General features: G+C 43.0%; 2 protein-coding genes across 3 annotated transcripts; both read left to right on the top strand.

The window, feature by feature from the left end:
- Positions 1-14939: 14939 nt before the first annotated feature.
- On the top strand, positions 14940-43472 carry ttc12 (tetratricopeptide repeat domain 12). Its single transcript, XM_056611409.1, has 21 exons — positions 14940-15322; positions 15605-15789; positions 15977-16010; positions 17546-17623; positions 17742-17863; positions 18384-18443; positions 19056-19127; positions 19594-19654; positions 20424-20612; positions 27932-28001; positions 29175-29263; positions 29900-30068; positions 30403-30498; positions 30649-30712; positions 30946-31080; positions 31384-31479; positions 31821-31889; positions 33471-33572; positions 34025-34124; positions 36430-36667; positions 39905-43472. The coding sequence occupies exons 1-21, from the start codon at positions 15268-15270 to the stop codon at positions 39972-39974; spliced, it is 2154 nt and encodes a 717-aa protein (XP_056467384.1). The 5' UTR covers positions 14940-15267; the 3' UTR covers positions 39975-43472.
- A 15827-nt stretch (positions 43473-59299) lies between these two features.
- On the top strand, positions 59300-69332 carry ankk1 (ankyrin repeat and kinase domain containing 1). 2 transcript variants are annotated; one of them, XM_056611408.1, is made up of 9 exons: positions 59300-59728; positions 60130-60337; positions 60653-60804; positions 61264-61313; positions 61740-61895; positions 63226-63335; positions 63530-63563; positions 65252-65480; positions 65719-69332. In XM_056611408.1, exons 1-9 carry the CDS (start codon positions 59544-59546, stop codon positions 66800-66802), a joined length of 2208 nt encoding a protein of 735 aa, XP_056467383.1. In that variant the 5' UTR covers positions 59300-59543; the 3' UTR covers positions 66803-69332. The 2 variants fall into 2 exon arrangements, with proteins under 2 accessions (XP_056467383.1, XP_056467382.1); XM_056611407.1 differs by having other exon boundaries at positions 60055-60337.
- The last annotated feature ends 2757 nt before the right edge of the window (positions 69333-72089 follow it).

The following is a 72089-nucleotide window of genomic DNA, read 5'->3' as shown; positions in this document are numbered from 1 at the left end:
TTTTGACCATTGCGCAAGGGGGGAGGTATTGAGGAGAATTAGGAAAAAAAAATAGAAAACAAGGTTTTTCTTCACCATACTTGCAAACAATGATTGACATCCAGCTAAATGAGTGCTAAATATTTGAAAAAACAGTGTTCAACAGATGGGTAGAAGCAGTCCCATCAAAAGACCAAAGTGCGGCTACAGTAATCAAGTTTCTGACTAGAGAAGTCATGCCAAGGTTTGGAATTCCGTCACTAATTAGCTCAGGCGATAGGGCAGCGTTTATTCAGAAAACACTCAAACAAGTGATTTAACATCTGCATGTCAAATAAAGACTAGTCCGTGTCTACAATCCTCAAACCACAAGGTATGGTGGAGAGAGGAATCGGACGCTTAAGACAAAGATTAACAAAATTAAATTAGAGTACTAAATTAAAGGACTAATGCACTACGACTGACACTAATGAGTTATCGCATGAAAACTAACAGAATGACGCATCTTACCCCGCATGAAATGCTTAGGGTCGACCCATGCCTTCACTTAAACATTCGAGGGTCCCAAAAGGGACTTCCATTAGAGTAATAAAATTAAGGAAAATATGCTTTTGAACAACTAACTGCTTTACATAAATTTGTAATCCCAGCGAAAGAAAGACAGAGTTCCAGAGTTGAAGAAGGAGCCACCAAGGGGGGTGGAGCCAGGTGACCAAGTGTACCTAAGGGTGTTCAGGAGAAAGTGGAACGAGCCCAGGAGAGAAGGGCCATACAAAGTCACAAACGCAACACCAACAGCCATCCAGGTGGAAGGAAGTGCCACATGGTATCATCTCAACCACTGCACAAAAGCCGCTCAACCCAGGGATGAGCGTGAGGAGGAGGAGCCAGACGCAGACACACCTGGGGCTGACCAGCTGCCCCAGGACCAGATCCATTTCGAGCCGAGTCAGGAGCGGCAGCCACACAATGATGCTGAAAGTGATCAATGACAGCATCTAGGCTCTCCAGGGAGATGACCCTTAGGGTAACTGGCATAGATGAGTCAAATGATTGGGAATGGAGGCTCTATGGGAAAGAGCTTCAGAGCGAATCTGAAGAGGAGAGCGGAGTGTGATACATCAAACACCAGGTGGAGGCTCACACGATGTGCTAGTAACCTCTCGATGTGAGCCGGCCTCGTGATCTACAAGGCTTGATTTCAGCCAACAGGAGCAACATCTATGACAATGTCCAAAACCCCCCACTTGTATCCTGCGCACCAATACATGAAGATCACCTGAGCCATTCAAATCCGTGCAAGCATGCAGACAATCTCACATTTCTAAAAACTGTATTATGATGAAACATCAGTTTTTGAGTGTATTATTATGACCCATATTATTATGTCACGTATTTCTTTAAATGTATATTATTGTGTCCACTTTTTTGTATAATATTGGGTCACACATTTTTGAAATGTATAATATGATGTCACATATTTTTGAAATGCCAATTTTCAATGCATGCTGAATGATTATTGATTATTATGCTTTTTATGATTATTATGTGGGTATTCTAGATACACATTTATATAGTTGCATGATGAATATGGAATATTGTGCTATTATGATTAGAAAGGTTTTATGATTACATATGTACAACTTGTAGGGATTAGAATGTTAATAATACACTGCATTTGGTAAATCTTTTTGGCCTACAATCAGGTTGAAATCCCTGAAAATATTGCAGGTTGAAATCCCTGTCAAAGCTCTGAGGTTTTTACTGATGACCAGATGTGGTGTCAATTTGGCAAGGGCTTAGCAATAATTCAAGTAATTTGTTGGAACCTTATTGGCCCCAACAAGGGGGGATATGTGGTAGAAATTAACCATTACTTTTGTATTAACTATGAGTATTATCAGGCCTATATACCAAGGCATAAACATTAATAGTGGAAAAGTAGAGAAACCACCTCTGGACCCAGAGCAATGGCCTAATAAGGCGCCAAAGACTTTGGGGCCCAGGCTACGGACATCCTCCCATTATTTACATTAACTACAGGAGATGAGCACATACGTAAGGGAATGTAAGGCTAACTTTCCATACCGTGTAAGGCCATTTTGAACATATACCAGGACGGTCGTATAACATGCATGACAGCTCGGTTGAGGTGGATAAGAGGGACTGGGATCGGAGCCCCAGTCAGTGTGTCTTTTGCAAAATCACATGCTCGGCTCTGTTGTACCTATTTTGTGGGTAACAATAAAGTCTTTGTCATTACTTTTTCCGGACTCCCCGATTTCTATTGCTCATAGCTAGTTGAAGTAAATTAGATAAGTCGTTAACAAAAATTGCAACTACATATTGGCGTCACGAAGAACAGGACTGGAAAGAGACAGCCCAACTGCCGGGCTGCAAGGCGGGGCGCGGACGGATCACACAACCAAGCGCACAAAATTATTCTCGGTAAGTTTGGCTTACCACTAATTAAACGGTTGGTTGATCTGTTTTTGCCCCGTCTAAACGCTTGGTGAACGGGTAAAGTGTCTCTTCAGTCAAACGAACCTAAGTTAAAGAGGAGAGATAGAGAGACGGGAGCTCCGGGAGAGATTGACGTGCACACGCACATAGGCCATATACGCGTTCTGTGGTTCTAAATGACCAAGACGCTTTGTGGCTCCCTATTTTGATACGAGTTGTTGTTATTTGGTGTTTTGGTTAAAATATACCTACTATAAAGTCCTGTGGCTGTATTCTAGAGGAACGAATTAGTGAGAAAGTTCCAATAGAAAAGTGGGTCCGCAGGTCGAAAGATTGCGCACCTGTTGGATTTCTGAGATCTCGGCTCAAGTTGGGTCCACAGTTCGAACGATTGCGTAACTGTTGGATTTCTGAGGTCTCGGCTCAAATTGGGTCCACAGTTCGAACGATTGCGTAACTGTTGGATTTCTGAGATCTCGGCTCAAATTGGGTCCACAGTTCGAACGATTGCGTAACTGTTGGATTTCTGAGATCTCGGCTCAAGTTGGGTCCACAGTTCGAACGATTGCGTAACTGTTGGATTTCTGAGATCTCGGCTCAAATTGGGTCCACAGTTCGAACGATTGCGTAACTGTTGGATTTCTGAGATCTCGGCTCAGGTTGGGTCCACAGTTCGAACGATTGCGTAACTGTTGTAACTGCTGAAATAGTTAATTTATAATTCTGATCTTGGCACTGTGAAGCGATAGGTACTTGTTTGAAATTTTGGTTGGTTGATTATCCATCCGACCGGTCATGTTTTAATTAAAAGGCCAGTTTCTACGCTCGGTCAACCTTTTATTTGTAATTAATTACAAACAATTCGGACATTTTTCAATACAATATAAAGAAATTGTATGAATCGGCTTATTGTCTGTATCTAAATCGTGTTAGGATTAAATTACCTCGGAGATTTTTACGACCCGGTTTATTTTTTGTTGATTCTGTCATAAATAAATTAGGCGGACAGAGAATAGTTAATTTGTTTGAAGTAATTGATAATCATAAATAGTTAGACGGATAAAGAATAGTTAATTTGTTGAAGTACTGAATAAATGTGTAAATCTTCTTTGACTTAAACCTCATCGCGCTGACTAACTGCATGTGCACGAGCAATCACAGCGGGGACGAGCAGAGAAGCAGGAGCCTGCAGGCCAGGTCCAAAAATAGATAACAGGGGCCACATTCCAATCTTCGGGAGGGAGACGAGAGACTGGGAGGAGTTCATATTTGTAGCTTAGAGATAATAAAGAATTTAAACTAACTGGTAGAATAAACTCAAATAAATTGTATTAATAAATAGTGTATTTCTAAATAAATAAATAAAGTAATAAAGTAATAATTAAAAATGGCAACAACAGCGGTAGAGATTTTGAGTAGAGACCGTCTATTGCTCAAAGGTGAGATGAAAAAGATCTCTGAGAAATGGGAAGAAAGGACAGAAGGATCAGGCACTATATGGCCCATGGGAGGGACTTTTGATCCAATAATGTATAGGGACATGGAGGTAGTAATAAGGAATTACATAGATAACAGAAGTGGAAAAACGGCCTTAGCAAAGAGGGAACTACAACCAGGGACAACAGGGTCCCTTCATGGGTCAGGGATACTAGGGGTGCCAAGAGAATCCACAGGGGGAGGGTCAGCTTGTAGCAATCACAAAACAAGCTGATGAGGAACCAATACTGCAGGTTCTGATAAATGATAGAGGCACGCCAATGATGGCTGACACTGGAGCCACTTACACTTGCGTAGGTTCAAAATATGCCTCTCACCTCCCCATGGCAGGAAAATTCGCCAAAACTTTAGAATTCTCGGGACACACGCAGTTAATACCTATGACAGCTCCAAGGATGAAAATCAGAGAATTCTTATTTTAAGTTGTATATGTGAGTGAGTGAGTGAGTGAGTGAGTGAGTGAGTGAGTGAGTGAGTGAGTAAGAGAGAGACTAAGAGAGAGACTGTATTCGCATTGTACTGAATAGATTATTTGTGTGCTTGGATGTACTCTGTAATTGGTCCCTGAATGTAACCTATGTCCACTGTTTTAGAAAAAACGTAGAACCACCACTGGGATCGGTGATTCTGTGGTTCTTGGAGACTCTCCAACGCGTCGGAACACCATGTGGTATATATCATTACATCTTGGTACACAGAGCACTGGTGAGACAACCGGTTGGATCAGAGGGAGAAGGTGTTTGGAGAAGGGAGAGGAATGTAAAGAAAGCAAAAAGGGCGGACGCGGACCAACGCAGAGGTAATAAATCAGCGGAGAGGAGGCTGGGGGTCGGTTTAGCTCAGGAAGTAGAGGGTCTCTTGTAACCGAAAGGTTGCTAGTTCGATCCCCATCTCCTCCTAGCAGAGTGTTGATGTGTCCCTGAGTAAGTTACATGGTGATCACAGGATTTAGGAATAATTATCTAGACTCCAAAACATGAGCAATTAGCGTTAAAAATTGTCTGCACACCACGCTCCACAGGAGTCAATGGGTTCAATGGCGCCAGGGTAAAGTGACTCATCAAAAGAGGAGCGGACCCAACCCTTGGACTCTGCGTGGATAGGTGGATGTTATCTTGGTGCTTGTACCTGACGAGGTCTAGGTGCCAAGATAACAACACAAATAAAATATTTCCTTAGAGATTATGATAAGTAATAGACAATTTATTAAAAGTGATCTTATAATTTAGAAAAAACAATCGGCAATACTTAAAAATTAGACCAAATAAGTATGATAAAACGTTATCCAAATTTCTAATTTAGGTTATCCACAATGACAAAATGTCATTTAAAATAAATAAGTAAAATAGAATAAGAAAGGATGTGTGTGTGAGCCTGTTCTCATGTGTGTGTCGGGGCTGCCGAGGTAGGGGAGAATCCTCTCCTACTCCGAGTGATGGAGTACACAAGGGGATACACAAGCACACTTCAGATAAAACAATATGGTTAATTAGTAAATAGAAACAATGTATCAATTCAGTGTTGAATAAACTAGTTAAGTAGTGAATCAAAATGTGGAAAACACTAAATGCAATCAATAGGTAGAATAAAAGGTTTAATTAGGTCGTCCAATTTAAATAGATAGTGAAAGGCAATCGGGTAGGATTATGAAGAGAATTGTGATTTTGAGTAACGGTTAAGATAGAAGTGAGTCGCCCAATATTGAAAATGCAAGGTTTAATATTGTGATTTTTTGTTTTCTTTCACATCTCCCTAGTTAAGGACAAAGGTGGATTGACGCCACATCTGCTGGGAAGGAGTCATACATGCTATGTTGTCAAATTGGATTCGGAAGTAGTGGGTTTACCTTCAAATGCCACTAATGCTGTTGCAACACTTTAATAATTTTAACTCTGATAAATTATCTTTTGTTTTATAGTCGCCCTGATGTGCACACACATGGCTGCATAAGGCAGATGCGGCTGAAGACTCTGTCTCCATCCCTCCACTTTGCGATCTATACGACCATATAGGTGGGGATTGATCGTATCCCAGGTACGGCATCCTGCAATAAGCCAGTATGGAAGGCTGGTTAGCCAACGACGGGTAAGATCCCACCTTGAAGCCCGGGACAACCTAAAGCAGGCACAGTCACGATTACTTGGCAGAGTCACTGTGAGCACTGGCTCACTTGATCATGGAGTGACGGACTGCAACCATCATAGGAAAAGCCGGCTGATGAAAGGTGGAGGGGGAACAGGAGTCAGATATGGCAGCTATGGCAGCAGAAGTGGTCTTGGAACGGGGCATGTCGCGTTTTATTTTATTTTATTTTACCTTTGTGGTATAGAAGCCCACTAACGCATGTACGTTTTTTCGGTTTAGTGCATGACTTTGGAACAGCGTGGTTTCAGGTGGCTGATGGTAAACCCACCCATATTGGGCTTTGGATTTGGACATACTGGTTTCGATTTCCCTTCCCAAAAGATTGGTTTCAGTTTGTTGATGGTTACTTACGGTCAGGGGTGGACTGGGAGAAAAATTCAGCCCTGGCATTTTCTCTCCAGACCAGCGCACTACATTATTAGCACTAGGGGTGGGACGAGACGAACGGGAAGAACCCTGTATATCCGAATAATAGTACCGTTTTTTGTTTTTCAAGTTTGTGTTTCTTGTGCTGCTGACAAGAAAGGTGTGAAACCCGGACAGGAAGTTAACAGACATCCTGTGTTTGCTGCATGCATCTCCAACCGCCATATCTACTACAAAACCCTTGTTAAATATCACACATGATCCAACGCTAAATCCTCTCTTGCAGTTATTAGTCTGTGACTGTGAAAATCGTTTGGTGCAAGCCCAGCATTAGTTAAAACCAGACTCGGACAATAATAACAAAATCTCCTGACAAATAATCTAAATAGAAACATATTACAGACAGTAACAGCATTAGAGCTGAAACCAATTTGTTTTAACGGTGACTCAGTCATTATGAAACCATAAATAGAGAATTTAATTTTTTTTCTCATATACTTCTCATATTCTCATACACGTGTATGTGCACATGTATGTATACATGTGCACATACATGTATATGAGAATGCATATCTATTCAGACCTGTAATTCGGCCTACCTGCATAACTGTTAATTATATAAAAGATATGCAAATGTTTGAAATTAAAATCAATGTGAAAATCTTCAACCAGGAAATAATCATAATCAAACCTTTTGTTTCAATCTGAGGCAAAACAAGTTGCATAATAAACTCACAAAGTCAAGAGAAGCTCTCTCTCTCTCTCTCTCTCTCTCTCTCTCTCTCTCTCTCTCTCTCTCTCTCTCTCTCTCTCTCTCTCTCTCTCTCTCTCTCTCTCTCTCTCTCTCTCTCTCTCTCTCTCTCTCTCTCTCTCGCTCATCATAGAATAACTTCTAGCAGGTGAGGAAATCCTGTTTGACAGGAGATGATGGTAGCAGAGAATATAAAGAGACATTTATGAATAACCAATTGTCATTTTATCACACATATAGTATGTTTCTTCACATAAACCTTTAAACATACACATATTGCATCCCTCTCGAAATAGTCATCACCTCAGTAAACAATAAATTAATTGAAAGATTACAATAAATTCAATGGCAAATATTGCAAATTAAACTAATTATTTCCAATAGGTTTACTTGTATTTTGTGCTAAAATTCAAAGTGTCACATCTGTATTTACAATACAGCTTGATTCTGCATCTCTATTTACAGCTCATGAGTCCATGTCAAGGTTTACTGTTGCTATGGCAACAAGAGACTGCTAACGTTAGCAGCTGTTAGCTAGCTTAGCCAAATCATCTGAACAATAATAACCAATAATATCACAATTCGGCCTATTTAAACAAAATCAACCACAACTACCAACAGTCACAGCCCTTCAACTCTGGGCTAATATGTTGTCACAAGTATGCAGTTAATTAGGTCACTCCACATTCAACGTAAAGACGTTTTCTACTTTGTTTTGGACATGTCTCAAAATGTAGCCTAGCTAGCCCCAGGCTAACGTTACTTAGCATATGCCTCCACTCGCTCGTCTCCTGGCGCAGCAGCACCTGCTGGGGTGTGGACCCCGGCACCAAATAGGTCTGTCAATTTTGAACATTTAACTTCCAGAGGCTTAAGTCGCCGTTTTTCAGCACCACCCGGGCGATTTCAGCTCCGTACCGACTCCCGCGACTCCGGCCCATGCCCTGAGGTCCCACCCACCCTGGTTTGTGTTGTGATTGACAGCACTGTCAGGGCTCTCTGAGCCAGTCAGCCCATGATTGATTGACAATGACAAACATAGACCAATAATATGCGTCGATGCTGGCAACACACTGCTAGCTCTCTGTAGCCCATTGGCCGGCCCAATTGGAGGGAATTTAGAGAGAGAGGAAAAAAGAAAACATAGCGGACCGGACCGGCCCACATTGGGTCAACGGCCCACCGGGACGATGCCCGGTATGCCAGATGGCCAGTCCACCCCTGCTTACGGTTAGACTTTTCGACGTTGGGTGCACCAACGGCGTTATTAGATTTGTTTATCATTTAATGCGTATGGTTTTGACCATTGCGCAAGGGGGGAGGTATTGAGGAGAATTAGGAAAAAAAATAGAAAACAAGGTTTTTCTTCACCATACTTGCAAACAATGATTGACATCCAGCTAAATGAGTGCTAAATATTTGAAAAAACAGTGTTCAACAGATGGGTAGAAGCAGTCCCATCAAAAGACCAAAGTGCGGCTACAGTAATCAAGTTTCTGACTAGAGAAGTCATGCCAAGGTTTGGAATTCCGTCACTAATTAGCTCAGGCGATAGGGCAGCGTTTATTCAGAAAACACTCAAACAAGTGATTTAACATCTGCATGTCAAATAAAGACTAGTCCGTGTCTACAATCCTCAAACCACAAGGTATGGTGGAGAGAGGAATCGGACGCTTAAGACAAAGATTAACAAAATTAAATTAGAGTACTAAATTAAAGGACTAATGCACTACGACTGACACTAATGAGTTATCGCATGAAAACTAACAGAATGACGCATCTTACCCCGCATGAAATGCTTAGGGTCGACCCATGCCTTCACTTAAACATTCGAGGGTCCCAAAAGGGACTTCCATTAGAGTAATAAAATTAAGGAAAATATGCTTTTGAACAACTAACTGCTTTACATAAATTTGTAATCCCAGCGAAAGAAAGACAGAGTTCCAGAGTTGAAGAAGGAGCCACCAAGGGGGGTGGAGCCAGGTGACCAAGTGTACCTAAGGGTGTTCAGGAGAAAGTGGAACGAGCCCAGGAGAGAAGGGCCATACAAAGTCACAAACGCAACACCAACAGCCATCCAGGTGGAAGGAAGTGCCACATGGTATCATCTCAACCACTGCACAAAAGCCGCTCAACCCAGGGATGAGCGTGAGGAGGAGGAGCCAGACGCAGACACACCTGGGGCTGACCAGCTGCCCCAGGACCAGATCCATTTCGAGCCGAGTCAGGAGCGGCAGCCACACAATGATGCTGAAAGTGATCAATGACAGCATCTAGGCTCTCCAGGGAGATGACCCTTAGGGTAACTGGCATAGATGAGTCAAATGATTGGGAATGGAGGCTCTATGGGAAAGAGCTTCAGAGCGAATCTGAAGAGGAGAGCGGAGTGTGATACATCAAACACCAGGTGGAGGCTCACACGATGTGCTAGTAACCTCTCGATGTGAGCCGGCCTCGTGATCTACAAGGCTTGATTTCAGCCAACAGGAGCAACATCTATGACAATGTCCAAAACCCCCCACTTGTATCCTGCGCACCAATACATGAAGATCACCTGAGCCATTCAAATCCGTGCAAGCATGCAGACAATCTCACATTTCTAAAAACTGTATTATGATGAAACATCAGTTTTTGAGTGTATTATTATGACCCATATTATTATGTCACGTATTTCTTTAAATGTATATTATTGTGTCCACTTTTTTGTATAATATTGGGTCACACATTTTTGAAATGTATAATATGATGTCACATATTTTTGAAATGCCAATTTTCAATGCATGCTGAATGATTATTGATTATTATGCTTTTTATGATTATTATGTGGGTATTCTAGATACACATTTATATAGTTGCATGATGAATATGGAATATTGTGCTATTATGATTAGAAAGGTTTTATGATTACATATGTACAACTTGTAGGGATTAGAATGTTAATAATACACTGCATTTGGTAAATCTTTTTGGCCTACAATCAGGTTGAAATCCCTGAAAATATTGCAGGTTGAAATCCCTGTCAAAGCTCTGAGGTTTTTACTGATGACCAGATGTGGTGTCAATTTGGCAAGGGCTTAGCAATAATTCAAGTAATTTGTTGGAACCTTATTGGCCCCAACAAGGGGGGATATGTGGTAGAAATTAACCATTACTTTTGTATTAACTATGAGTATTATCAGGCCTATATACCAAGGCATAAACATTAATAGTGGAAAAGTAGAGAAACCACCTCTGGACCCAGAGCAATGGCCTAATAAGGCGCCAAAGACTTTGGGGCCCAGGCTACGGACATCCTCCCATTATTTACATTAACTACAGGAGATGAGCACATACGTAAGGGAATGTAAGGCTAACTTTCCATACCGTGTAAGGCCATTTTGAACATATACCAGGACGGTCGTATAACATGCATGACAGCTCGGTTGAGGTGGATAAGAGGGACTGGGATCGGAGCCCCAGTCAGTGTGTCTTTTGCAAAATCACATGCTCGGCTCTGTTGTACCTATTTTGTGGGTAACAATAAAGTCTTTGTCATTACTTTTTCCGGACTCCCCGATTTCTATTGCTCATAGCTAGTTGAAGTAAATTAGATAAGTCGTTAACAAAAATTGCAACTACAACTTCGATGGCAACCCAACTACAACCAACATCATTCTGTACACACCTACCAATGTAGCACCAGTCAAGGAAGTGGAAAAGTACTATGGGGACCATAGAACAGCACTCTGAGATGTCCCGTCTCACAAATTCCTCACAATTCTGGGAGACTTCAACTCAGTGCTCGTACTAGAGGACGAACCCTTCATGTACCACGAAAGCATAAACCGCAACGGTGAACATCTTGCTGCCTTGCATGTGGAACACGAACTGAGTGGTTTCCATAAGGGTTCGACTAAGCTTGAGGGTCCCCATGCATATCCCAAAGAATAACAATGACTGGAATGCCTTCTCTGCGTGCAACTAGAGAGTGAGTGCTAACAACAGAGAGGATCACAGTCTCTCCGAGGTCTAGGCATGCAGGCGCATGCAAAGGTGGAGGAAGTGTGACAAAGCTTCGACCACGAATGGACCGAGGCGTGGGGTATTAAATTAGGCCAAATATTGACTCTTTGATGCCTGCGAAAGGTTCAAAGGGGAGGTGCTGATGGAGAAGGTGTGAAGAGTGGAGGCAGGCTATTATATTGACTTTGAAAAGGCTTCAGACTCAATACACAGAGGCGTGATGATGGCTATACTTATGGCTTACAGTGTCCCTCCTAAACTACTCCGGGCAATAGGGACCATGTACGCAGGCACATGAGCAAAGGAAGTAACCCTGGATTGTGACAGTGAGGAGTTTGACATCCTAGCAAGGGTGACACCATCGCCCTCTACTTCCTCATTATAGTCTATGCACTCAGGCAAGCCATCAGTTGACAAGAGCATAAACTCAGCTTCACCATTGCACCTAAGAGGTCTAGGAGATTCCCTGTTGTAGTCCTAACGGACCTGGGCTATGCAGTTGATATCAGCCTGATATCAGACCATGTGGAGCAGTCCCAGGAGCTCCTGAAGCCCCCCCTACAGAAGTCCCTGGATGGTTGCTCAACCAGAATGCTGCGTGTAATAGTTAACATCGACCAGAACGAGCATGTTACCAACAAGCATCTGTATGGGGAGCTAGCAGGGATGAGTGAGAAGGTAGCATCCAGAAGACTGAGACTGGCCGGTAACTTGCTAGAGACACCAGGAGCTCCCAGCCAGCTAGCTGGTGCTCTGGGAACCATTTCTGGGAGTCCCACACCAACAGACATGGACGTACTGCGGAAAGATGTAAGAGCAGAAAACACTGGCAAACTAGCCAGTTGCATAAAGGATCGAGAAGAGTGGAACCACCACTGGAGGACTCATCCGAAGACAACCTAGAGAGAGATAAATGTGTTTTATGCATTTTTGGAAGTCCTGCTTAAATTGTTTGTATGTGAAGCACATTGAGCCTACCTTGTGTATGACATTTGCTATATAGCAAGGCAAGGCAACTTTATTATATATAATATATAAATACAGTTGACTTTACTAAATGTATGGATTAACATACATTTAGAGAGTAACATCCGTATTCAAGCAAATCAGTGACATATTGTTCTGAACTTTAAAAGCCATTGAATTTTGTAAATGGAAATTGTTATGACCAATGAATTCATAACATTGAAATTTATATTTTGGAAAAAAAGGTATGATTTCAGATAATAAAAAAACTCAATGGTCACTAATTCAGATACAAATATTCAAGTTCAAGCAGATATTCTATTGAAGTTGTACTGTAATACAGACCAGTAAAATCAAAACTAAATGCAAACGAATCTCCAGGCAGAAATGTCTGGAGATTAATTTCTGCCTGGAGGTGTAGAGGTAAACCTATACATGCGCAAACACGAAAGCTCCACCTCCGCCTGTTCCGCCTCGTCGAGCGCCGCATCGAGGGTCGGGGGCCTTGTGAGGCGGACGTGCTGTCGTAGCCACTCTGGGGCAAGTTCCCGAATCATGCAGGGCCAGGTCCTCCCTAGCAATAGCAGGGAACTGGCGATACAACTGAACGTCTGCTGCTTAGGCCCCCAGGCGCTCTCCCTCCTGGCGGCGGCTGCCCAAAACGCCTCTCCAATGCACTGGTCAGGGCCTGGAGGTCCCGCTGGTCTGCTGGGGTCAGGTCCAGGAGGACTTGCACCGCCGTCACCTCCAACGCATGTATTGGAATGTATTGGAATGTATTGCAGCGAGCCGGAACTGCGCCAGGAAAGGTTCCAGCTGCGTCGCCCCGAAAAACGTTGGCAACTTTGCGGGCATCCTGGCCAAGAACCGTTCGATACTGGCAGTGGTCGCATCAGTATCTTATTAGGCTTCATGACATTTAACAAAACAAATGGGCTAAATGTAATATATAAAATACATTATTTGAATACACCGCAAAATACCACGGTTATTTAAATTGTATACAATTTTATTGATACTAATAAAGCAACAATTACATAATTGTAAACTGTACTTCACGTTGTTGGGCACTCATGGAGCTCGGCCTTCCTCAAAATATCACTGACACGCCAACACGTTACAAAAACGTTACCTATGTGCTTTCCCCTGAGCTAATGCTCTACCCAGTGGTCAATCACAAAACTGCATGTCACCAAATAAATCAAAAACAAAAGTGTAGCATAATGGCTCCAACATCTAGTACTCCATGGCTGCAGCCTGCAGCACAGGGTTAGGGTTATAAAACCTAGTTTAGACTATTTGTTAAGACCTCAGAATCAGGTCCACCCCCCCATACATAAATCCTCGCATGTGGTGTGTGTATGTGTGTGTGTGTGTGTGTGTGTGTGTGTGTGTGTGTGTGTGTGTGTGTGTGTGTGTGTGTGTGTGTGTGTGTGTGTGTGTGTGTGTGTGCGTGTGCGTGTGTGTGTAGGCCTATGTACTTTATTGCATATTGGCCATTTATTGCGTCCATGCCTCCGTTGCCTTTTCTTATAACTTGTTTTCTTAGTTTTGTCATCTGAGTCTCTCTCTCTTATGGAGGTAGATTTGTGTCTTTATTATGCAATCAAAAATAATAGGTTTGAGAGCAAAACTTCCCACACTGCAATCAAAAAATAGGTTTGAGAGCAAAACTTTCCACACTGCAATCAAAAAATAGATTTGAGAGCAAAACTATCGACACTGCAATCAAAAAATGTTTTATTGCAAGATAAATTAATGTGATAAAAGAAATATGAATGGGAATCCAAAAGTTTTGTTTGCAAAACCAAAAGTTTTGTTTGCAAATCCAAAAGTTTTGTTTGCGAATCCAAAATTTTTGTTTGCGAATCAAAAAGCTTTGTTTGCGAATCCTAAAGTTTTGCTTGCGAAGCCAAAAGCTTTGCTTGCTGTTGAGCTGAATCTCATGGGCGGGACCTACGCCGAAAGATGTAAGACACGTCTCTATTGGCCAGTCTCGATCGGAGTGACAGCTTGGCAACATCCACAGTTAGTAACGAGAGAGGGAGTTCGATTTCATGTTGGCTACGCCGTCTAGGCTTCGCCTTATGGGCTTGTCCCGTGCGCGCACTTGCGCGCCCTGAAAATTCCGTAGGTCTCCCTGTCAGCCGACAAGGAGACCATGGCAGAGGAGAGCAGGGCGATGTTGTTGACCGCCGCCGCGGATTGAGAGGCACAAACGAACACCCTGTCCGTCAGGCCGACAATCTGCTTCTGGAGGCGGTCGGGGGGCAGCGGCTTTTCGGATGTTGCCAAGCTGTCACTCCGATCGAGACTGGCCAATAGAGACGTGTCTTACATCTTTCGGCGTATCTCTCTCTCTCTCTCTCTCTCTCTCTCTCTCTCTCTCTCTCTCTCTCTCTCTCTCTCTCTCTCTCTCTCTCTCTCTCTCTCTCTCTCTCTCTCTCTCTCTCTCTCTCTCTCTCTCTCTCTCTCTCTCTCTCTCTCTCTCTCTCTCTCTCTCTCTCTCTCTCTCTCTCTCTCTCTCTCTCTCTCTCTCTCTCTCTCTCTCTCTCTCTCTCTCTCTCTCTCTCTCTCTCTCTCTCTCTCTCTCTCTCTCTCTCCTCTCTCTCTCTCTCTCTCTCTCTCTCTCTCTCTCTCTCTCTCTCTCTCTCTCTCTCTCTCTCTCTCTCTCTCTCTCTCTCTCTCTCTCTCTCTCTCTCTCTCTCTCAGATTTTGGAAAACCGATGACAACCACACGGAGGCAGTGTTGATCTGCTACTGAGGGCAAGACAACGCTTACTCTTCTACGACGGCTCAACGTCACGTTTTCCTTTGTAAACATACATGTTGAATACGGAAGCTAGTTGAATGAACTGATTAGCAATGGTAGAGTACTTAATACGGGACAGGATTTTGAATGGCTACAGTTGTATACATTAACAGTTGTATGGCTGTAAGTTAACTTTTCAAGCGGCTACCCTGCTGGTTTACACCCGGGAGCCTGTGGGACACTGGGCTCTCCATTGTTGTACCCTCTCCTGTCATATGTGTGCACTGTCTGTCACCATGCCTACGACTGTCGTGGTTACAACAAAGGGTTGACTCTCCCCCACTTCATGATGGACCAAAGAAAGGACTTAGAGAGTTTCCTCAAAAACGTTGACACAATAAGTAAGTAACGTATTGGTGTGTTATAGGGCGGCGGAAATCACCTCGATATCTTCCGCTGTAGTTGAAACAGCTGAAATGCACGTATGGTACTTTTGTTTTACAGTCGTTTTACAATCGTAACGCGACATCGAGCCTGTCCTGATCACTTCTTTGGACTGAGAGCGCCCCACCCCTCCCTGTTTTTGCTGAACAGAAACTACACTTACTCGATGATAGGAAATACAAATGCAGGCAGTAAATGAATAGTCACTCATTGAAGAGTCTTTCTCTGGTTGAACACAGGCGAACTGGTGAACGAGCTGCATAGGGCTGATACCGATGAAGCCCAGCAGCACGCGGCAGCGGAGAGGGCGGACCGCTACCTCGCCGCTCTGGAGGATGGGGAGGGCGACGGCTCGTGCAGGACTGTCATCAACCGGACAACCATCAACACGAATCCCTCCACCACATCCCCCCCTGCTATCATGGTAGACAAACACATTCGCCTATGCCGTCTAAGCGTCTTAGAGTACCATATTAAGCGCTATATAAATTTCATTTATTATTATTATTATTATTATGCCACCATATACCCCATACGCAGTTCATTTTAACATGCTGCCCTGTCATTCGGTTTTCACTCTTGCCCACCCCCTGTCCCCCCGTGTCTTTCAGTGTCCCCCTCAGTACAGCTCAGATGTAGATGCAGGTGAGTAAACTGGCCTCTTCCTAATTACAGCAAAAACACCTTTATATATTGCCATGATTTCATGAGCGGTACAAATCATACTCCATAGCTGTATGAAGAAGGCTGGAATGCAACATGCATGTCCCTGCTGTGAATCTAAGATGCTAATTGCACTCCAAGAACAAGAAGCTTTCAACTGTATTCACATTCTATGTGCAAACCTGCCAGTAAATGTCCGTCTGCATCAAGTTCTGCTTCAATTTCTAATAATTGTCCTACACTCAATGAGTGACAGTGAGAACCAGAATCTCTCCTAGACTTTCCCAGCCTGTGGTTTTGTGTGTGTGCTAATGCTACATTTCATGGCTCAGAATTTAAGGAAAAATAAAATGTTGTCAAACGTGTCAAAATGTAAGGAAATCTTATTTGAGATGTTTGAAGACAAATGGCACCTAACACTGCAATGAAGTTGAATATCCATTTACTTCACTTGCACAATGCATATTAAATCAATTGAATATGTATACGTTAGCCTAATTAGAGTGTAATATAATATAAATGGGCTGTCCCTTAAATTCAACATAAAATCCACATAGTTATAATAAGAAAGCAAATAGGGAAACTTTCCACCCCTTGTTATAGGTGGATGAGCTCATTAACCTGTAACAACAATGTGACCTTATGTGTCGACATTGAACAATATGTGGTGAAAAAATGGAGAGCAGCAAATGATGGCATGCTGGAGGCAGACAAGACGGAAGAGCTGTGCTAAAGGACTTCCAGTGCATGCTCATTTTAGAAAACGGTACCTACCTTCAACTGACATTCATGTCTTTGTCTCACTTTAAGAGAAACGCGTTCCCCAACATCAGCATGATCATCATGATCGTCATTAGCAACCCTGTAGGGAACCTCAGATACTGGAAAACTCTTTACATTTCCCCTCCCAAAAAAAAAATCACCTACATATTATTTCTGATATACAAATGATGGCCTTTGACATTATTATGCAGAGCAGAGCGTCGGAGCCCTTATTTCATCCAATTTGAGATCTCCAAATATTTATATTTAAATGAATGTCAGTTAAGTCACTGTCTATCACAGAGTGAAGTAACACATGGGGATATAGTCTTTGGCCCAGTGATAAATGCCCTTGCAGGATTATAAATGGAACAGTGGAGACATTCCCGACATGTATTCAAATCCCAAGCTGTGCAGTGAGTGATGGGATTTATATCACCCATCAGTTGTTGTTCCACCAGAGATGATAGACAGAGCCACAAACTCATACTTCAACTCACTTGTGTGTGTAGTGCGTATAACTTTTTTCTCGCCATAGATGGCGCCAAATAAACTGAAATGGGTATCTTTGAGATTTTAACGCAAAACACAGGTTTTTTGACTGATGAAATGGAATATTTTTTGACTGCTTTCAACTGTTTAACAATAAGCATTTAGAGAGCCTGATGCTAAGTGAATTTATGGATATTTTTTTAAAAGGGCATTAAGCCTACTGCATCTGTACTAATGGATCTTATGAATATGTTGGCGTTAAGAGAGTTACATGAAGAGTCTGGAGAGAGATGTGGAAGACAGGATTCAGAGAAGGAGAGCTAAGGAGGAAAGGGCAAACGGTTTGTAAACATCTGTTCCCTAGTTTTTTTGTATTGAGATAAAACCCACTTTCATTGCTGGTGTCAATCAAACCGTATTGCTACATGCACATAACGTCCACTTTGGTTTTTGCCGCAGAACTCAAAGACAAAGGAAACAAAGCTTATACCCGACAAGACTTCCAACTGGCCGTGGAGTTTTACAGTGATGGGCTGGCAGAATTACGTGACATGCAGCCACTATACACCAACAGAGCACAGGTTAATCTTAAGATGCCTTCAATTAATGAATCAACCTGTTTGAGACTTGGTGCCCTGTCGATTGTTTTTGTTTTTACATGAGGAGATGTGAGTCCAGTACCTGTTGAGTGGCTGATCAGCAGGAAGGTCTGATCACACCTGTCGAGTGTCTGGTCAAACTTTCTTTTGCAGGAGGAGGAGCAGTGTTGAGCTAACCCCAAGGGGTTCAACTCGTTTCTTTGAGTGCAGATTTTACTCCTTCATTAATGAGCCACAGTGTTTCTGATGTCTTCTGCCAAACAGACTTGTCTCAAGTAGTGTACAGTTAGAGGAATGGGGTCAGAATTGAATGCTCTGCTTTTAAAATCTAAATTTTTTTCCCTATTGACGGAAATACTTCACTGCACCATTTTTGCCCACACAACGACCTAATATCCCTGCTTAAGAATCACGTGCTTTACCTCCTGCCGTCAGATTTATTCACTGTGGTTTGTTAGCGATTACTTAACGTTGTCTAACGCTGAACAATACCTTCCTATAGGCCTATATTAAGCTGGGAGAGTTCAACAAGGCCGTCAGTGACTGCGAATGGGCCCTGAAGGTGAGCTCTACTTAGGAAACTGCAGGTCGCTCAGTTGATACCTCATTTTTCATGGTGTCATCTCAAGCCAAAGTTTCTGTAATCCTGGGTACTCAGAGGACCTAAGGTTTGGTGTTGCAGAGATCTAATAATGGGTATTGGTTTTTGTATTTTTTACACAAGGCTGCACTCATTGCACTGCATCGCTCGATGATGAGCTTTTCAGGTTGGATAGATAGATAGATAGATAGATAGATAAATACTTTAATAATCCCAGAGGGAAATTATTTATGAATATGGATTATGGATGAAAGAATAAGGAATTTGGTATTCCTTCTCTTGTACTTGATTGCCTCTAGGCAGTAAAGATTTCAGAGAAAATGTGAATACACCGTTTGCTATGATAAATAGGCTCTTTAAAGCATCTGTTAGTTTCATGTTGAACAATGTAATCAAACATAACAGTTCACGTGTAGCTCATATGTTCCGTTGAACTTCATAACGTGTCTTCAATCAGTGGGACCGTATAAAACAACTTGTAAAACATAACTGGCAGGATAGAAATGTTGTGTGTGTGTTAAAATATATATGTAACCTCTCCCTGTTTCTCTTACTTTCTGCCCGGTCTGTCAGTGCAATGAGAGATGCCTCAAAGCTTATGTACACATGGGCAAAGCATATGTTGGCCTACGGAATTATAAAGAGGTGAGCATGATCACCCCTCATTAAAACAAATCCCTCCCCCACATTTTATCATTGTACATATATCAATCTATATATACCAATCTCTCTCTGAAATACAGTCACCTGACATCTGCAATACATCTGTTTTTTTTTTAAATCTCAATTATAATAATTGCGATATGTATATCAATGTTCGGTCAAGCATATCCTGCAGCTTTCTGAAATCCTTAGTGGTAAATCTTGGCAAAGCAATATCTTACTGGCACCTGGCAAATGGTAATTAGAATGTAAATACTGCAGAATGCATGGTTTACTTCCTATCATGGTTTTACATTTCTCCTGGCCACTTATTCGTGCTGAGAGAGTACACATTGCTGATGCCACAGTCCTATTGATTTCCATGGTCCTGGAAGACATCAGGGGAGAACAACAACCTATCCTATTACAATGGTGATGTACCAAAAAAAAATCTCTTTTTTTTTCGCAGGCAAGAAACTGCTATGAAAAGATTGTGGAAATTGAACCTGAGAGGCGAAAAATGGTGAACGGTAAAGAGAAGTTTAACAATAACATGCACAGCAGTGCGTAAGAGATAAGAAAGTTAATGTTGGAAACATATTGCAAGTTCTGTCCTCACTCCTTAGGCCTTATAATGTCAGACCATTGCAAATGTGACGTGAGGCAGGGGTGGGGGGTGTGGTCGGGGGATATTCTTTGTTATTATAGGTGACAAAAATTTCTCTATTCCCAAATAGTTTCATTATTATTCTTTAAATGCTTTCACATTGTCAAAGAAACTAATTCTGATTTTTATGACCAAACCATAAAGGAGACATCCTCTTTTCACTTTTCTCCCCTTTTAACACTTTTCATGGTCTCGCAATCATCCAACTCCTTAAATTATTCCAGTGAAAGGGACATTTAGGACGATAAGAGGGATTGTGTTCAATATACATTTTAAAAGTTAGTACTTCTGACTGTTTTTGCCAGGGCATTTAGCAAGTCTGGTTTGAATTTGAGTGAGCTGTGAAATGTAAATGGGTGTATGAAAAAATTAAAGGTATATTATTTTATACTATGCTCTGTGTAATTATTTCTTTGGCATTTGTCAGGAAAATGACAGTTTCTTTCGGGGGGGGGGGTTAGAAAGTAGCGTTACATTGATAATTCATTACTGAGGTAAGGTCAGTGATGGAAGATGGTGGGGGGAAGACGGCTTCATAGGAGGCCTAGCCTACTAAGTAGGGGGAGGGGACATGATGGCTCATCTACCTCTGATACCATCTTTTTTTGCATCTTTCATCTTCTTCCTTGCAGAATACCTGACTCAGCTGGAATGGGAGGAGGAGCGAGAGAGGCAGGAGTTAAGTGCCACAGAGGAGTTTGACAGGGGAGGACAGAAGGCCTCCACAGTGCCTCAGCTGCTGGATAAACTCTCAAGGCCCAACCAGAGCCCCCTATACTACTGCGGAGGGCTGGAACTTCTTTCGAAAGCCATTACTGACTGTGAGTGCACTATGGGGACATCCTCTCCAATCATTTTCTTTGATACGTTCTCCCTCTCATGTTGTTCGACTACCTGCTCAACTGGTTGCCACAGGTTCCTTGTCTTCTAAGGCCTACAGAGTCAGAATTTTTGCAAAAAGAGAGAGAGGGAGCCCCATTAGGTCAAAAGAGGGAAGAGAAAAGGAGGGATACCATTAGCTAGGCTGGTCACATTGACTTTCTATACTGCCTCATTTGTTTATACATGAGTGGCTGAGGGAGACTTTTCAACACTGGGCGAAAGGTGAAACATCAAATTAAAAAGTCTGTTTGTTGTGGGTAACGGTCAATTTGTCGATGCCTACAAAAACGGAGGTGAAAGAGAGTCCTTACCATGGTCGTTATTGATCGCTCTTCATGGTCCATTTGCTCGTCCCACTGAGAATGTTTTCCAATAGTTCTTGTAAACCCATGGTCAAAAGGCAAATATTGTGTTCTGCTTCGGGAGCCAATGGGCAAAGAACAGTTAAGCAACAGAAGTAATGGTAAAAAAAAGTTATTACTCGTTTATTGTATCTTAGGGAATAAGTCTATTGGAAAAGCGACTACCGTAAATGTCGTAATACTGATGCTTTGGGCCTGTTAGGGCTGCATGTATAGATTGGGGCCTAATCTAACAGCCTCATGCTTCAAATGCCATCTTGTTTGTAGCTATCTTTTCCCTGTGTCCTTCACAGGCCAGAGGTTTGCCTCTTCCTATGATATTAAGGAAGTGGCTGAGCGAGACCAAGTACAATGGTAATAGGGTTTGGGAGAATAAATAGCATATTTACAGCTAAAGCATTTCAGAGAGAGGAAGCGATGATTGAACATTAAATGACGGCAAATTAAATTGGTGGATTTACATTTGGGATGACATTCAAATGTTGGTGTTTAAATAGAGTATATCTCATTACCGGCTTACACAGTACATCGGTTTGCCAAGCCAACTGATCTAGGAAATAGCCACCGATATTACATTTTACATATTCTAAGCAAGTTGTAGCTGTTTATATGGTTTTATAAACTAATTTTGCTCTTCATATTTCTCCCTAATGACTTCACAGGATTACCATTAAATTACTAGTCGGCTTGATTAGTATTTTCTAAATTGACTTATCTGGCATGCTTCAAGAAATGTACAGCATCAAACTAGCTCTTATTTGAATGAGAATTTGAGGGTAACATTTGGGAAAGTGCACGTCAATTGGGAGTTGAAGTAGCTTTTTATGACGGCATTAGAATTTTTATTTCTATATTCTCTTTATTTCAGGAAAATACTATTTCCCCAATAATCTCTCTAACACATACAGGTGGGTAGAGTAGATATCAGGTAAAATTATTGTTACGTTAAATTGATAATGACTCAAGAAGATGTCAAAGTAGTTATTCAAATAATTCGTAGCAAGATGTTCGTAAATATCCAGATTTCCAAATTATGTTTTATAAATGCTTGTGGAATATAAATTTAGCAAATATAAATATTGACATTCATTGGCATTTATGAGCTTGCAATGGAACTCATCTGTATGCATTTAATCTCACGCAAGTGTCGCTTTAACACGGGTCTACTCATTGAGGACGACAGGCTAGATCTCCCCCTATAGTGGATATCCATTCAAGACATTCCAATGTCACTAGGCAAATGTTTTTTATAAATGAGGCTATGCTACGTTTCACAATGTCAACTTAAACCTTACCATGCAGAGTTTCATGAAAAATTCTCAAGAGGCGTTGCCTTGCTAACCCACATCAATGACACATTGACATGCGTCAATGAGTCGTTCATCACTGTAAGCCCTGTGTGAAAAAGAGTTTCCTCGACACACAATGTTGTTGGTAAAAACATATTTTTACCTAAAAACAATACCACAACAGTCGAGTCACTTGCACAACTCAAGCCTCCCTCCAGTCTAGAACTCTGGCCCTCTTAAGGAGCACCAGAATGGGTGTGGCTCAATTAACCTATGAGCCACAGCTGCAGACTATTACAGGGCTAACAGCCGGACAGGAACACGTGAATCCTTAAAAACATGTTAACACAGTGAAGATGCCATTCACATCTTCACACCCTGCAAAGGGCATCTTGTGTCTTCATTACCTTGCACAGCGTTTATTGTCCTGCTCTTCCCTGTGTTGCATTTTAGCGCTCAGCTGCTCATCGCGCTTACGTCCATTTTCACACCGCTTTGTTCTTTTTGGTCATACTTACGCTACTACCACCATCACTACTACTCTGACTGGTTATGTTTGATTGGTGAATGCAAACACCAGTCAGTCTCTTTGACTGAATCTCTCTGAGAGAACTAGTGGAATGTAGCCGTAAGCACAGTAAAATGAACAAGAATGTTTTCACAAATATACGTGAGTGAAAGTGAATACTATGTAACAGAGTAAATATGACGCTTTACTACCCATATCTGCAAATATGAGATGATAAAGTATGTGCTATGCCTCTCAAAAAGAAAATTCTCAGTTGACTTTACAACATCTGTCCGATAGGATTCATTGAACGGCTTACAGTTGCTTACATTACACGATGACAACCTCATTTTTTACTTGAAAACGTTCACGGCTCTTTCACTTCCAGAGTGAAAACACCAGATTGTGCACCGTGGCTGTTTCATCCACCTGACCCCTTTGTTGTTGACCATAATCCCACAATTACTCTTTGGACACCCCACCCTTCACAAGGAACCTGTGTGTGTGTGTGTGTGTGTGTGTGTGTGTGTGTGTGTGTGTGTGTGTGTGTGTGTGTGTGTGTGTGTGTGTGTGTGTGTGTGTGTGTGTGTGTGTGTGTGTGTGTGTGTGTGTGTGTGTGTGTGTGTGTGTGTGTGTGTGTGTGTGTGTGTCAACTAATTCATAAAAAATTGCATGATTATACATTTTATCTATTTGGCAAATAATGTTTACAAAAAACAAGTTAATGTACATCACAGTTTTAAACACTGATATTAGCTGGTTCACATAATTGACAGCATATGGGAAATACAGGCATCAGTAGAATAGCGATACACTTAAAGTATAGTGTCACAAACACAGTGACAGTGATAGTGTAAAACAGTGAGTTGTCAGTAGCCTAGGGGCTACAGGCCCACATCTAGGGGGATGGATCGGGGAAGAGAGGCCTCCATTCGCAAAAGTAGGGGAAGACAGGGGTCCCTGTAGTAATCCCAGTGATTGCACTGAGCGCCACAACAAAAAGCCAGGGTAGGGATCCGGTGAGGGTTGCTCTGAGTAAGGCTTCTGTGTGTGCATATTTTATCCGGGTATCTGGTTCAAAGGATTCAACAATTCTGGGCCAAACTTAGTGAATTGTTGTGTTTGAGGTTGTTTGGTTTCAATTCCAAATGGTAAACAAAGCCCAGAATGAATTGGATTAATGTCAGAGAACCTGAGCTGTATCTTCATTGATCGATGATGTGTAAGTGTAGTGCTATTGTGGGTAAGGTATCAATGAAACTGAACAGCAGGACAAGCGTATGCACAAGCACGGAGCACAGACACGGGAAAACATTCTGGATGAAGATACACCAGAGGGGAAAAAACACCTTGTTAATTTAATTAGCAGGAAAAGTCTCTGAAATCCCAAAGCTATGATTGCAGGAAATTTCCCTATTGGCGTTGCAATCTCAAGTCTCCTTTCCTTAAATCTTTTAGATAACACTTAGCCACACTCTGCGATTGCTTTAAGCATTGCAGAGTTGTACGATGATTCCAAAACGAGTCCATTTTTCCAGTAGTTGAAAAGGCACAGTTGCTCAGCAGACATAAAACCCAACAAGGGGTCCAAGCAGCTCTCACAATGCTCTCTGTCAAGTAGTTTTATAAGCGTCCTCGTCTGTTTCACAGCGGTTCTGTACACTTGCTGTAGCACTTGTGTCTCGGTGCACAGGGTCTCTGCACTTGAAATTAGACTGGAGATTTATTGTATTCTAACTTAAGAAGACAACTTGACATGGAAACTCAAATACGGATATTGCAGGGTTGTGTTTTTCTTTTTGCCATTTTGGCCATCCCCTACGGTTGGCTTGTCCATATTGGTTGACAGTACTAGTTAGGGCTGCTCGATTATGGAAAAAGTCAGAATCACGGTTATTTTGGTCAATATTGAAATCACTTTATTCAAATGATTATTTTGGAGTTTGAAAACATTATGTATTTGTTCAGCATGTCCCTCCGAAAAAACACTTTGTTACTGAGAACCTAAAAAAATACGCAAAATTGTCAAATAGAAAATGTTCAAATCTAAAATAATGTACCGATATGTATCCAGCTAAAATCAAAATCGCAATCAAAATTTGATTAATCGCCCAACCCTAGTACTACTAAGTTTGTCAAGGTGCGAAGAACTGTCATGTTTGTGCAAACTGCATACGTTGTATTGTCAGTTAGTAGCTCACTGTTTACTTCTCCCACACCATGTACACAGTCTTTTGCTTGTATGCATTGGCTTCTTCCAGTGCTGGAAAATTGTACACCACATGCTTCCGGCTCTGATTCATTCATCGGTTTTGGTTTCATCATTAATGTATTCGTCACCGATTGTATTCTGTAACTTGATTCTCTCTCTCTCTCTCTCTCTCTCTCTCTCTCTCTCTCTCTCTCTCTCTCTCTCTCTCTCTCTCTCTCTCTCTCTCTCTGTGTCATGAAAAGGCACAACAAGCTGCACAAAATGAAAAGAGAGCAAGGCTCTAGGGAGAGGAGGAATGGTAATGCCAGCGTTGACTTGACAGATTCCTTCCCCTCAAAGCACAGCCCGGTCACCGGTCTGCTGTCTGCTGGTTTCAAGCTCTGTTTCAACTCCTTTTTCATACTCATTCTAGTAGGGAGATCTCACAGTAAAGGACAAAACCGGTGTGGATGATCAAACCCCCGTAAACGTATCGTCAAGACACATGTTATCATTTATCATTTGTGAAATTGCCCTCCTTGTACAGAATCTGCCGGAGACCATTTATTTTCCACGTGCCTGTAAACAATGGCAATACTGCACTTTCATCCATCGGAATCCATGTGCGACTGTCAGTAAGGCATTTGTTGACCTCATATCAGTGAAATCCCATGCAAGCACCCATAACACAAAGTGTGGCGAGGATGTCCGTTTAACAAAGGATATCGGCAACGGATGTTTTGGGGATGCCAGGAGGCTCGGTTACAATGGATTGATAAGCCAGACCGACGCTGTCCTTGAACTAGTGGGCAAATTAAGCTTCATAATAAAATGTCTTTATTTGAAAAGATTATGGGCCCTATCTTGCATCCGGCGCAAGTGACTTAGTCACTGGCGCATGTGTCGTTGCTAGTTTACAACTGGCGCAGAGCGTTCTTTTCTCACCAGCGCCACTCGCCGGTAAATTAGGGATTGATCATGCGCCCCAAGGGGCGGTTCGGCGGAAGGAGGAGGCGTGTTCTGGCGCAAACGGTATTTTGCAGTCTCTGAATACCATTGCGCTACTGACCAGGAAATACCTGGTTTAAAGTCAGTGGCGCGTTGTTCAGATGCTATTTTAAGGGCGCATGCATACATGCGCATGCGATGCATACGGATTGCTTGTGCACCTCGCGCATACACTTTGCTTCTCTCATCTACCTAGCCGCATATTCTTGGTAAATTATTTGGGAAAGAACAGCTGATGCAGCGGTAATAAGTTGTACTTTTAAATCAATGCATCTGCAAAAACCGTACCGCAAACACATATTTTCTTGACACAGACATCGTGTAGGCCTACATGCCCATAACTTTTAGGATTGATGGGTAGGCCTATTTGATCGTGAAAAACATTGTTTTACCGCGAGTGAGTGTTAAAAATAATGAACGAATGCGGGCGCGCGTGTGTGCTCTGTTTAAACCAACGCAAACTAAACACTCTCATCATCATCTCATCTTCGTCCGCTTATCCGGGGTCGGGTCGCGGGGGGAGCAGCTCAAGCAGGGGGCCCCAGACTTCCCTTTCCCGGGCCACATTGACCAGCTCTGACGGGGGGATCCCGAGGCGTTCCCAGGCCAGTGTTGAGATATAATCTCTCCACCTAGTCCTGGGTCTTCCCCGAGGTCTCCTCCCCACTGGACGTGCCTGAAACACCTCCCAAGGAAGGCGCCCAGGGGGCATCGTTACCAGATGCCCGAACCACCTCAGATGACTCCTTTCTTAGTAAAGGAGCAGCGGCTCTAATCCGAGTTCCTCACGGATGGCTGTGCTTCTCACCCTATCCCTAAGGGAGACGCCAGCCACCCTTCTGAGAAAACTCATCTCGGCCGCTTGTACCCGCGATCTCGTCCTTTCGGTCATCACCCAACCCTCATCATGACCATAGGTGAGGATAGGAACGAAGATCGACCGGTAGATCGAGAGCTTTGCCTTGCGGCTCAGCTCTCTTTTCGTAACAACGGTGCGGTAAAGCGAACGCAATACCGCCCCCGCTGCTCCGATTCTCCGGCCAATCTCACGCTCCATAGTTCCCTCACTCGCGTACAAGACCCCGAGGTAGGCCTACTTGAACTCCTTCACTTGGGCAAACTAAAACGTAACGCAACGCAACGTAACGCATAATACAATCAATGGCAATGTCTATTACAGCGGGGACACATGCATATTAGGATAGCATACAATACTGATAAGAAACAATGTTTATAATGTATTGCGTATATCATTAAATAGAACCACAGTTACCGCATATCATATGTTATATAGCCTATCATACGTTTTCTTTGCCGAAATTTATTTGAGGACTCAGTATTTCTGAAGTTGTGGAAGAAAACCCCTTATTCCATGTGTGAATTAGGCCATATTATTTGGCAATAAACTAAGCCATTTGCAGTTTGATATTCATGTGCATCTGTCTCATCGGAGACTGCAGACGCGCTGTATCAACTCGTCCGATTCAAATGCGCTCATGGCTCTTAAAGGGGATGGGAGCTGGCACTCTCATTCGTTTTTTGCACGTTACGCCCAAACCACACCTACGGGTAATTAGGCTGCTTCAGACCAACCCTTTTGACACTTGCGCCGCGGCGCAAGCGTCATTTATCCGCCTGTAAAATAGCGATAGCGCCGTAGAACCGCCCACAAAGATACTTGCGCTTTGCGCTTCCCACTTGCGTTTCAGACCGTTAAAATAGGGCCCTATGTGTTGGAAGAACGACCAAAATAAAACTACAACTGAACCTCCACAATGAATAAAACAACAAAAACTGGTGTCTGGAAGGCAGGTAGTTGTGTGTGCTGTAGACTTCTCCACTGAGGATTCAGGAGTTCTTGCTGTTCATGACCGATCATTGAGCGTTCTCTGTCACACAGGTACTGGTCAGACCCTCTTCCGGCTGAATAATGGATTCAGCATCGTCATCAGCATTGACACAGTAAGGAGGTAAGAGGAAGTGGGCCAGAGGGGGGGTGTGGTGGGCAGATGACAGCTCTCACAGGGGCTCTGACTGACGATGACTGCACAACGGCTGCCCAACGAGTAGAAGGCCGGTCAACTCTTTAACTCTATAAAAGCAGGGTATTTTGTCCTTGCCTTGGTACGTGTCTCTCCTACTCAATGACTTTTAAAAAACAAATGAGCGAGGCGACTCAGAATTTGTGTTTTTTTTTCGTCCCTGAAACCCAAAAAAGATTCACTCCAAAAGGGCGGGAAGGAGGCTGGGGGGTGATTATGTTTCCCCTATGTCCGATTAGGACCAGGATAGTATTGTCCGTCACTTGATCCCAACGTCCCGGACATCATTCAAGGCCCCCGGAAATGGAGCGTCTCAGAAAGTTGTCCGATCTGATTGTGTAATGGGATTGGAAGTGTCAAGCATGATGAAATGGCCGACAGTGGTTAATAGAATGAGGGGGAGCCACATCTTACCGAGATCTTCAAGAGGCAACGTGTTGAGTGAAGGGCCACATCAGTCTTGCCCAACGCAGGCGAGCTGTATCACACTCCTACCACACTCAAAAGGAAGCATGAACTAATGCCCTCGGCCTCGCTGCTGGAAACAGCCCAGGCTCAAGATCCAAAGAACCATGGGTCTTTTTATATTCCTTTCTGCAATTAGCCTAATCTGCACTCAAGGTGTTCTGTATTAACTCCCCCGCCCAAAACGCTGTATAATTTGTTCATGCACTGAACAAACCTTCTGACTATTTGGTGATATTGTCAAACTTTTCCGCTTTTCCTTATACCATTTATCGTTTGTGCGTATCTGTTTTTATTTACATTGTGTCTCTCAGTTCCCTTTTCCTGCCTCATTTTTATTTGCTGATATAATTGTTTGTGTTTATGCACTGATGGCCAACCTTTAGACTGACTATTTGGTGATATTGTCAAACTATGTTTGTTACGTCGTTTATTTGCTTTTATCTACACGGTGGTCTCACTGTGCTTTCACGTGTTCATTCATTTAATGGTCGTCGTCGATCATTGTAGTTCGTCAGTGCACTGCCTGACACCCACCCGCCTTTTCATGGGACATTTAGGTTTTTATTATTAAGGTTGGCGACCTCTTCCGACGAGCTCCTTCACTGAGAACTCCCTCCTCAAATTCCTCCCCAGCGGTTTGTCCCGTGGTTCGAGGACTTTGTGCGCCCCAGAGCTGTGTGCTTCGCTGCTGAGATTATGGCGGGTGATTTGCAGTGGAAACGGTTGGTGGATTTTTAAGTTATATACTTCATTTCCCTTCCCCTTCACCCCACCCCCCCCCCCCAACAGCCACCCCCGCGGACCCTTTCAGTCGAGCGACGATTCGTTCCCACCATGTTCAGGTGGGCAGGATCATGAAGGGAGAGACGCTTGAAGGGCCGTATATGCTTAATTACGCCATTGTGTTATTACACAGCCTGTCAAGGAGCTGATCTGATGCCTCCCCTGTGATTAAGTCCTCGTGTTTCTTTTGAGTCAAGATGTGCGTGTGTGTGTGGGCGAGAGAGTTTTCATATTTCATTAACCCGTTTCTTTCGTTCATTTCTGTGTATGCTGATGCTAAATACATAGAACATGCATGACGCTTTGGCAATATTGTGATTGTAATTGCAAAAGCGATTCTTGCAATTGAATTGCAATTATCCATATTCTCATCATGAGAATATGAGTGAATGAATATTGGCTGGTAATATAATTTATTTTCTCACTATTCTTTTGTTTTTGTGCATGTGTGTGTGCGTGTGTGTTTGTGTGTGAGATGAGCAAGTGTGGCGTCACTCCCCACTCAAAGAATATAACTGATGCTTTGTGTGTCTGTCTCTCCACGTCCACATCCACATTGATTCAATGTACTTCAGATGAAAACCAGAAAACGCTGATGGCGTGCACCGTCTCCAGCCAGTCCATCGTGGACTGTCTAGCCTCGGAACACATGGCGGTGCGACAAGAGAGTCTGTCCCTCCTGTGCCTGTACTCCCAGACTCAGCGCAGCAGACACATGGCAATTGAAGACCTGAATGTGCAAATGTATGACATTGCACCTTGTTTTCATCAGGCCACATTCAACAGGATCAATATGACGATACAAAATGGAAAATGAAAATCTGCGACTCCTTACCCTGGCTAACAAGTTGTTTTTCTTCTGGGGAGCCCTATTAAAAATGAACTTGATTAAACTTAGTCCCTGCTGGGTCCCTGCAGATGGTAGTAAAATTGTGTTAGTATTTATAACTGCAATTTTGGAAGTTATACAGTAAGCTAGGTCTGTTGTATCAGCACAAGTTCCATCTTGTTTATTTAAATTTGATGCATTTATATGTGAATACGTTCTCTTCCTGTCTGTGTCAACATTGATTTAAAGGTTGATGAAGAATCTAATGCAATGCATCGCAAGCCCAAAGGATCAGGAAGAGATCAGAGCTCTGGCTGTGCTGGAGAACTTTGCATCTGAAAACAAGTATAACCCAGCTTTCTAGTTTTCCCTTTCTAAAGTGTATGCTGTAAAAACATGGAAGCACCTATTCAGTTGAGTTGAGTTAACGAATTGCCCATTGGTTTTGGGTCAGAGATCTGAATATTATTTAATTATTTCAAATTTTCCCCACAGATTTTGCATGCAGCTACGGGATAAGCTATCTGAAACTGTCTTAGTCCCTGTCACAACAATACTGGTAAGACCAGCTGCATTGGAATTTAAATTTGATATACAAATGTAATGGTAAACTGAATTACACAGAACCCTTTTGGACCCACACTGTGTGTGTGTGTGTGTGTGTGTGTGTGTGTGTGTGTGTGTGTGTGTGTGTGTGTGTGTGTGTGTGTGTGTGTGTGTGTGTGTGTGTGTGTGTGTGTGTGTGTGTGTGTGTGTGTGTGTGTGTGTGTGTGGGCATCAATCCTATTTTAGAAAACCTTCAACCTGACCAATCAGCATGTTCTTCCATCTTTGATCTCATCAATCGGCTGTCTGGTCCGTGATGATGTCATCCGTCATAATATGGCTCACTCACCGAAATGTTGGGAGGCGTTTGTGGTTGCCTTGGTGAGTATAGATGGTGTCAGACTGTGTTGTCAGAGTGTGGAGTCTGTGGATGGTTTCCCCTGGCTATGTGTGTCTCTGGATTAGATTCATGGACGGCCCCGATCCCATGGATAAGGAAGTGAAATAAGTGGATGGAAATTCAAATAGCATCTTAAATGTCAGCCAATAAATTCAGCATTAAATGGATTAGGGAGATCCATCCCATTATCATAGTGACATTACTATACCTGGACACCTGCTGTTGTTTCTATATATATATAGATTATTGTTAACATTTGAATGGCTTTTGATGTTGCCGTGCAGAAACAGTGCAGTAGCAGTGAATACAGAGACAACCTTTATCCGCTGCTTGGACTGATCTTCAACATTTCAACCGTGGTCACCTCTCCTGGCCTCCAGGTAGGACATATGCTTTCTGAGGAGGAGAATAAACAACACCTTGTGGCTTTGATTTAGCGCCCAAGCCTTGATTTATGTGAGAATATTTCATGGGAAATAGAAAAATGTCAATATCTGCTTTTGTTTGAAGTGCAGTGCTGTCAAAGTATACCTCCCAAAATATAAAAGTTGTGAAGTGAAGTTCAAGCATCTCAAAGTTGTACTTAAGTGTAAGTTCTTGGAAGTCTGCCCTGCTTAGGAGATGAAAAACGAGCGTCTGTGTGGAATAGATGTTCGGATAGCATTAAATGAACCTGTGTTGTGTATTCTCACCAGACTCCCTCCTAAATTCTTACCTGTAGGAACACGGCATTCCCCTCTGCACATGGTGTCTGGCTCTGCTGAGTGATAGCCACGGAGGAATAATCACTGTGAGTAATGGAGCACTTCTTCCTCTTCGACTTCTTCTTATTCACATTCAGAAAAGTCGGCGTCCAACAGACATAGTTAACTTTTGTTTGCTGTCATAGCTTCTGGTGAAACTCTGAACTGAATTTTGCTGCTTTTTTGGACTGATGGATATCCGACAACTCCCCCAGGTACAAAGAGACAAAAAACAAACATATTTCTGACAATGTGAGAAAATAAAACCATTCATCATGGGTAATTGGATGTTACGAATGTGATGTCAGTTTCACTGGCAATGCCCGCCCAAACAACAGAGAAATAACACAGCTTGCAATGGCCCTGCTTTGTTCTGAGCGAGCCTGTCTGTGTTTGTGTGTTGTTCTTTCCGTGTGTCATCATTGTTGATTAAAGTCCTGGCTCCAGGAGCTGCTCTGTGTGCTAATGAGTAACACGGTAGTGTGTTCGTTGCCCTCTATGCTAATGAGTATTACTGCTGTACGCAATCTGTCCCCGTATGCTCCCGTCATACCCCCGTTTGTCCTTGAGTCATTTTATGGACTATATAATTCATTGTGCAGATTTTTCCATTTTGATTTAATCTTGACCTTTATCTTTTGCGCTCTGATCGTTTACATTTTCAACTTGTCCCTTCAGCTACCGTGCCGTCTTAAGCGCAACACGTGTCCTAGTCCGATAGCCATTGAGAAGTACACTTAAGTTATACTGTGCCTCTTATATAGTCCTTCAGTACAAACTGATCTGATATTGTAATCCGTTTTACTTTATTCCCTAATGGATAAACTCTTTACATGACTCGATAGTTTAGAGGCTCTGCATGGGAATGGTGTCCTGGGACCATACCTGGTGTGTTTATTTAGAATAGGACGCCTCCATGCCTTAAATTAAACTAAATTTAAACTTGCACGCTCTGTTTATTTTTGGCCCATCTGTTCTCTGTGAAAAGCTCCTCAGTACCCTGGTGCTGTACACAATTTATAAAGCTGACTACTCTCCAACTAAGGGGAAGAAGAGTTGTGGATTTGTGTCTGTGTGGGTGGGGGTGGAGGTATTGCACAAAAGAACCGGATTAAAATGTGAGGTTGTTTTATTGGGCTGACTGGAGAAAATAAGGGAGTTGGGGCACCTCTGATGGCATTTTTTCGTCATCCTTCACTTTTGCTTCTGCCGTCTGAAATGTGATGTTCAATCTGCCATGGCATTTATTATCACTTCAGGATCTCACTTTACCTCCAGAAATGGTCTCAGACCGCTGCTAACGGTCCATGGGTCCCCCTGCAGATCTCTGGGAAGTGCGGTTTACCCCCCTCCTCACCCCCTCTTCCCCCCTCAGCCCTCCCCTCTCTGCACTCCCAATAACCCCTGCCTCCCCCAGCCTCCCTCTTTATAGGCCCACCTCTCTTTCTCCAAGAAGACTCTGTTTATTTATCTCTACTACTGCCCTCAGGCCATTCCTTCCCACCCAACTTGTTGCCTTGCGATACCTTTTTGCCTCTCTCACTCTCTCGCTCTCATCTGAGCCCCTCTGAGCGTGACCTCTGAGGCCTCTACTCTCTCCATCCCTTTGTTTTCCCTCTGTCCCACAGAGAGCTGCTGGTGTGCTCAGCCATGTCCTCCCACAATGCAGTGCGGCTCTTGAGCTCGCTGTCCGCAGGGGGGTGGTCACCACCATGCGCCGGCTCCTGAAAGTACGTATGGCGATCGTTATCGTTGTGGTTGTTGTAGCATCATCGTCATCATCATCTTCACCATCATCATAACTTTTCCCTTGTGTTTCGTCACTTCCCTTGGGCTTCATCACTCACATTCTGGCCGGCTTTGATGTCGGTATAATATATATTTTTGCACTCTTTATGTGCTAATGTCTTTATCAGGGCTCCACCCACATATTTGATCCCCGCCTCCACCTCACATCTCCAGAACCAATCGGCTCATCGCTGACCAAAGCATGTTTTTGAAGGCATTTCTTTGGGGGGGGCATTTCAAAAACAATTGAAGATGATGATGGTTGATGTGATTTCAGGAAATATAGTCAGACTTCATGCAAAAAATCCATTCATTTTTGTATTCATGTATAAATACATATATAACTGTTTTATATAATTAATTTTGTCTCCATATATTTCCATATATAATCCAGGGAGCAGGACCAACCAGCACTAAGTATGCCATTAAGACCCTCACAGTGTGTACGGCTGCCAGTCACCTGGCACGAGAGGAGCTGCTGGAGTCTGATAAAAGTGAGGCATGATTGACACGCTGGCATTACATGTTCAATCTGCTTCCTTAAACTATGAATAATGTGTGCTGCCTGACCTAGTATTCAGACGCTGAAACAGTGTGCGCACGCATTCATGCGCTTGTTTGGTGCGTGTGTAGGTAAGGAGCACACACTCGGGGGTGCATGTATGAGTAATATAATATTCACCTATTTCAATGTACACGCACACATTGGCCCTCATTTATCAAACGACCGTAGAAATGAGCGCAAATCTGAACGCATGATTCATCTTACGATAGGACCCACGTGAGATTTACGAAACCTTCGTATCACACCAATCCCAGCGTACGAAGGATCTTGGTGTTGATAAATACGGCGGCTGAGATCGATCGTAATTAACGTAACACGCCCATATAAAAGCACGTCTTCAGAAGTCTCGCCCCTAACTTTTACGACATGGAGAAACGTCCAACGGTAAAATAGAGGAATTTTTCCGAGACCCAAATGGAGACGCTCGGGTCACTGGTGGATGCGAACCGTCTGGTTTTATTTGGTAGCCTATAGCTGGCATTAAAGGCCAGCAAAAGAATGCTATATGGAAGGAAATAACTGTTGCCGTGAATAGTGTTTCCAATGTTCGTCGGGCTACGGAAGAGGTTTGTTAATTAAATTAATTAAATAATAAATTAAATGTACAACTTCTGTTATCCAGCTTAAAACATTTCACATATATGCTATTGTTTGCATTCCGTTAAAGTTATTTAATTCCGAATAAGGTGAAGAAAAAATGGTCCGACATGAAGCTCAGCACCAAAAAACGTGTTGCGGCTGTGAAGCCGGCCAAGCAAGAAACGGGAGGAGGCCGGTGCAGTGCGACTGCAGCGTAACTCACCGAGATGACTCTGACCATGTAGTGCGCCCTGATGTAGACGATGCCCAACGTTGCTATTTTGGAAAATAAAAGAATCGTGCGTGCCCCCAGGCCATCGGGCTACCATGTTCAGGATTGACATTCTGGCATCGCAAATAATCGGAACATTAACTGAATGGTAGCTTTTGCGGTTGATGTACGCGTAATCATTAATAGATGGTTCATACGCACATGGGTACAATCAACCGCACCAATCACATTTGGAAACCTAGCAATAGCATAAAAATCCCGTTTGATTCCAGTTTGCTGATCGGTATTACATGGGAATTTAATATAACGTTCGGAGAGGGACATTATAGCTGCCAAAACTGCTGGCATGGTTCTGCTAATACTTGGCTGGGAAATAGCAGACCTGTCCCCGATCTCCCGCTGCAAGATCCCGGTGGCCAAAAATCCCAAGGTAGAGCAAACCTGCACAGGTATTGCGTTTTATCGTCTAGTTTCTCGCCTTAACTGTGGCTCCAAAGCATTGCATAGCTCCATCAGGAGATGCCTTGGGAGACGAAAACGACTCAAGAGCCATTCATCGCCCTCCTTAAAAAAATCGGCGCGGTCTCGAAAAACTCTCTCGTCTGTGCGTTGAGGTCCTTAACAGAGCCAGATCTGCCATCGCTGAGACACAACCACCTATTTGGCAAAGCTCCTGTTAATATAGACAGCTGAATAAACATTTCACCTGTCACATTCTAATTATTTTCATAGCAATACTGTTTTTAATTAGGCCTGACTTGATTGTAATTGTTTGAACGGCTGGGCTAATTCCAATTTATTTAGTAATTAATACAGATGTTGAACATGGGCTAATTGTGCTGCACTATTCATCATTGAAATACCCGTATGTTGCGCCAAAAAAACTTGCGTACACGAGCTCAGACCTGACGTGAGATTTCATCGCAGCCTGTGCTCACGTTCAAATTGATAAGTGCCAAGCTCAACGTTGAAATGAGCGTAGGTCCATTTTACGCACGTTTTCTGTCGTACGCTCGTTTGATAAATGAGGGCCATTGTGTCTATACTTGCTTTGTGTCTGTGTTTATCTGTGTCCAGTATGTAGCACTGATTTATTGTTTATGCAGCTGAAAATGTAGAGGAAAGAACAATTAGCATGTTGCAAAATTAAAGACGGACTGCTTTTCCTCTGAAAGTGTTCTCTGAATGCAAATCAGGGTGTAGAACTTCAAGAAATTTGGAAAATGTAAGTATACAGATGGACGTTTAACTCTAATGGAAAGCAAAGCATTTGAGTTTGCACTAACTGGGTGCGCCATCTGCTGCACAATTATTACAAATAATGGCTATGGGTGCTGTCGGACGCCAAATGCAAATTCGACCAATCTGTGTCTAAAATGTGCTTTAGCAAGGCGTTAAAGTACGTTGGCTCTCTCTGTTCCAGGGCTGTCGGTCCTCCGCCGCCTGCTGCGGTCCAGCGATGATGAGGTGGTGCTGGGGAACGCCGCCCTGTGCCTGAGCCACTGCCTGGAGGTGCAGGGAGCAGCCCTTAACCTGCTGGCCACCGACGCCGTTCCTCTGCTGCTGCGCCTGGCTGCAGCCGACAACACCCCCGCCGGGAGGACGGAGGCCCAGCGCAACGCCGCCATCGCGCTGGGGAAGCTGTGTCACACTGAACCCAGGTGGATCTCTCTCTCTGTCTCTCTCTCTCTCTCTGTCTCTCTGTCTCTCTCTCTCTGTCTGTCTGTCTGTCTGTCTGTCTGTCTGTCTGTCTGTCTCTCTGTCTCTCTGTCTCTCTGTCTCTCTCTCTCTCTCTCTCTCTCTCTCTCTCTGTCTCTCTCTCTCTCTCTGTCCGAGCCTACTGATTACTTTCTAGTGCAGTCATACTCAAGTAGCGGCCCGCGGGCCTTTTGTGGCCCGCGGGGTGTCTATTAATGGCCCTTGAGCTGTTTTGAAAGTTTTTTAAATTATTAAAAAAAAAATAATAATAAATCGTTCTGGGCGTTCTTATTTTGAAACCGCGCGCCGCGATCTCAATACGAGGCTGGGGGTTGCAACTATAAACAGATAGCACTCCAGCCCACAGACCGCTCCAGCCCTCCCAAACTCGAGGCAGACAGTCCATCTCAGCAGCAGTCAAGGCCGATTTAGGGTCGTTTTAGACGCAGAGACGTAAGCACGTAATTTACACAAGGGACTTGTTTTAGACAAGTTTTGATTTACGGTTCCTTTAAGGTTCCTTAAGGATTGCGCGTGTTGCAAGGGGATTCTCCGCTAGAACAGTAGGGGGAGCAACGAACGAATCTGTGGGCGTGGAAGTGGAAATCGCTGGCTTGTTTATATTTATAATTATCATAATTCGTTCTTGTGTTTTCTTCTTCTCCTTCTTCAAAATTCTTCATTCGCTTCTGTCACGGCCTTTTAAAATTGGCGCTATTATGCTGTAAAACCGGAAATGTGAGACTCCTGAAAGGATGTGGTTAGCTGGCCAATCACAGTCTTTGCGAGCTGCGTAGGGCCGTAGTGTTTCAGTCGCATAGTCAGGAATTTTGGCCGACGCACTTAAGCACGTAAGGGGGGATATTTTACCACGCAAGGGGGGGTTATGTATCTTACGTGCTTACGCGTAACGTCTAAAACAGAGCATATATCGGCCTCAGTCACACGTATACCGACCGGCCCCTTGAGTCACTGAAAAAAAAAATTGTGGCCCCTCATCATTTCTACTTGAGTACCCCTGTTCTAGTGTATGGTACACCCTGGGGGTGGAGCTGCTGAAGGTATATATATATATATTTTTTTGTCATATTTTGTCTTCACCTTTTACATAACAGATATTGGCTGAGTCATGGCAACATTGTACAACGGACGGAAAACAAGGTCTTACAAAATATTGATGATGATATTGTTTGATTTAGAATGTGCGTAGCGCATATGATTTATTTAATGGCGGAGTTGCACACCTAACAAACGGGGAATCGTAGATCCATGACAGCCGGGTGTAGGAGACCAGATCAGGCCTAGCTTAGTGTAACCATCAATGGGCCTCATTAGGAGAATTTTAAGTATCCAATAAATAAATCAAAAGTTGTAATCCTATGAAAAATGAATCTCGCCGACAACATCGGCAGTCTCTGCGGAGGCACGGTTTGGGTCTAGGTAATATTTCCTTCTTTCACGCTCCAGCTCTTCCGATGGAAATGATGTGTAAATGAGGGAATGTTAATAATAATGGAGCAACTTTATTGATGTAGTTCTTGCGGCGGTTTTCATGCATTTATTTGTCAAAGTTTGTCAAGTTTGTCCAGGCCGGGCTGTCGCATCTGCTTTGGCGTGAATAATTGGAAAGAGCATCCCAAGTGTGTTTCAGTGTAACGTCTTCGGTGCAACCCAGAATTGAATAACCTTGTAAACCAGATATAATTAAATTTCAGGAAACCACGACACATGGAGTCAAATGTTACCCACCTTGAATGCTAAGTTTAGTCCCACACAGGCTTTGAAGGAATGAATCTCAGAACTCAAAGCCTAGAATAGATGCATAGATGATGATACTATAATAGCAGATAGTATAGATCCTATGTTATGTTTACTACACAGTTTGAAATATATTCAATCCCTGAGATTACTGAGTTGAGAATTTTGCAAGAATGTCTTTACGGCCTTCATTAAAATACCACATGCTTGAACCCTTCAAAATAAATGTCCATGAATGAGGCGTAAACGCGCTCAGCATTGCGACTGTTGAGAAGTATGGGGACTAATGTGTTGCATAGAATGCACATCTTTGGCCAACAGCGGTTCATATGAGGTTGACTGACTGGCAGTGCGAGAGCTAAGCTAGTTGGCCGACTCAGAGTCTCCAGTTATAGTTATTAATCCTGAAAGTCAGGGAAACTATTGTGACAAAAACATATTGAGAAGATCGGTTCCAGCCGGTTGCGTCTGAAACATACTCGGGGTTCGGGGAATTCATCTTTGTTCCAAACCGAAGAAAAGCTTCATGCGGCGTGTGTCTAATGAAGATGACAGCCAAAGCGACTATGCATTTTCCTTTAATGAGAGGGCAATAAATCTTATCCTAATGCATAAGAAAGACATCTAACATCATTCAGCCATTATGTTCTTATGATATATGTGCGTGATCAAAGAGTCATGGTTGTCGAGTCATCAGTGTGAGTTGTCGACAAAGTAGAGGTGTGTCTGATGCACAGCTTTGTTCCTACATAGGCACATGGCCTCAGGAGGAACTCCGGAATGATTTGTGGTTGATGATGATCAGACACAACAGGAGACAAACCATACCAGACGTGTCCACACTTGTTGGAGATACTCCTGGGATGAGTGTGTAGGAGGCTGGAAGTAGCGTCAAACTTAAAGTCTCAGGGTTTTCTTTACAATACATCGAAGATGGTGGGAGAGACGACCGACTCCGTAACGCTGACCATTATTTTGGTGATGTTAATACTACGGATCCGCCATGTAAACAGAAGAGTGGAAAGCAGAAAGAAGTTGGAACGCAAACATTGGCGAGAAGAGAAGAGTACGAAGTAGCTACACTCCCTGGTCCCAGTTTCCCGCCAGTCTCACGATAGAAACCTCATCAACACGGCAGCCGCACGCCCACTCGCTCGTTGATACTCAGACCCTCCGATTCCCCGAACTTTATAGATTTAACTCCGGAGGGGGCGGATTCTGACATTTTTGATGACGCATACGGCGGATTATAGAGAGGAGCTCAGGCTCTCTGTGCTATGTGTGAAAGGCCTATTAGCTAGCTGTAACTTGACTCACAACGCTTACCTTTAACATCCCCCGATAGAGACAGACAGAGACTCCCCGCCCTGACGCACGTCGAGGTCACAACAGGTTTCCCGGTCCTTGTCTCCTAATCCCTTTTTCCCCGCCTTCTCTTCCAGACATATGCACAAACTGCGGGAGCTGCACGGCGTCGAGGTCCTCCACTCCTGCATGAAGCTCATCACTTGAAGCTCATCACTGCTGAGCCACGGGTGTCACATAAGTTTTCATAGCATTTAAATGTCTCCTTCCCGTGTGATTTCCCTTCGTCTTTGACCGTACGTCTCAATGTCACCTCTGCCTCGAGAAAGACATTTAATAAATAAATCGACCCAGTGCCCATCACACTTTTTCAAACAGGCTAATTACTCGGGACCAAATGTACCATCTCGTCCCATTGATTAAACCCCCAGATGAGCGGCATCACATCCTCTAGCCTCACCCCCTCCTCACAGCTGCGTGATCGTGTTAGAGGTGCCATAGCTCAGCTTTTATTCCCATTGAGGTATAGTTGATATAATCTTTTTTATATGTGTGTGTATGTAAACGGCTGTCAAGGGCGATTTGAGACGGCAGCTTTAGTTGATTGTCTCTGTCCGCTACTTGGCCCCTCAGCCCTTTGATATAAGGCAGCCTGTTTGTGGCTCTGTCCTTATATATAGGGAATTTATGGCTTTTTGCAACCACGTTTTTCCTGGCAATTCAAGGCTGAACGATTTCCATTCGCGCAGCTGCTACTGTGGTACTTATAATATGATACTTGGAAAACGACATTAAAAAAACATCGTTTTTTCTGCTTTAGTGGTTAGAGTATTGTATTGTTAAGTGCCGTGGCATCCTAAATATAAACACATAAGTGGTAATGTATTTGCTGAAAGAAAAATAGATGGAGGGCAAGGTGCTTGAGATCCGGTGAAAACAGCTTAAAATACATACACACAATGACAGGTCAATATTGCCCACAAAGCAACACCATTATGACGGGATGAGATTCCTTTATTGGGCTTTAGAGTTCATAAAACCATAAATCCTTCTGACGTTTGAACTGATGTATTCTTGTGTAAAGTGCAGTAGCATGCTGTTATGTTTAATGCATTGCTATTCTGCACAGTGCCTCACACATGGGCCGTAATTGCTGGTTTTACAATCGCGTGAGCCCTGTAGTATGCACGCCTCATTCTAACTCCACTGATAGGATCTGCATTTGAAAATGCTATTTTACTCCCAGACTCTGGTTAAATTGACTTTCCTTCTTCTCTTTGACATGATCTGTTTTTGTTATTCCAGAAAGGTCTCAAAAGATTGATTGGAAAATGAAATTGCAAGCTCACGACAGCTTAACCAAAAGTCATATCAATTTCCCCCTAAAATAAGTATATGTAGATGGGGATCTACCTTTCGATACTTATTGCAACAACAATAATTTCTCTGTCGTCCTTTAATAAGTTGAGAGGTAAGTTAAACAAACAAAAAACGTAATATCCTGAAATCGTTTTACGGTGTGAATTTAATGAATCCATAATGTTGCAAACGCCCTTGTTGTGATGCGGCTGCCCAAACGTCCTTACCATATGCGATGAAATTACACATGCACGACCATCTAAGAAACGTACCGTGACCAAAATGGGATACCTGCAGTGTTATCACTGTAAGCCTCCGTGTTGACGGGGGAGGCAGGAGCCAATGAAGATCTTGGTTTGTTTGTCATAGAAATTCAAACCATGAATAAATCAAGTGTTGAGGACATAAGCTTCCAGTAAAAAGACTGTGAGGGTTATGTGTGCTTTGCAAAGTACACAATTTGCAATGAGGGCGTATTTATTTTTTCCGGATATTCCAGAGATAAGTAAAACCCTGAAGCAAGAGGGCAAATTAATACACTGAGCTTTTTGTGCCCATTTTTTTTCCAACCTGTGCCCTGGTAAGTTATTTGTTTGTTTTCCATACATGTATAATGTATTAGGAACATCTCATTATTTTGTGTTTTTTTAATGGGAGACAACATATTTTCATGATTGTTTCATCTCTGGATACATATATTAAACAAAACTTACCATATTGACTGAATATATATACAAATAGTTTGTTTAGATTTTCGCTGCACCCTTTTAAGGAAATACACAGGGTATATATCGATATAGTTGATCACTGTAAATGCCGGAGCATGCAACACGCTGCAACATGTTGCAGCGTGTTGCATGCTGCAAAATCATAATAAAATAGATGAAAGAAATACAACAGTAATAGATAGTTGTTTTTTTTTGGCTTTTAAAATCCAAAAGTCATAACATCATCCCAGCTTTTGGAAAGGGAGATCTATGTTACTGGTCAAACGCAAATGGAGCAGCAGAGAGAATGCATATCAAGGCCGCTGGCTGTGAGCCGCCTCTTTTTCCGATGGCCTTGTTTTACCCCAACCATCCGCTGTAATTGCTTCACCGCAAAATAGTCAATTTTGGTCCCAGCTACGGGCGACATTGGTCCGCTGTCTTGGAGTGGGACAATCTTTCAGATGTGTTAGGCCTCATCATGAGTAGGTCATAAGTCACTTCCAAGAGAGAAACTTTTGAATCTATGATAAATGGCACCCGGAGGTCCTGGGTTGCTCGTTTAGTGTAGACGTTATTTTTTAACATGATGAAAATAAAGGAGAAGCTGATTGTGATCAGTTTCACGTTAGCTGGCAGCGGATATCCTGGACCTGGACCGGGATAAACTGCCACCAGGGTTAAGGATGAAGAAGGAAGTCCGGAATTGGGAGGGAATAGAGTATCAACCTGCCCAGCGGTATCTGTCATCCAAAGTGACAGAGCTAAAGGTCTTAGTGACAAAAAGGAGCACAACAAACCTGTGTTTCTTCTGCAGCAAGATTGAAGAGCAGTGTCGTCCTGGAAGAATTCCCAGGACGCCTGGATGTTGTTAGCTGCGGGTCGCCCCCGTGCTGTCACTGTGGCGTGGCACCGTTAAATCACCATATTCCATCAACACTTCCTCGTCCAGCGGTTTATCAGACAATGGCGGTAAGAATGGAAAACGTGTGCCACAAGAAAGACACACCCCAGCTCCACTCTAAAGGATTGATTGCCTTTTCACCAAGAGTCTTTCCCCGTTCAATAAACAAATACATAGATCACAATCAAAATATAAATTGTAGAGTGGCCCACATTGGGAGTTTATCACGGTTGTGCTTCAAAAATGTAGCAAAGAGAACGACCTGTTCATACCGTACAGAAGTAACTGAATCTCCATGCAAAACTTCAAGACAAAATACATGTCTGCTTTAGGCGTGCCCAAGATATGAAATCAAAAGAGTAGACATTTTATATACTGGGGAAAACAAACAATCACAAAAAAAAACACACAGATATGAATGATACCAGTCGTTGGAATATTCTGCCACAACAGGAAGAAAGAGAGAGCCATGCGCACAGTGATGAACACCAGCTGACCCATGACAACAAGAGGACTGAAGCATTGCAGGGCAGCAACCCCCCCCACCCCTGATTATGGATGCTGGAGACCACTTCTACAGTCAAATATCCGGTCATTCGCTCCCCTGGCAGAGGAAAAACAAATCTTTGATGTCTTTATCAAGTGGAATTGGCCACCTGCCAGCGAGGCCCCAAGCTGCCCCAACAGGGTCCCCTCTATTGACTTTGTATCCAGACTGCTCACTCTGGCTCCTGACAGTTTTCCTAGGAAACCACACAAAAACACAACGTTATCACAAAGCAGTCTTATATACAGGACTAAACAGGCTAGTGATTTGCGTCATGATTATCATCAGGGACACAATCCTAGTGATGGATGCTATCGTCCCCCCCCCCCCCCCCCCCCCCCCCACACACACACACACACACACACACACACACACTATGTAAAGCTTTTTGGGCATCTTAAAGAACGCAATTTAAAAACGCAATTTAACTTACTTGAGGAAGAAGGACGATTATGTTCACACATTAACGGTTACAACGCCACCAAAGTTTGGGAGTAAAAAGGAAGACATTTTGTGGAGGATAAACAATGAATATCATTGAATTGACCAAGACATTGCAGTTGGGAATGATTCAGCAAAAATACATTTGGAGTGTACCTCCGATAAGTGCGTAAACCTCAATCTAAACTGCATACAAATAAGAATATCAATGGTTTTTGATTTAACGGCGCACATTTCAAAAGCAAAGAGATAACTTTGTTCAAGTTGAAAAGGATAAAGAGGCAGAAATGACCATTATAAAGGGCAGAAAGTTTCAAGAGACAAAGCTAGAGAATACCTTAGCGTGATGAAGAGGAAGAAGAGGAGGAGGGAAGACTAAGAAGATGAAACAAAGATGAAAAAACTATGTACAAAATCAATTTTTAAGAGCTAGGGAGGACTACAGACTTGAAACAATGAACTTTTCTTCGAGGTAGGAAGAAAACCAGAATAATACAGAATGCTCAGAGGACTGCGGGGAGTGGTAGACAATGCATCGACGCTTAGGACAGAGAGAGCAAACCTCGAGGAGGAATGACGATAAACAGGAGGGATTGAGATGACAGAAGCCCAAGCAAAGTGACAGACAAAGTGAAAATACGTGTTACAATCACATGAAAGCAGCGATCGAGCGTAGATACTAAGAAGGAGCAGATTAGAGCTGTAAATTGGATTTTGAAACGGGGTGGGAGAGTGGGCTGCAGCTGAGGAGAGACGGGGACATACAGGACACGGAGAGGACACGCCATGAACGTTCACAGAGAGGACAAAGACAGTGGTGAACATGCATGAAAAAAATGCTGTTGTCCTTGGTTTCATCTGTTGTAACCCCAGTGGAGTCTGAGGACATAGAGGACCCCCTGTTACTGGCACATATTGTCCGCTACAATTTAATTAAACGGATGGATGCACGCAGTCAATAAGTCGTCTGCATAGAAATGTACAATTTTGAGGGAAACTGGACATGGGCCATAGTCATTTACATAATACACCACAGAACAACACTACAGAACAAAAACCAACGTCCACTGAGAATCCATGTGAAAGAGTAATTAATTCTCTACTTGAAAAGCTACCTTGTGTTAACTGTTCCTATATATCATGCTATTATGACCTGCTATATTCTACAAAATACTTTTATGGTGAAATTATCATAAAAGTCCCTCCAGGCTTATGTAGAATTGAGGCTCCACTACCTGAAGCTTAAATATAACCAAGTTTCACAGCAACTAAATACACAATGTCCACACTGGTAAATCCCACACACTTATCACTTCCCAGTTGGTAATAACTGCCAGCTACTCAGGTCCACTTAATACTAAATAAATCTCCCAGACAATACATCAAATATTTACAGCATTTTAGATCACAGTCATCCAGCTCTCCTTTACGGACCACCCGTGTTGGCCATGGCCGGAGAGCAAAACAGTCCCCATTAAACCTACAGAAATGAATGAAGGAGCTGCATAAATACATAGACCTACTTCCTCTGGTTATTTTCACCATGAATATGTTAGATCATCCGTCCACCAAGGTCCAATATGCATTATTTAGCCATGTAGCCTAAAGTGAACACCTAGCATTCAGAGCCGGGAGCCTTGATCCCAGCTCGAACCCTTTCGTGGTACGTGACGTCCTCCTCACAAAGGGTGAGTCAGAGCCGGAGCTACAGCGAGGTGAGACACTGAGTGTGAGAGAGAGAGAGAGCTGTGAGGCAACTCTGAATTCCTCACCTTCTCAAAGATCTGCAGGCCAATCATGCTCAAAGACAAACTTGAGAAGGAATGGCCCATTCGGTATGCGCTCCATGGCTCTCCTGATAACACGAGAACGAGAGCGAGGCCTTCCCGGCGGTAGCACTCGTCACCACCACCTGCAGCGCAGCTCTTTATGATCTTAAGAAGGGGGACAGTTAATCTGCCTTCGAGATTCAAAGCCAGCCAACTGCACCGGAGCAATGAGAGGGGGAATATCGGGGTGGGACCTGTTGTGACGGTGGTGGTCCCACCAATGTCTGTGAGTGATGAGAACATCAAGGCTTTAGTCAATATCAGTCCGACTATTTGACTCTCCTCTGAGCAAATAAAGAAGAATGTATTAATAGCTAAACGGCTAATATGGTTTCACTTTGTTCGGTTTTCACCCACCTACCTGCCTGCACCCTGTCTCCGACCCCCCACTGTTAGTTGACCAAACAGCTTATGTGATTACATATTTTCCCTGCCCTCCCCCTCCCTTCCACAGCCCTGTCTCTGACCCCAACTATTAGCTGATCAAACAGCTAATATGATGAAAAATATGCCGTGCCTTCAGCCCTCCCTGAAAAGATCTCCACTGTTAATTGATAGTACAGCACATATGTTAGTCTTCATCCTGTACTCATCCTCTTCACTGCCAGATCTTGGCCCCCTACTGTTCCTAAGGAGTTGATCAATGGAGCAACTCAGGGGATATCCCATCATCCTTTTAAGCAGGCCCTTTTGTCAGTCCAACATCAGATGTCCCACAGACCAATTGGTCTGGGTGCCAATCCTACCCAGGTATCACAGTCCGCCAATTGTTCAACCTAAAGAGGGTGTAGGCAGCTTGTGATTAGTGTCTTCTGAAAAACGGTAACCTAATAGGAAACAGTGTTTTTCACATTTCTGTACGTTTGACCTAGAAAACAGTAAATTATTGACAGTTGTTGAGGTATCCTGCAGGAGCCTGTGCATAAAGAAGGGAAAATAGCGTCATTAAAATAAATTACTGTTGATACTGTAATCTATTTCAGTGTTTGCGAAACACTGCATATCATTTTTTATTTCTCTTTTAAAGAGAGTCAGGTAGACAGTGAGGGCAAGCCCTGCAACACAGCCAAATAGCATTAACACAAGCCCTAGACAGGACCACCTAAACCTCCCATTATGACCCATCTGGTCTTCTCAGGGTAGGCTACTTTAATTCATTGTTTACGTTGTCGGCAAGGTCAATTACTGAATCGTATTTACCTCAGACGATATTAAAGCTAACATTTGGATCGGATCGGCCGCCGATATTAGTAAAAAAATGCATATCAATATCGGATCGGCCTGCACGGGAAAATCCCGATCCGGACTCCCGATCCAGTTTGTTTTCAAAACTCCGGTCCGTGTTTTCGAGCGCACCAATGTAGGTAATCCATTCCAGTTTTTTTCAGCTTTTCCCCCCAAATCCGGTCCGCGTTGTTCAGCACACCTAGCGCACACTGTGTGGTAATTTGACTATTTTCTACTCAGGTTTTGTGTGTGTTGCTTTTATATATAATGTTATATTGTTTACAATATTGTTTACACTCTTGTTGTTCAAGAACAGAGCACTGATGCCAATTCAGTGTGTGTGTGGTAATTTGACTATTTATTATTTTGTCTATTTTGTGTTTATTTAACCCTGAATAAACAGGTCAGCTTCTCATTACCAACCATTGTGGATTATTCAAACTAACCTAATTAAGTTGGCTAGTTGTTCTTAAGAGTAAAACCCTTTTCAACATGAGTAGTACAACAAAATAAGTAAATATCTTTAATCTTTAATACATGCTTGGATCGGCCGGTATCGGTATCGGCCGATGCTAAAAGCTACAATATCGGTATCGGATCGGAAGTGCAAAAAGCTGGATCGGGACATCCCTAATTATGACCTCATTGAACCACACATTCATGGTGCTTCGACACTTAGTGGTCAAGACAAGTTGTCAAGGCATGCCATATAAAGTTGTATTGTTCTGAGGTAAATCAGACCCTGTAGGCTTGGCTGTTTTACCATTCCGCCCATAACATTATTGACTGAAGATTCGCCTGGGACCGGGATATGCTTCATGAACCACTTCCAGAGTTCATGTCCGTTTACATTATACCTCTGAAAAAACATGCTGAACCCTACCACTCTTTGCTCATCACAAAGCAAACAAACCTGTTATTCCTTGTCTTATGTCTTCAAATAGAAATACAATTCAGCCAAGCGATCAAAAGATGTTCTGAAATAGTGTGCAGCCCATTATTGTAAAAAGTGTCGAATACATTAGCCGTGGTCTGACTATGAATCCACTAATCTGATGAGCAATTCCCAGGATCATTTGCCAATAAAGAATCCTGGAAAAATTGAGCACTCCATGAATTAGGATCTGGGGGGCCACAATTGACTCCACTAAATTTAAGTCTCACATAATATAACTTTAATTGAAACTTGCAGCATGTGGGGCTTAGCCCCTCTGTTGGCCACATGTTCAAATAAATAGTGTTCCTAACTTGATCATATTTTAATCATCACTAGAGCAGCAATTGATTCAACAACGCACTGCTGCCTTGCATACTATGTTCAGTATATTAATCCTACTCATTACGGATATTTGGTGTGGGGAATGGAAGGTCAAATCAATCTAAAGCATATTGATTTAAAATATACGTTGAAAAAACATCAACATTTGTCCCCAGCAATATCAGATGTAGTATTAGGCTGGTAACAACAGGACATAGAAAAGCGGACATCGGAAAATAACCGCAAAGACAAAAGCACAACAGCAAAAACACAGGGTGATTTGGAAGGCAAAGCAAATCGTTTTCCATTCTGATTATTAACCTGTACGCCTGACTCAAACAAAACAAGAAGATATGAACTCACTGAGCCTGAACAAGTGTAGCTTTGAGGAATGGCTTATGGGAAAGGCCACCCGCAGATATGATGTAAAACAATGCAACATTTACCACAGATATGGAAGCTGAACCATCCTTCCAAGTGTGATCATTCCAACGCAGAAAGTAAGCAGTGCTTTCAAAGGCATTCATGCCATGTCCTGGAGGGGGTCGAGGTAGGTATAATCATGAACTGGATGGAGCAGGATCCAAATCGAAATGTAACTGACCTTGACTGCGCACAAGTGGAGCTGAGTAAGCAATGCCTATACCTGCTACCTTTTCCACAATACCTATACTCTTCCTCAACACATCAGGCAAGGTAGACCAAAGTAGAAGTGGAACACCATCACTACAACTTGCACAAAGTCCAAAATTTACATAAAAAAGAAAGCCTAAGCCTGCTTAGTTTTCGTAGAACTGCATCGTCACAGACTATAGATAAGCTTATCTGTTCAGCAAAAAACACCCAATAATGTCCAACAAGCCTTATTGCATTCAAAGAGCGAGACACAATACATTAACAAATCCCCCAAAGCGCCTCCTCAGAAGAAAATCAAGTGGCTTAAGTCCACAAAACAAAAAGAAAAAGCATCTTAGGGTGGAATTTGTAAGAAAGGAAGCTATTTTATCGCATTCAATTTTTTTTTTTTAAATATTGACCAGACCACTGCAAGTTGACAACAGGGGAGAAAAACTCCTCACCAAACCACAGCCAAATAAGTGACAAGCTAAAGGCTGTGACATTTGTAACACAGAATGCCATGAGGTCAGTCTGGCCCACACTGTCTGCACAAGGGACCCCAATTCACAAGTTTATGCACAGGGTGTCCATGTTAAACACCTGATCTAATGAGGCTACATCAGTCGCCTGGAAACCCACCTCCCAGCCTCAACCCTTCCACTCGATGCAGGCTCTGATATATAACACTGTCCGTCTGTATGAAGGTCCTGCCTGTTTACTAATGATGGCTAGGTTTTCTCCCCTTTTTTGTTGTAAGATAAGGATCCCTGCTTCTAGTCACAATATAATACTAATTATAGTATTATCACGAAAGCGCTATGGTCATTCGTGGTCATTCGGATTATGAATATCTTCGAACAAATATCACATTGAATGGATTTGAATCGACCAGCCTTTGCAAACAACCCTAGATCCGTGCCCATCTGCCCGTCTGGGGTGCAATGCTCTCCAAGGTTGTGCGTGGGGTAAACCTGAAGCTGGGCCTCAGAAGGATTCCAATAGATTGGAGCATATACAGAGTATTGAATATTTCTGGGCCGGAGCATAGAAATGTGGCCTCTGCCGAAAGTCTTATCTCCAGGAGCAGGCATTGGAAATTTAATGCTTCCCCCACACAGTGAGAGGGTGCAGCCAAGAGCAGTGACCTCGAAACACTGTGAGATGGACCAACCCAGTTAGCTGTGGACTCCAACTAAAGGTGCACATGTGGATGGCACCGGGGGATGACGCAGGTGTGCGGCTAATGCATTGTGATGGTATGTGGAAATATGATACCATTGAGTGGTGTAGACTGTAGACATATCGACATATTAGTGTATTCATCCAAAAAGGTAATTTCTTTCTATACAATCTACGATTTCCGCTGCTCTTACTGTTATTATGTTTACTGCTCATGCTGTTACTATTACCACTAATTCTAATGTTTCTCACTGCTTTCCCTCATACTAACACTGTTTCTCCTATTACCCACATCTAGAGTTACAACTAACTCACAGACAATGAACTTTAGTGAAAACTCTCAAAGGCTGAACAGGTTTCCTGTGGAATGGGAACTATTTGCCTCTTTTCCAAATTGATGAATGTATCAGTGCCTTCTAGGGAGATGAGTGCCTGCTGGAGTTGGTCGGATTGTGTGTATGTGTGTGTGTGTGCGGGTGTGTGTGTGTGTGTGTGTGTGTGTGTGTGTGTGTGTGTGTGTGTGCGAGCGCTTCCCGGGACTCCCCAGGTTAGCAGGAGGGCCAGTGGGGACTCGCCCGGTACCCAGGGCCCTGTCAGCCGGCGCCAGCGTAACCATCAGTCTCTTCCACATGATTAATTACTCACCAGCGGTGTACCTGCACTGGCATCCCAGCACCCAGCCCTGCTCTCCTCGGGCTGGGAGAGGGAGAGCAGCGTGTGGGTGGGTGGTGGTGGGTGTAGTGTAGTGCAGCAGGGGACGTGCTGGAGTGATGAGAAAATGAGCGGAAGCAGAGAAAGAGTGCTTTAATTTGGTGATACGGTGTGTGGGGGGGCGCAGTGTCCGACCGTGAAGAAGCGTGAAAAATAGGAAGTCGCCTTGGCTGCAGCGATGGTGGAGGGGGGGGGAGAGAAGAGACTGACGTGGACGAAGATAGAGGAGGGTTGTGTGTGTGTGTGTGTGTGTGTGTGTGTGTGTGTGTGTGTGTGTGTGTGTGAGAGGAATCAACAGAATGTGGAATGCGGCGGAGAAGAGGCAGAGGGCTGCTGGCAGAGGAACAGTAGCCTGGCCATACTGATATACACAAAATAAAGACATGAATAGATATGAATACAATTATCATGTAAATGTACGAAAAAATGCCAGTGTGAAACATAAGGGGATGTTTGTAAGGGGGCGGAGGGGGGGAGAGTGTATGCCGTACGGCGATCCACGGCGGCATTTACGCAGCGCATCTTTGCCTTGACATTTCACAGGTGTTGTTTACGAGACAAAAATATAAAGAAAGAAAAAAGGCAGGCAGTGCTTAGACAAGGGCGTCGAGTCTCAGCATAAACATCAGATATCACCACATTCGCTGCGCCGCAAAGGTTAGATAAGGCTCCGGAGAAGAAAAGGCATTAACACTCCAACCCATAGCACGTGAGAGCGCTCGAGGCAGAGATGGGCTGCTAGCTGAGGAGGCTACCTGTGTTTTGGGGACGAGGAGGAGAAGGAGGAGGTGGAGGAACCTGGGTTAACGAGAAAAAAGGGGTGCTTCAAGACGGTTTCGTTTGGAGGGCTTAACTTGCGTTAGAACTCAGATCTGAGCGGAGGATTAGCCTGGCAGGCAGGCAGGCAGGGACCGCGTCGCCTTGACAGAGACCTCCCTGTTTTCTTTCTATGAGAGCGAACACGTGTTTTCCCACAAGGAGGTGTGTAGAACATGGCCACTCATCATCTCTATTTGAACTTAACAGGCTATCGAGTTCCAAAGGATCCACAGTATTTTGTCTCTTTGCAAGTAAACCTCTTCTCTGTTCAGGATTAATGAGCATCTTGGATTCTAGACACGAGGCACAAAAAGATTTCCAAGACTCTTTGGTAATAGTTGCAGCAGAAGCCATCCTTTTGTCTCGGTGAAATGAAATCAGCAGGAACCAGCGCCTAGGCATTTATCAGAGAGCGGCTAAAAGATTTGTGTGCGTAGTTAACAGCCCCCCCTCCCTACCCCTGCTGCTCCCCAGGTAAACTGGGCCCTTCTCTTGGATGGTTGGTCATAATTACGAGTTATCACCCGTATCATGTTTATGCATGTGTTAAAAAAGCCATCTTCCCCTCGTCAGTGTGATTATAGTAGCTCCCTCAGCGGGAGTGCTTTCTGTTTAGAAGGTCCAGTGGGCTATGGGAGCCAATCTTCAGAATCTCATCATCTCCCATCAGTCCCACGTCGAAAGGCGCAGGGGCTGCCTGCGCCTTTCAAGGAAAGATAGTTAATTATTATCTTTGCCTTCAAACTACAGATGCACCAGACAGGAGACGCCCTTGGACAGGAAATGAGGGATGAGCAGGTTATTTGTCTTCTGCCAGAAAGATAGCCAGGTTGAACTTAAGAATGAAAGTTTTTGTGTGCAAGTGCGTGTGTGTGTGTGTGTGTGCGCGTGCGTGCGTCAGTGGGTGAACAAGTGTCTATGTGTTTCTGTAGCTCCGTCGTGGTATGCGTGTTCACTTCTGCAGCAGAACTTTGTTTCTGTTTGACAATAAAGAAAATTAAAGAAAACATAACTTCAATTAAACCCTTGTGTAGCACCCATCCCCCTCCCTTCTGCCTAGTAGTTTGTAGTTTGTCAGGGTGACTCCAGGGGCAAGGCTGGCAGGCATGCCAGCTGATGCAATCACTGGCCCCAGCCACAGAGGCGGCTCTAACCGGCGCTGCAGGCCGCCTTCACAGAGGAGGGCCGTCGTGGTCCTATACCGTGACCAAGGAGGAACCACCGGCAATTACGCTGTTTGCGTCAGCAACAAATCGAGGCGGCCAATTACATTAGTCAACAGACACAGGAGCAGTCAATCATATTAGCTGTAGAGCCCAGGCGGGCCCATCGCATCAGACGGTGTGGAGCAGACTAGATGATGAGGAGCAATCCAATTCACACCTGCACTCGTATGTGACACAGCTGCTGCAGTCAGATTTCACACTTTGCCCCGTTTGCCGTCTATTATCATCGGCGAGGAAAACACTGTCAACATAGCAGCCGCAAATAGAACGGTCACTGGGATTTGTATCTCTAACGCTGACAACAAATCAATAGCCTTAACGGCGCTGTAATGTAATGTAAATCTGCTATCTGCCGATGTGAATGGTATTTAACACCACTTGGATGTGACGTGAGCATGCCGCCGGCAGCGCCATTACCCGGAAAATACAACCATGGCTGCACCAAACATTAGCTTTTTATTAGGTTTGAGAAGGCCCAAGGCATTCAGACCTAGTATTTGTTTCCTGTTTATTTACGAGAACACACTTTGTTAAAGCAGGAGCGTTAGGGAAAACATCCTATTGCCTCTTAGTGGTGCCCCTCAGAACTGAAAAGGACAATAAGTTTGATGAGATGAGAAGTGTGATGAAATAAAACGTAATTCTGGCTAATTAAGTAATTAACCCCTTTATCCAATAGGATTTATTTTTCATATTCACAGCTGGCAGGGACCGGAGACAATTATTTAGCAACCTCTGCATTAATGTGTAGAGACGTGTGGAGAATATTTTTTTCTCCTTCATTTCCACTTCCCTAAATACCTGTTTAGCTAATAATAGACCATGATAAATTATGAATGCACATTGTTTGTCACTTGGGTTTTCTACACTTCTCATGTGCTCCCCTGGTAATCAGTGAAACACATGGGAAAGGAAACAGCACACGTCTAAAAGGTTGATCTGCCTTCCCTTGTCATGGCGCTAATAAATGAATTACCTTGAAATTTATACCAGTATAAATCCAAGCTTAGCTAATAATATTCAACCAATCGCATCGCCAAAGCTGATAACAGACATTAAAGCCTCCTCGTAAGCACCACACGCTCTTCAATAATGCACGGTATTACATTAGGCTACGCTACCGCCTCCCAGCCCGCCAATCTGAGATAAATGCTACATTTAATCAGCCACAAATGACCACCAGACATATATATAGCCAATGCGTCTCGCAAGTTTGTTGTAATATTTTAATCTCACTCACCTACAATTTGATTAAGACAGACCGCTGTTCCTCAATGAAGGATGAATACTGATTGTCTGGTTTAGCTATTTAGCTACTTTAGCAATTAAATAGCCTGTATAGGCATATATAACAATTAGAATTTACGCAATGAGCAATTGCAATAAAACATAGGCTACGAAACAAGCAACTATTTCTTATCTTAGTGGATGTTATATCTAACAAGACATGAGGGGGAAAGCAGGAATACATATACTAACAGGTATTTAAGTTGAAATTGAGTAGTCCTAGCTCCGCAGTTTCAGTCCATGTTTTTGCTAATGAAATTAATATCGTTAGATCATAGAAAATATCTGCCTGACCCTGTTTTTGAAAATGAAACATCATCTTTAAAATAAAAACACTGGTAAACATTTCAAACAATTTAATTTTGACTTGCCAGTTCAGTGCTAGGTAGTCTTGTATCATTGATTCCCAGCAACACTTCCCTGCATGAGCAAATATTAGCTCATTTACATTTTACATTTAGGGCATTTAGCAGACGCTTTTATCCAAAGCGTCTTACAATAAGTACATTTGTCATAAGAAGTGCATCAATATATCGCTGTCGGTACAGAAAGGATGTTCATAGAACCAAGTGCAAGTACCACAAAGCTTTTCTATGCAAAATTTCAACAACTTGCTTAAATTATCTTTCTCTTCTTTGGATCCATAGCTAGGCAATCTTAACAAGCTACCCGCTCTTAGGCTACTGCACTCAGATAATGGGAGCCAGGGAGTCTTGCTCTACACATGTTGATTTTTTTAGTAACAAATTTTACAAATTGATAATGTACGTTTGACTTTTGGCCTAAAACAATCATAGGACATGTTAATCCTCTAAATACAAATTTTGAGTTATTACATATTTCTGCTTGCAACACATGTTTGTTGTTACTCTACCATGCATTCTCTTACACTTTAATCCTATTCACTTGAATCCCCCCCCCCGCCACCACCCAGTGTGGCCATGTTACATTATGTATATATATTGATAATGTTTTGGTACGTATAGGCCTTCGCACATCCCATATGGATCACTGAGAATACAGTTAGCCTTGTTGGGTCGTCTACGCACAATACCGATGCCAGAAGCGACTCTGTTGTTTTCTCAGTTTATTCAGCTTATCCTTTGCGTTGATTGGCTGAGCCAAGAGGTGTGGGTACCATTGATAAAGAGCAAGTCATCATCTCCCCTCAGGTAACCCATCAGAAAGGCAGTCATGAGTCTTGCTTGCCGCATGCACTGGAACATCAATCCAAAAGTGAAGAAATGGTTCAACAATGAAACAAATGTGGCCAATGAACGTTCAATCCATCTATTACCATACTTGAAAGCGTAACGAGAAGAGGGATGAGAGGATAAGGTGGACAAGTGAGAGAGCGATTGAAGTAACACTGCAGATTGTGCTGTGGTACTAACTCAAACCAACCAAACCTTTGGCAGACTTTCATGTTAGCTATAGCAGGTTCACTCAGGAATGAATAGATTCCTTTTAGCTTTGTCAAATCCGCCATTGTATTGTCTTACGATAAATTATAATGGCCCGCCAGTGTAGACAGGGTGGATTATTTTTCCACGATGCTCTGTGTTTTTGGTTGTGTTCTGTATGGATTGCTCAAGGGTGATGTCGAAATTTAGGCCTGTACAGTAGAGAAGTTTGAGTAGTTGGTTTTTTTAATCTGCAAACAGTGAATAGTTTGAGATTGCATTTGGATTAAAAAAACTAAAGTCGTTGAACGATAAGCTGTTGATTACGATCAGGGACCTTGTTATTGTTTTTAAATGAGAGATCGCTGTTGTTTCCACCACCAATATAAATGGATTCGGAAATGTATGGATGTATAACCAATTTTCTTTTAGTTTTGGTTAATGGTTTTGGTTAATGATAAACAAAAGGCATGGGGCTCGGGATGAGTGAAAATTCTCGTGATTCGACAGCACGTCTACTCTGTCATGGGGCCCTGTGGGAACAGAGAAGCGAAGCACACAGAGGAAATACTTATTCTACTGAGATGGAGTTATCATGGAAAAAACAACATATAATAGGATTTCAGAATGTGGCTCTTATGAAAAAACATAAAAAACACAACCGCATAAGAGGCATGAACAATAGAATCGTCCTAACGGTTGATTGTTCTGTTTTTCGGATATATGGATCAACAACCGTCAAAAAGATTCACCCTTAAGAAAAAGTCTCTTAAATAATTCTCTGCAGCGTAGATAAAACAGAGGGATCGATACAGAGGATGGTTGTGACATCGTTTACACCAAATCCTCATAAAACCACCAAAGGTAGTGGTTTAAGCCCTGAGGACCAATTTAAGCAGTGTGAACATGCGTGACTGTGTGTGTGCCTCTGTGTTACCGCAGACATTAAGACATAAAGGCTCCATCCATATATGTATGAAAACATACTTTCCCCCTCTTTTTTCAAATCGATTCCTGTCCACACCTGCGGCACCATAAAACATGTCTCCAATGCAACTTGGGGTCATACACCAAAGAGGAACATTCGGGGCATGCGCATTGATGGGCTTCTTCTTGAGTGGCGAATACAACAACAACCGCTCCCACATTTATGCCACTAGCTGCTAGATCAACCTGGTCTGATCAAGAACCGTTGTTGGTAGTGTTCTTTGAATCGCGGTTGAGACCAGGAATGAGAAGTATTGGCCCCAGTGTATTTATACACGTCCACATGTCGGTGTAGTGACCAAGAAACGCTACATTGACTTGTAAACATCTAATTAAATACAGTACAAGCCACATGTCAACACACTGGTGATCATGATGTTGTTGTCTGGCCAAGCTTATGTTCCACCTGTCCATTCGAATACACAGAGAATTTTGCATTGAGAAAGCTTACTTTTCAGTGACCTTGAACACCATTTTGGTGTGAATAAGTGGCCTTTACTAAATAGAAAAGAATATACCACTTTTATAGAGATACCCAAGTCCATGAGTGGATGAGGCCTAAGGTTTGAAAAACAATCCCATAAAAAGAAAATGATATCCCCCTAAATTGTATTTGCGGTTGTGAACAAATCGTGTTTTGCTGTCAGCCAAGGTGTTTTTCATCTACTGGCTGCATCGATTTACCATCACTGAGTACCACTCAGTCACACCTCTGGCATTCCAATCAGCACCACCCTGTACACGTGTGGAGGGAATGGAGACAAGCAGTATCACTTAGATTCTCCTTCACTGAAACATGGGTGAAACATGTGCACTCTGATCGTCAGACCGTCTTCATTACGACACATCGGATGCTGAGTTGTTAGAAGTAATCAATGCTGTTTTAGAGGTGAGTGTGTTATACTACATAAAGTACATGTCGTGTCTGCGTGTGTGTGTGTGTGTGTGTGTGTGTGTATGTGTGTGTGGTTGTAGGAATCAAAAATGTCCCATTGCGGATGGATAGATATAATTACTATTGCAGAGGTGATGTCGAGAAGTGTGAAGATACCTTAGTGAGGTGAGGATAACAAAAAGTGCTCCTATGCTGTGGTAGAACTTTGTGAAGGATCGGGGAGATATTGTCGATGATTCGGAACAGTGCTAACCCTCCAGCTCCCAGTACTGCCCCCCCAGCCTTCCTGAGCATGTTATTCAGTTTGCATCTATTGTCCTCATTATCAGTCTCCCAGCACACAAAGGCCTAGAAAGTGGCACTAGCCACCACCAACTTATTTAACTTCTGTATTATAAAGTTTTGCAGACCTATAGACTGTTTGCAGTCGATAAATGACCAAGTGTCCTCAGAAAGTAAGTCTGCTCTGACCCTTTTTGGTACACCGCCTCTGAGTTCTGTGCAGGTGTCCTCCAGGTATTGGTATTCCTGGACAAACCTCACACCCGGCCCCTTGATGGAAACAGGAGTCCTCCAAACAGCATTGTGCCTCCTATTTTAGACGTTAATTTTCGCTTACTTTAATCTTAGCAACCACACTGAAGATGAGGAAGATCCAAGATGTTGATGAGAAGGAAACAAAGAGCGAATCATGGTCTTTTTTTTTTCTTTGGATTTGTGATTTGAATTCTCGCTCTGGGTTTGACATGTTCTTGTTGATGAGATTTGTTGAGATGGTCCTTTATATTTGAACTATCTTCCCTCTGGCCTGTGAAACATCCCTAATGCGGCTGGACCAGAGGCAGCGCGGGGGCTGAGCCCCCTCTAAGTCCCCCTCTCCCTAAATCCCCAATCATGTTGTGATGAAGAATATTTATTGAAAAATACAGGTTTTTTAATAATAATGTGGCAAGCAGCATGGGAATGACCGGACGCGAGCCCAGATCATAGGAGTTCTCAACTCTCGTGCCCCATACACCACATGTAGGCGTCGGGTTGCCCATCCGGGTGTACTGGCCAAGTCTCACCCTGCTCTTGCACCAACAAGCTTCAAGAGCACAATATTGCCCCCTAATCATCCCACTGTTTCAAATTATTATTATTATTATTATTATTATTATTATTATTATTAATAAGTCAGTTTAAAATCTAACTATTTTTCAATTATAATTTGCCTGGTTAAAGATCGGTTGAATAAAATAAATAAACACAAATAAAATACATTTGATGTCGTGGTACCACAATGATCAAACCAAAGCAACCATTCGCTCCTCTGACATTTTCTTCTACAGGTTCTGACCCTTGCGGACAGGCCATTTATCTTTCTTAGGTACCTGCAGACTTCACCACTTCTAAAAAGTTTATCTTCCAGACAGGCAAAGGTTATACCCTTGGTAGGTCAAATCTCCTTTGTTTTTCATGTTTTACTGTATGCTCTTTAAGACAAAAATACACACTTACATCAATCCTTTAACACTTAATGACTTGCAAAAAAGCTACAGCTTTCATATATAAGCCTTGTCAAGACGGAGCTGTCTTATTTACACACACACACACACACACACACACACACACACACACACACACACACACACACACACACACACACACACACACCCCTTTACATTATGCAGGCATATTATTCACACACAACATACGCAAACAAACACGTTTCCACTTCACACCACAATCACAACCACCTCTTTTTTTTTAATCTTTTCACTACTACTCATTCAGGTAGCATCAATGGGGCAAAGGAAAACGAGTTAAAGAAATCAATTAAAACAGACGCTTATTACTCGCTTGTGTGCCTGCGCTACAGAACAAGCTCTTTCAGGTGATTGATAATCTGTTGACACCAAAGTGACAACGTTTATTGCCACTCCTCTATCTGTAACTCAGTAGGTTATAAATAAGAATTTGATAGAGAAAGGTAGGATGAAGCAATAGCTGACATGCGGAAGATCCAGTTTCCCTTTTAAAGTAGAAAGCTTTGCCAGAAATCTTCAGGCAGTCAGATAGAAACCGGTCCTGTGACATTACAGGACAAGCAACTTCCCAGTTGGCACTCATAAATTCAGTTGTGACATCCAAGTCCGAGCAAGCTCTCCCCTGATTTAAAGCGCTGTTGTAAAGCCATTGACATTGAAATGCATGGAGTTCTTACACTTTGTGTTACCATGCCGTCCCCTGGGCACTTCTACGTGGCTGACGCAGCGCAGCGAGTACTTGGCAGCTCGTAATCTCTATCGGGCCCGGAGCCTAATCCTTGTTTGTGTGTGTGATTAGCGAGTGAATCTGTGTAGCATTAGCTTGTGTTGGTGAGGATCAATTGTCCGTATGGATTGTCTCGACGGAGCTCCTGGAAAGTTGAGGAACTTCAAGAAGAGTGACTTTGGGCCCGACTGGATAAAAGTGGCTGAGCGCAGGTTCAGCAAAGTGTACCGAGTCAGGCTGAATGTCTGGAGGGAGCAATGTGCCCTGAAATGCTTAGATACCAGCGTGTCGGCAAACAAATTCTACAGGTGAGGCTTGATTTTCATTCTGCTTTGATTTCTCCTTTGATTCTTTTGTATTTTACTGCTTATCATCTCCTCAAAAAATATGAGATAAATAGTAGTTTGGTCTGGTACCTTTCTCTGAATCACAACAGAGACATGTCGGCCTATAATCTTAAGCGTTTTAGAGTACCATATTAAGCGCTATATAAATTTCATTTATTATTATTATTATTATTATTATTATTAAATCTAACAATCCACCTCATGCGATGTATCAAAGGCCATAACGACCCTACAACCGTCTTCACTCGCCTCTTCCCCCCCCCCCTCCCTCCTTCAACCCCCTACAGAAGAATGACAGAGGAGGCCTCAGAGATAGCAAAAGTGAAAATCAAATATATCGTTTCCATCTATGGGCTGTGCAGCGATCCTGCTGCGGTGGTGATGGAGTGGATGAGTAATGGCTCCCTGGACCATCTCCTGGACAGTCACACCATCATGTGGCCCAAGAAGTTCCAGATGATTCACGAGGTCACCATGGGCATGAATTTCCTCCACAGCATGACTCCCCCCATGCTTCATCTCAACCTCAAGACGTCCAACCTACTGCTCGACGAGCACCTCCACATCAAAGTGAGAACCAAAATTGCGTTTCTGTAAACAAGTGAAACAGCCTAGCGTAATAAGGCACAGCAGTGTGGACATATATATATATATATATATATATATATATATATATATAATGAGCCTAGCGAAATGCCTGGGAGATGCTAGAGCGTGTTTGTGGGCTCATTAAATATACTTGTCTGGGCTCGCAAGGCGTTAATTACGGGGAGAATAAAAAATCATTGAAGGTAGGGTAGGTGCCACCTTGAGTTTGTGTAAGATTCCCAACGCAGACAATCAGCTCTGATTAATTTTTTGATGGCTTTTTTTTGCAATCAAAAGATTTCAGATTCCGGGTTAATAAAGTGGGAAGAGGGCTTGGACAAGGGGATTTTCCTGGATTACCTGACGTCAAGAGGGAACATCAGTTACATTCCTCCTGAGATGTTCAACATGTCTCCCCAACCCCCTGGAGCTGCTTTTGACGTGTATAGGTATGCCATATGTATTTCTTTTTTTTCAGAACCTCTTCTATTCACTTTATTCCTATAATAGGAATAAATTGAAGTAAAGAGGGTAGAAGAGAGAAAATGTGAAATAGGAATCCTATTTCACATTTTCTTCACTTTCTTAAACACTGAAGCAATCATTTATTTCTGATTGAAGATTCTTCACTGGAATTGCATAAGGTGGAAGTGGAAGTGGCTTAGAACAACAACCAAGTATGCAAAGCAGTCTCAGGGTTACATCTCCGTAATCAATGTTTGAAAACTTCATATTGTGAGCTTATTTACGTCTTTAAACCTATCTATAAACTCTACCAATATCTCACCAGGTGTGAATTTGTCGTTTTCCAGCATTGCTACTTAGGATATGAAAAGTTAACATGAAAACTTTGACTAATTGGGACCACTTTTTTTTAAAACTGACTGGAAGGTGCTCTCTCCCTGTAGTTTCGCAATTGTCATCTGGGAGATTCTGACACAGCAAAGACCGTACCCAGGTAGATAACTCTCCTAACAAACAAATCATACATTTTTTTCCAACACATTTAACTACAGTAATTTATGTATACGCGTGTGTGTGTGTGTGTGTGTGTGTGTGTGTGTGTGTGTGTGTGTGTGTGTGTGTGTGTGTGTGTGTGTGTGTGTGTGTGTGTGTGTGTGTGTGTGTGTGTGTGTGCACGTATTTATATGTGTGCGTGTGTGTGTGTGAGTGTGTACGTGTGCGTGTGTGTGTGTGTGTGTGTGTGTGTGTGTGTGTGCATGTATTTATATGTATGTGCGTGTGTGCGTGAGTGTGTATGCGTGTGTGTGTGTGTGTGTGTGTGTGTGTGTGTGTGTGTGTGTGTGTGTGTGTGTGAGTGTGTAGGTGTGTGTGTGTGTGTGTGTGTGTGTGTGTGTGTGTGTGTGTGTGTGTGTGTGTGCAGGGCGCAGTGTGACCACGCTACTGGTGCAGGTATCAGGGGGTAAGCGGCCCTCTGTAGACATGGTGCCTGACGACAAGCCCCCTGAGTGTGGCCAGATGATTGACATCATGGAGCAATGCTGGGACCAGGACCTTCACACAAGGCCATCGTTTGCAGGTACACTCTAGGCCTCGCAGCTCCATCGCCTCCCCCAGACAAAACACACCAGGCACTATGAGTGACAGGCTAATGGATGTCAAAATTGAAAGTTAAAGTTCAAATAGTGACTATGTTCTGGGTTTTCTCTATCTCTTTGTCTGTATCTATGTATAGATAGACTTTTCACAAAGGAACTATGTATGATGAAATCTTGAGGATAAAATATGGTATGCCTGTCACTAGAGCTGTGTTGAAAAAATCGATTTTCCGATTTTTAATCGATTCGCATATTAATGATCGATTCGTACGTCCAAAGATCGATTTTTTTTAATTAATTATTATTATTATTTTTTTTTTCAGTTTCAGTACTTCTCAGTTTATTAAGTGTGAGCAGTTTTAAAATAAGAATGCTTTTGGTAGCAACCGCTTTTGGGTGAATTCTTAATTATTTTCAAGCATAATAATAATGCACTGGTTAGTGTCCCAGTAGGAATCCACTGTTGCAGATATAGTCACCTCAATGATGTCCTCCATTTATTGTCCTGAATTATCTTTCTTAAGGTAGATTGACCCTTAACCTTTTCATCAATCTTCCAGCCATCAGTAACTACCAATACTTGTAAGATTTGCTGTTTAATATTGATATAATACTAGTTTTAATATGTTGCTTCTCTACACAGTCATGAAGTGAAGGAAACGGTTCAAATACATTTTTCATTTTTAATAACATTAACCCCCGGATCGAATCGAAATCGGATCGAATCGGAAATCAGATCAAAATCGGATCGAATCGGATGGAATCTGAGAAAATCGGAAAAAATCGATTCTGAAACTTAAAAATCGGAATCGAATCGATTCTTGAAATTTGAATCGAAACCCAGCTCTACCTGTCACTATTATTGCTAACCATCATGGATACAGTTGCTCTTACAGTTGCGGACAAAAGAGATATATTGTCCATGCATATATGCACAACTGTTTCATAAAAAGTTATGTAAGCCTGTTTGGCTTACTTGCCCTTTTTCGTTGTGAAATTATGCAGCGAGAATGCAGTCAACTTGGTGAGTGCAGATCCCAATTCTAGGAAACAAGAAATGTATGCATGAAGATTGATATCACTGAATATGAATACATGTAAAGGTTCCTTATACCCACTAACACCTCTGAATCCTACATCTTCAAAACCACTTGTGATACACAAAAGGTCATTCACATTGGAATTACAGATGAATAAAATACATTATGTATCTGTGTGGGAGGGCACTACGGTGAGCTTGTAAAACAGGAAGGAACATTGAGACTAGCACATGCTCTGCTGCACAACATTTCTTGGCGTTGTGTCTTGCAGATATCGTGAGTAAAACAGAGGTGCTCAGCGAAGTCCTGAAGATTCCAGGCATCAACGGTTCTGTCAAGCAGAGACCAGAATACCTTCAGCTGATCAGTCCACCGCAGAAGGTCTGTGTCATCTGTCTGACTGCCTGTATATATATATCCCATCATTCCATATACATCTTACAAATTAACAAAGTCCATATGAGCAACTATATTCGACTAAAACTAAATTTCTGTTAGAGATTAAGCAATTTTCTTGAATGTTAAATGATGTATCATTAAATTATGTATATATTATTTTTGGTACTCTAATGTAGATTGCGCATCCGGACATGGCTGACCTTCCTCCAGGTAAGACTATGAGTGTACTGCGGGCTGTTATTTTGTTCTTTGTAGGCTGCAGAGCTGACAGTTAAGTTAAAAAAAACAACAGTTTGAATAACTTCCACCCCTAAAAGCCGAATCAACAAATAACAAAAAATATAAATTAGAGCTGTCAAGCGATTAAAATATTTAATCGTGATTAATCGCATTAATGTCATAGTTAACTTACGATTAATCGCGATTAATCGCAAATTATTTTTCTATGCTAAATATCCCTTGATTTTTTTGTCCCATAATTCTTCTCATTTTAATTCTCTTATCAACATGGTGAAGTGCATCGGCTTGCCTTGTGCAAATGATTTTTTATTGATAACAACATTGGCATATACTCATCAAAACAGGACGATACAAAAAAAGAGCCTATACTGCAATTAAACGACTGCTTTGAACAAATGTCATTTGAACATAGCAGTCAGGCTACTGCTTCTTTGTTTTGAGCCAAAAAAAAAATATTTTTTTTTTTTTTTTTTTTATAAAATAATTGCGTTAATTGCGCGATAAAAATTTAACGCCGTTAAAATTGGTTTGCGTTAACGCCGTTAATAACGCGTTTAACTGACAGCTCTAATATAAATATATAAAATTATTTGAATTTATTAAATTTGATTTAGAACCAAGAAACTGAAACTCAAAGTCATCTTTTCTGCTGTTACGACCCCAAATAGTAACCAGGGTGATCAGGGGCGTAACAAAGAATATTTAAGTTTCCGGGGAACAAGGAGGAGACACAGACAGTGGTAACGGTAAGCAAAAAGGTTTATTGACGTGCCAAAGAACTAAACCACTTTTCCAAAAGAGTAAAGCACGAAAAAAAATAACTAACTACAAACCAACCAAATGCTCTACTACTCAGAACCAATAGCTCACTACCCGATCCACAAGATCACACCAACAACGGCACACCGTCACTAGTTCCAACACACAACAATCGTCGACCGCTTGCTGGCAAAAAAAAAAGGGCTGTGCGTCTGTCTGCTCCCAGCTTATATAGCCATCAGGAGAGCTCAGGTGCACTCCATTTCCTGATTGCTAGGGTTGCAATCAGAAAGGGGGGGAAAGGGCATCAGTCTGGGGCCCCGTTTACACAAAGGGAAAACGCAGATGTTTCCACGCGGTTTGGCCTCTCATTTACACGGAAACACAGTTTTTATCACAGAAAACGATCATTTCTAAAAACTCTGGCCAAAGTGGAGATTTCTGAAAACGCTGGTTATGTGTTGTCGTGTCAACGGGGAGAAACAGGGTTTTAGGTTCGGAAGCGTTACATTATGCGCCAGGAAATGCTTAATGTCATATGAGCGCCCTATGTTTACAGTTTGTTTGTTACAGGAAGACGCTCGTGTTATTCGTTGTTGTTGATTCTGAGGATTCTGTTTGGCTTTCATCGCTTTATCCTTCTCCCTACACTGCCGCCCATAGGTTTGGCATAGTTATAATGGCGCTCGACGGCGTATTTATGCGTTTTGATGTAAACAACAACTTTTTTGATGTTGTGTGCACAATGTTATTTTTGAAAACGGAGGGGGGGAAATATTTGTTTCTATAAGTACCCTGCTATGTATAAACATGGCCTGGGAGAGAACACAGTGAAACACAAACACAACACACTCCGTCCGTAACATCTGCAAACAATCAATGTTCTTCTTATTTTATAGGTTCTACCGCCATGCTGTCGCTCCTGAGAAAGAAGGATTTTAAAAGTTTCCGTCAGTCTGTGCAGAAGGAGCACACCTCAACGTTGTTCTCAGAGAACAACACTCTGCTTCACCACACCGTCGCTACCGGGGATGCAGAGAGTGTCCGGCATCTCCTTCATCTCGGTGCCGAGGTCAACTGCAAAAGCGCCAGGGGTTACACACCTCTCATCGTCGCCGTCCTACACAGGTCTCAGAAAGAAAACTGAATAACAACAGATCCTTTTCTGTTAACTAGTTATTTTACATTACCACCATTCACACCATTCAGTCATCCATTCAATAATTAAACCCCCCATCCACCCATCAACCCATCAACCCATTCAACATTTTCACAAACGTGTAAATTGCAGTCGATGTTCTGTTTTTTCTCCAAACTAACACACGTGGTAGACTTATCAGCATGACTAAACAATGTCTCCTCCCAGGATGCATGAGATCACGTCCCTGCTGCTGGAGCATGGGGCGTCGGCGACCAACTTAGACCAGGACCAGTGGACGCCGCTTCACTTCGCCTGTCAGAACGGCGACGACAGGACGGCGCGGCTTCTGTTGGACCACGCAGCGGAGGCGGACGCGCCGGACACCATGGGCTGGATCGCCCTCCACCTGGCCTGCCAGAACGGCCACGAGGCGGTGGTGCGGCTGCTCCTGTCTCGGCAGCCGCCGCCACCGCCGCCGTCGACGACGGAGGAGGGGGGGGCGGTGGCGGCGGAGGCGCTCAGTCGAGCCGAGCTGAAACATGGGAGAGTGCCTCTTCACCTGGCCTGCTACTACGGACACCTGGGCATCGCCAAGCTGCTTCTCTGCAAGGGGGCCGACCCCAACGCTGCCGACCGCTCCCGGGCCACCCCCCTGCACCTGGCGGCCGAGGGGGGCTTTAACCGGGTGGTGAGGCACCTGGTGAAGAGCGGGGCGCTCGTCGACAGCGTGGACAGCAGTGGCTGCATGCCGCTGCACGTGGCCGCCTGCAAGGCCCACAGGGGCATCTGTAGGACACTGCTGTCCGGCGGGGGCCACCCCGACCCCCGGAACGAGCAGGGCTGGACCCCTATGCATTTGGCCGCGTCCAAAGGCCACAGGACCACTGTGCTCGAGCTGGAGAGTCAGGGCTGCAGTGTGAACGCCAAGGGGGAGAATGAATGGACGCCGCTGCACCTAGCGTGCAAACATGGCTATGGAGACATGGTGGCCGATCTCTTGGCTGCCAAGGCAGAGCCCAACGTGGTGGAGAACATAGCGGGCAGGATGCCGCTACATCTGGCCTGCATCAGTTGCAGTTTCACCAGCGTGCTGGAGCTTATCTTGCATCAGGCGGAGGTCAACGCGGTAAACAAGTACAATGACACACCGCTACACCTGGCGGCAAATCACGGCTGCGCTGCCATCGTGAAGGCCTTGCTACTCAATGGGGCTGACGGGACTCTGCTGGATTCCTCTGGTTCCACAGCACTAGATCTGGCCCGGAAGGGGCAACGGGAGGAAATAGTACAGCTATTGGTAAAGACATAATCCAGACTGCCAAAGTACAGTGCTAGCAACTCAGCCCTAAATAGGTTGGTAACATACCGGGGCGAAGCGTCCACGCAGTATGTATAGGAAAATGTGTAACGTTTTATTTCAATAAAAAATGTATCAACTTGTAAAAAGAAAGGATTTAGTGATTGCATCACCAAAGCCGAGCAGGCATTCCAACCGAGGAGCATTACTGGCTGATAGGGAGAACTCCCCTCTTCACCTGGATAAATTAAAGAAGAAACTCTGCCAACCCTTTCGCTTTATCTCTAACCGTAAGTCCCATATTCACCATGCTTGATTTATATCGATAAAATCTTTACGTGTAAAGCCAGACGAGACGACTCTGTTTCCAACAACGTCAGCTCGTCAAAAGCTAGATCCGGCGAGTGGTGAATTAGAGGAGATAGGAAGAGGGTATTGATTGTCAGCCAGGGTCCATTTATTCCCTCTACATTACAAAATAAACATGTGGCATAAGTTGAAATGATAAATGGATGGCCGTCCATGCTCGCGTAATGAGTTATTGAAGCAGGATTTATAAAACAGGGCACCTCTCAGACTATGAACAGGGTGTCTGAGTGTGTGTAGCCAGGGAACCTGCCGGGAGGAGAGGCCATTAGCTCGGAAAGCCCGGGCTTAGCAACACTGCATTGCCACTGTGACACATAGTAGTTGTATTTATCTGCTCATCTCCATTGTTCTATCGTCTATAGAGTAATGATTCTGATGCTAACCATGCATATAATGACATTTCCTTAAGATATGTGTCTCCCCTGGCAACAAGACAGAGGGTCGTGCTTGATGTACGTGACGAACGGTGCGTCCTCTCTGTGAGACGTGACAGTGATATGTGCAGAGATCTGGTGTTCCGGAAGGTGTTTTACAAATATTTGTGGTATGCTCGCGGCTTCCCCGAGATGCTCAACCTGTCGGATTGTGTTTCATTTTGCTGTCAGTGAGACCTGTGTATGACGGGAAACTTCAGGTCATCAGGTGTACAGTTCTCCTCAACCTGAATATATGATTGACAGCAGTGATAACATGCAAATCAGAATGGTTTATTTGGTACTCGTAATGTGAATTATTATTTATATTTTTTATTGTTGTTATTATTGAAACATCCCATGTGATAAACTCTCGTGTCCCTGTGTTCCCTTGTGAATTGGTCCCAAATCTCCCGAAGGCATCTAATGGTGAGTGCATAAATCAATGGTGCTGCCTGACCTTTTTACACCAACCGCGCCACAATGGATACCTCCTATTAGCCCTTAATTGGGTTTGCAAATGCCTAACTTAATTTCACTTTGGATGCAGGAAACATGCAGGAGGAAGGTGATGTCATTTATGAAGCTGTGGAAACAATCTTAAAGTTGAGCGGAATTCAGTGCCCGTTGAATCATTACTGGGTGAGCTCACTGCTTAAGCGAGTTTAACCGTGTCTATGTTTGCTCAGGCAGTCAAAGTTTATTATTTTTTGGCTTGCTAAGACAAACCTTGACTAGAGTGACATTGAACTTAAGGAATTTGAACTTTGCGCAAATAAGATGTGACATGTGGAAGCTAAGCATTTAATTAATTATTTATTGGAAAAACAAATGTTAATGGGGGTTACCCGTAGGAGGCATCCACCGGCATCATGTAACATGAAAACATCCCGATTAATTTCAGAAACCATGTCTTTGAATGAAGATTTCTGAAATTATAACTGGGGAGGTGTGATATGTCGTTATTTAATGGACTGCCAAATCGGCAGTCCATAAATCAACAACGTATCTGATATTATTTCTGAAATGAAAAAAAGGGACATTATATATTTTGTCTATTTTTATCATGATATTTTTGTAGTTAAATATTGGGATAAACACAGAATATAGAACGAACAAATAAGGTATTGTCCTATATTGTATTGTTTATGATCAGTCCGCTTATGGTATAAAGTAGATGGACCCTGTAGTGGCCTGCGTCGCAGCCTATCAGACCAACACAAGACTACAGCTGCATGGAAATTAATATTTATGAGCAAGCTAGAACATTTGCCATTAAATAAATCGATCTATCACTATAAATAAATATATATATATCAGATAACACAAATTGTATCTTCACATTTGGTCAGATGACATGTGCTGTGTCTCCAAACCAAAGGGATTTCCAATTTATTGGGTTTAATTACTTTTTAGCTCTAAAACTTGAATTACAGGGAGACGTTGGAAACGGGGTAAACAACTCTTTGGGCCCTATTTTAACGGTCTGAAACGCAAGTGAGAAGCGCCAAGCGCAAGTAGCTTTGTGGGCGGTTCTATGGCAATGTCGCTAGTTTACCGGCGCAGAAATGACTCATGCGCCCGGCGCAAATCTAAAAAGGGTTGGTCTGAAGTAGCCAAATTACCCGTTGGTGGGGTTTGGGTGTAACGTGCAATATACCAATGAGAGTGCCAGCTCCCATCCCTTTTAAGAGCCATGAGCGCATTTGAATTTGACGAGTTGATATTTTGACAGAGCTTCTCACAGTCTCCGATGAGACAGATGCACATGCATTTCAAACTTCAAATGGCTCAGTTTATGGCCAAATAATATGGCCTAATTCACACATGGAATAAGGTTTTCTTCCACAACTTTGGAAGTACTGAGTCCTCAAATACATTTTTGCAAAGAAAAGTTAGCACACATATGATATGCGGTAACTGGGGTTGTATTTAATGATATACGCAATACATTATAAACATAGTTTCTTATCAGTATTGTATGCATTATCGTTATCGACTTGTGTTCCTAATATGCATGTGTCCCCTCGTTAATATACATTGCCATGGACTGTATTATGCGTTACGTGTTTAGTTTGCGTGTGTTTAAACCGATGGACGCACACACGCAAACCCGCATTCATTCATCCTTTTTAACACTCACTCGCGGTAAAACAATGTTTTCTCATGATCAAATACTCATCAATCCTAAAAGTTATGGGCATGTACACGATGTCTGCGTCAAGAAAATATGTGTTTGCTGTACGGTGTTTGCAGATGCATTGATTTAAAAGTACAACTTATTACCACTGTATCAGCTGTTCTTTCCCAAATAATTTACCAAGAATGTGTGGCTAGGTAGATGAGAGAAGCAAAGTGTATCTGCGAGGTGCACAAGCAACATTATGCATGTGCCCTTAAAATAGCATCTGAACAATGCGCCACTGACTTTAAACCAGGTATTTCCTGGTTTGTGGCGCAAGTGGTTTCTGAAACTGCAAAATAGCACCAGGGAACGTTTGCGCCAGAACACGCCTCCTCCTTTCGCAAGATCATTCCCTAATATACCGACGCGTGGCGCAGGAGGGAAAAGAACGCTCTGCGCCAGTTGCAAACTAGCAACGACCCATGCGCCAGTGAGAAAGTAAATTGCGCCGGATGCAAGATAGGGCCCTTTATCTCAATGTCATTACCATCGCTGACCTTGCAGCTCAGAAAACCTGAGCATATTCAATATATACAATTAATAACCCACATTCAACATTGTGCAATATATTAACAAGGACAAATTATTTCTTCTGTCATAATTCAAATCGCGGTATTATGAATGAGAGTGACTGCATAACATTCACATGCTCCACCTCTCACAGGAAGTCATCGGTACATTTACCCTCCCTAGAGGGTAGGTTCAACATATCAATTGGAGAAAACAAATAATCTATCGATATGAAAAAAGAAATCGATATACCCCATCGATATATTGAACCTGGGGGGGTAGGTTCAATATATCGATTGGAGAAAACAAATCTATCGATATGAAAAAAGAAATCGATATACCCCATCGATACATTGAACCTGGGGGGGTAGGTTCAATATATCAATTGGAGAAAACAAATAATCTATCGATATGAAAAAAGAAATCGATATACCCCATCGATATATTGAACCTCGGGGGGTAGGTTCAATATATCGATTGGAGAAAACAAATAATCTATCAATTGGAGAAAACAAATAATCTATCGATATGAAAAAAGAAATCGATATACCCCATCGATATATTGAACCTGGGGGGGTAGGTTCAATATATCAATTGGAGAAAACAAATAATCTATCGATATGAAAAAAGAAATCGATACACCCCATCGATATATTGAACCTGGGGGGGTAGGTTCAATATATCAATTGGAGAAAACAAATAATCTATCAATATGAAAAAATAAACGATATACCCCATCGATATATTGAACCTGGGGGGGTAGGTTCAATATATCGTTTGAAAAAAAAAGAATCCATAGATATATTAAACCTGGTGGCCTAGGGAGACATTATTAGGTCTCAGCGGAACCTGTCTTACCTGGCAGGGTTAAGCTATTTATTCAGCCCTTCCCTACCCTGTAAATGAAACTGCAATTGTGACTAATGCAGCCGTCTCTTTGACCTAGGAGTGTCACCTCAGAAGGACCAAGCTCATATCTAGAGAGGCTGCTCTGGCCCGTGCTGGGCTAATTATATGTGAGTGATCTATCACGCCTCAGAGGAGATGTATTCTTCCTTTTTCCAACTTTTTTTTTTGGAGAGATGATGTGGAAGAAAAATCTCTTGCCCTTGTCATCACGTAGAGACCTTCTGCTTTGCAATATAATTATCGGAAATAAATAAAAAAAACTCTGTCTGGTCCCAATCTATCCTCTTGTTTGATGCCTACTGTGTCTTGCCACTGGTGGCTCGAAGAGCTTGGGGATTGTAGAGATGATAGTTAATTTACACAGTATGCAATTTATGAAATGTATCACTGCATTAAAAAATGCAAAACACACAAGTGTGCACACATGCACACATACAGACACACACACATGCATGCATACACACATGCAAACATACGTGCACACACTCACACAAAAATGCACGTGCAAATAACGTAAACACAATACAAAAACAAGTCTTGCCTTTGATGCTTGCAGCCTTCGGCAAGTGATTACGTATTCTATAGAGCACCAAATGTCATCTGGAGTAATACAACAGTGTGGCTCAGCATGCTTTTATTTTGTCATCACCCTGTCCTGAATGGCCTTGTTCTCTCCAGAACAATAGAACAAGGGCCTGATTCTCCTCTCTTATTCTCCCTTTCCCCTACCTCCCCTCTGCTCTGGTCATATTATCACATGTGTTCCTCAGGGATGATTAATGGTGGACCGTGCCCTTATCTCTGAAAGCCCAGAGCGGAAACCGCAGCACACTCCATTTACACTTCATAAACACCCTACACATCTCTGTGTCCAACATCCATGGCTTTGCCATACATGCTCAGACAAATCTAC

Source organism: Gadus chalcogrammus, chromosome 16 (assembly GCF_026213295.1).
Source record: "Gadus chalcogrammus isolate NIFS_2021 chromosome 16, NIFS_Gcha_1.0, whole genome shotgun sequence".
In the NCBI taxonomy this organism is placed as follows: domain Eukaryota; kingdom Metazoa; phylum Chordata; class Actinopteri; order Gadiformes; family Gadidae; genus Gadus; species Gadus chalcogrammus.
Note: the sequence above shows the minus strand (reverse complement) of the source record. Positions and strands in the feature narration are given on the sequence as shown.

Bases quoted from the DNA above. Each gene is read 5' to 3' on its own strand.
- ttc12 (XM_056611409.1), top strand. From the start codon at position 15,268: ATGATGGACCAAAGAAAGGACTTAGAGAGTTTCCTCAAAAACGTTGAC. The intron at 16,011-17,545 runs GTGAGTAAACTG...GTTGGCGTTAAG, and splicing joins CAGCTCAGATGTAGATGCAG to AGAGTTACATGAAGAGTCTG. The intron at 31,890-33,470 runs GTGAGTAATGGA...TCTGTCCCACAG, and splicing joins GCCACGGAGGAATAATCACT to AGAGCTGCTGGTGTGCTCAG.
- ankk1 (XM_056611407.1), top strand. From the start codon at position 59,544: ATGGATTGTCTCGACGGAGCTCCTGGAAAGTTGAGGAACTTCAAGAAG. The intron at 60,338-60,652 runs GTGAGAACCAAA...TGCAATCAAAAG, and splicing joins ACGAGCACCTCCACATCAAA to ATTTCAGATTCCGGGTTAAT. The intron at 63,336-63,529 runs GTCTGTGTCATC...ACTCTAATGTAG, and splicing joins TGATCAGTCCACCGCAGAAG to ATTGCGCATCCGGACATGGC.